Raw genomic sequence first — 72,089 nt, 5'->3', positions numbered from 1 at the left:
AAGACACTTTGGATACTATTCACCAGGATAGTGTCTGCCATGAGGCTAGGTAAGAAATTCAGCTCGGGGTCTGTCCCCCGATACCAGGTCTGTGCCCTCCCCCCGCCTTGAGCTGAGCTCTCAAAGTTAAACATGGGAAAGTAATGGGGTATGTCAGCTTTGCTGTCTCAGAAGTGCTAGGGGAGTAAATTATTCACTCTAGCTGCAAAGGTAAGTGGTGGCAAACAACTAACTGCAAAGCAAAAAGGGCCATGTTTCCTGCAGAAAAAACAGTTAAGCCACTTTCCCACTTCATGTCCAGACTGAGATTCAAAATGGGCCTTTGCATTTCAAGCACACATAGGCCCAGGCAGCTTAGGCCCAGTAAATAATGACTGGCTCTTACAGCGACCCTTCTGGAATTTGCAAGGATATACAGATTGTCAGTCTGGGCCTGGCCCACTCGTGTTTTTTATCAAGCTGAGAAGCACCAAATCCACCTGCCTTGTTTGTGCTCACTGTGGTGTTTTTTTGACTGCAAAGTGCCAGTATCAGCACATGGACAGGTTTATCGCTAAAATGAATGGAAAGGGGCAGCGAAAGAATTCGGCACTTCTCCATCGTTGAAAAATGCTGCATAGAATACATCTTTATCCTTAACCTAGTGCCCTATTTTTTCACCTCACCAAGTAGGAGTCACTGTGATTCAATCTCATCCAATCTTACTCAGATAAATCATCTGAAAATATTTATTTAAACTTTAACCCCTTCTCCAACAGCTACACACCCCTTCTCCAACAGTAAACATTCAGACCAATATATAGCCTTTTATGCTTGTTTTTTTTTTTTTTTAAAAGGTTTTTATTTTGCATTTTAGACAACATAAAACTAAAAACAAACAAAATAGGCTGTAGTCAGGTGTAGTTGGTCTTGCAGGACCTCAGCTTGTTAGGATAGGATGGACAGTTATACATTGGAGCATACAGTACCGGATGTATTATAGCCATGTACACAGTGCAGGATATAAGTGGTCTTGCAGGACTCAAATAACATTGAGACAAACCAACATATTCTGTAGGAGTTGCAGACGTTATCCATACAGTACATTATCACATATACAGTATTTGTGTTTATTGGGTCACCTGATCCACCTCCAGGAAAGCCTCTAGACAGGGTTTCCATATTTTTTCAAATTTTTTTGGGCATTGCCTTGCTAGGTATGTCAGCTTTAGCATCAGAATTCTGCTATTAACCAATTTTACCCATTGCTTTACTGTAGGGGGTTGCAGGCTCATCCATTTAATGGCAATCAGTTTTTTAGCATAAAAGAGGAGTGTTTTTTGCTGAGAGGTTTGTTTTTATAATTGTTAGTTGAAGTTCCTAAACCTGACTGTTTTGCCAACCTGACTGTCCCATCTCAGCCTGTCAGTTAGAGTTTCCAATGCTAATGGACTCCTGCTGCACAAATATGGCAGCCCCCTTATACAGGAACATGGGCCATCAGACACTGACTTATCTTGGGGTTCGTATCTCTCAGTTGTTTAAGGACCTGTTTAAACTGAACCTTCTCCCACTTATTCAGCAAACTAAATTGTTATTTCATAAATGGTCTGACTACCTTCTATCATGGTTTGGTGGCATTTTTGCCAAAATTTTTATATTTTTTTGAAACACTTCCAATCTTGGTTCCCATATCCACTCTGACTGAAATTCAAAGGTCTTTCCATAAATTTATATGGGGCAATAAACGGCACAACTATCTAAATCGGTATTGACAACCAACAAACTGCAAGGGGGATTAGGAGTACCTTCCATACAAAATTATCATGATGCAGCTCATTTGAGATGGATTGCAGCATGGTCTCAATTTAAGGCAACCCCAATATGGGCTAAAATTGAGATTTTATTTATAGCGCCAATACATCTGGGCGCCTTCCTTTGGGATATGGGTATACGTCCAACTATCCCTAAAACCATTTTGGACTCCACCAAAACAATATTTACGGTATGGCATAGATGGAAAGATAAGCGTTGCTTAAGCTCATCTCACTCATTGCTGACCCCTTTTCTTATGAATCCTAAATTCATCCCAGGGTTTTTTTTTATCGCAATTGGGGAACTAAGGGTCTATTTCAGATTTATGATGTAATTACACATGACACCTATAAGATCCTCCAATTTACCTTCAAGCCAAGCTACCTGAAGTTCCTTTAAAATTTTATGAATACCTTCAAGTCAGACATTTTGTACAACCATTTCTCAATGCTCAGAGTAATTTGGCTCTCTCACCTTTTGAGAAAATAATCAAGGCAGGCTGGCCTCAAAAAGCTTTACTGTCAAGAATCTATACACTTCTCTTAACGTTGCCACCCCTAGATTTCGTAAAACATAAATATATGACTCTCTGGGAACAAGAACTTAATGTCACTTTGCCACTAGAAGACTGGGAAGCTATTTGGTCCAATGCCAAGAAGGGAGTCACATGTGTCAAACAGAAGGAGAACGTATATAAAGTAATGATGCAATGGTACATGACACCAATGAGGCTTAATAATATCTATCCACAGATCACGAATCAATGCTGGAGAGGATGCCAAGACCCAGGTTCTCTATATCACCTGTTTTGGTCATGCCCAATTATTACTGCTTATTGGACCGAAATCCATAGTATAATATCAAAGGTCACCTGCACAGATGTGGTGAAAGACCCTATAACCTTTCTATTGGGAAAACCTATTGAGGAGATTTCAAGATCATCACAGGTTCTGGTTAACCATATATTAACAGTGGCTCGCATTACGTTAGCGGCTAAATGGAAATCGGTTGAATCCCCATCTATTCAAGAAGTCCATAGAAGACTTATCTCGAATATGACTTTTGAAAACATTATTGCATATACTCAAAACAGGACACATACGTTTCTAGCTATTTGGACACCTTACGAGATGTTGGCAAAACCACAAGATTCCTAACTACTTTCACAATTGACTAGGTGGCATATGTTGAGATACAAGTAGTATAGGTTCTTGATTTTTAGTTAACCCACAATGTATTCTTAGAAATGGAATTTGCTCTGGTATCTGAACTACTAAGCAATGTAATGTATAATTTATTGCTAATCAATATAGAGATTATTTCATACAAGGTAGAACTTTGTTTTTTATTTTTTTTTCCTTTTGTCTTATGTTTATATGTTAATGTTTTAACATGTATGAGAATATCCAGCACAATCTCTTCTTGTAATACAGAATTGCGGCAATGTCTACATATAATGTATTGTCTAGCACCTAACTCTATAATATAATAATGTACACATGTGATATCACAAGCATGGAATGTTTTATTTTTCTTTTCTTCTCTGGAGAATTTTATTCTTAATAAAAACTTTTAAGTTACAAAAAAAAAAGCATTTAACCGCAGGGAAGCACATGCCCGGACGCATCCAATTATTCTTTAATGGGGTGTCATCAAAATTACACATATAAGTGCGCCAAACGCAGGTGGAACACAGCATGTAAACAACTCTAGTGTAGGGAGCACTAGAGGGATTACTACATAGATTTTGAGTATTTTAAAGGAATTGTTCGGTGTAAAAATAAAAACTGGGTAAATAGATAGGCTGTGCAAAATAAAAAAATGTTTCTAACATAGTTAGTTAGGCAAAAATGTAATGTATAAAGGCTAGAGTGACTGGATGTCTAATATAATAGCCAGAACACAACTTCCTGTTTTTCAGCTCTCTTGGTTTCCACTGACTGGTTGAGGGGGGCCACATGGGTCATATCTGTTGCTTTTGAATCTGAGCTGAATGCTGAGGATCAATTACAAACTCACTGAACAGATATGTACCATGTGGCCCCCCTTCAAGTCACTGACTAACTCAGAGTTATAGCGCTGAAAAGCAGGAAGTAGTATTCTGGCTATTATATTAGACATCCAGTCACTCCAGCCTTTATACATTAAATTTTTGGCTAACTAACTATATTAGAAACATGTTTTATTTTGCACAGCCTATCTATTTACACAGTTTTTATTTTCACACTGGATTGTTCCTTTAAATGTGTTTCTTTTTAGTCTGATAAAGCAAAAAATAATAGTAAAGCCTTTTACATCTCACACACCCAATAAATCCAGAAGAGCAGTTTTAGTAGGTGGTGTTGAAAAACCTAATTGTGATTACCATAAACAACATACACACCTAAAATAGCAAGTGTATCTTTGTGTAATGAAATCAGGAAACCAGTCTGACTGCCAAGTAAGCTTTAGCTGATATTATATAAAACACAGAAGAACAGTGGAGCTGTTTAAGCTATTTTGACTTAACCAGTAAAAATGCTGCCATGTAAAGGATTCAGAGAATGGGGATATTTAAGATGCGGAGGCACATTTATAAGGGTCGAATTTCAAATTCATGTGAGTTTTTTAAAACGCCCATGAATTCGAAATTCGACCAATCAAAATTTATTAATAAGATCAAATTTTTCCAACTGGGACGAATTGAAAACGACCCAAAAACTCGAATCGAATTGGATCAAATTCGAGTTTTTCCTCCGAAAAAACCTTGAATGTCAGGAATGCTGCAAACATCTCCAAATTGATCCCTGGACCTCTCATCGACTTAAACAGCAATCCGGCAGGTTTTAGGTGGCGAATAGTCGAAATAGGCAAATTCGAATTCTTAAAGGACCAGAGCATGATAAATTTCTAATTTTGAATTTTTTAAAAAAACTCGAATCGAGTTTGGATCACTCCCTAGTCCAATTTGACAGTTTTGACCATAATTTTTTTTTTCATTTTAATTTTGACCCTTATTAAATCTGCCCCCAAGTGTTTGTTAAGTCAGTCCCTTCTGTTGTTGTTAATTTCCTGCAATACAACAATATTTGACCAGTTAATATTGCCATTGGAGTGTTTCAGGTCTTTAAATTAGACCAACTACACAGAAGTACTACAATTTTGCTAAGACAAAAATGCTATTTAATTTTTATATTGCTAATATTAATTTTACATGTTATATTGACATATATTCAGATTAAGTATTTTCAGCGAAGGCCTTGATTATTTCAGCAAGACAATGGCAAACTGCATGTATTATAACAGCATGGGTCTGTAGTGAAAGAGTCAGTGGGGACTGTGCCACTTTTAAAAATGAACATATATTTTCATATATATAAACTAGGGATGCACCGAATCCAGGATTCGGTTCGGGATTCTGCCAGGATTCGGCCTTTTTCAGCAGGTTTCGGATTCGGCCGAATCCTTGTGCCTGGCCGAACCGAATCCTAATTTGCATATATAAATTAGGGGCATTGAGGGAAATCACGTGACTTTTTGTCAGAAAACAAGGAAGTAATTTTTTTCCCTGTCCCACCCCTAATTTGCATATGCAAATTAGGGTTCTGATTCAGTTCGGTATTCGGCCGAATCTTTCACAAAGGATTCGGGGGTCCGGCCGTATCCAAAATAGTGGATTCGGTGTATCCCTAATATAAACAAAACAAAAAAAGTATACATTTTTACAGTTGTGTATTATTTACTATTTTCGTGTTTTAATGATTCGCAAACCATCACATTAAGTTTGTATTTATATTTTAAACAGTGTTCCAAATTTTCTGGAAAGGGGGTTGTAAGGGCTCATATAGACAAGCAGTTCTTCTGCGTTTCCCTGCAGTCAGTTTTAAAGCATTCAGCCGCAGGGAAGCACAGAAATCACACAGCCTATTGATTTAACCCTTTCACTGCCACGCAATCTGTCTGATTTGGTACTTTTATTGCCAAACCATTTTTGAACATTTTGTGCTTTTCCTGGGAGGGTCTTTTAGTTTACCCAGGAAAACAATATATTGTTTTTTTCAGGACTATCTAAGCTTTCAAAATATACTAGAATTTTGGTGTAATTCCACTTCTGTAAAAAGATATAGGCTTCTAAGGGGCAGATTTATCAAAGGTTGATGTAGACAAGCAGTTCTTCTGCGTTTCCCTGCAGTCAGTTTTAAAGCATTCAGCCGCTGGGAAGCACAGAAATCACACAGCCTATTGATTTAACCCTTTCACTGCCACACAATCTGTCTGATTTGGTACTTTTATTGCCAGACCATTTTTGATCATTTTGTGCTTTTCCTGGGAGGGTCTTTTAGTTTACCCAGGAAAACAATATATTGTTTTTGTCAGGACTATCTAAGCTTTCAAAATATACTAGAATTTTGGTGTAATTCCACTTCTGTAAAAAGATATAGGCTTCTAAGGGGCAGATTTATCAAAGGTTGATGTGAATTTTCGAATGAAAAAAATATGAATTTCAAGCTATTTTTTGTGTACTTCAACTAGGGAATAGTCCAAAAATTTGAAAATTTGAATATCGAAATTTATCATGTACTGTCTTTTTAAAAAGTCGACTTCAACCATTTGCCATCTAAAACCTGCCGAATTGCTGTTTTGGCCTGTGGGGGACCTCCTAGAACCTATTTGGAGTCAATTGGTGGACTCCAAATTCAAAGTTTTTTTTGGGAAAAACTTCTAATTGATTTTGATCGAATGGGCTATTAATTCAGTTTGAACAATTTGAATTCCGCCGAATACGGACCTATTTGATCGAAAACAGACCTATATGACCCAAAAAAAACTTTGACTTAATTTTGGTGGGTCTTTTTGAATTCAAATTTAGAAGTTTTTTCAATTTGAAATTCGACCCTTGATAAATATGCCCCATGTGTCTAAATATGAAAAAAAAATCATGTTTCCCATAATACAAACACATATATCAGAAACATAATTTATTTTATGTACAAGAACACAGCATATTTGGAAATTTCTAGGTCTCCTGAACGTGCCAATGCCAAATATATAAAGTTTTATGGAGATTTATCACTTGTTTAGATCAAAAACTCCAAAACTTCTGATTTCAAGGCCAAACATTTACACTAGAAAACTAAACATTATTAGAAAGAAGTAATTTGGGCGTATCCAAAATGGGTTAATATATATATGCACTCCAAACTACTAAGTTGCAATTCTTTCCTAAACTTATAATTTTTTATAAAAATGTGTGATTTTTTTAAAAAATGACCTCAAAGCTTCCAGTCTGCAGCATCACATCTCCCACATATCATTAGCTACCAAGGTAAAATAGTAAGTTATCCCCAGAAAACATATATTTTTGGAAAGTACAGTCCCTCGAATCCAAATTGGGTATGCATGTCTTTCTACTCCAAAGCACCAAGTTGCAAAGCTTTCCTACATCTGGTGATTTTGGTGACATTTTCGAAAATCATCTGAAAGATTCCACCTTGGTGCATCTTATCTACCATATATATTTTTTTATATTAGGCAGCAAGATAAAACACCCCAAATATGGACATTTTTATGTCCAATAATATATATATATATATATATATATATATATATATATATATATATATATATATATATACGCTTGTCTTTCTACTTCAAAGTACCAAGCCGCAAACCTTTCCTAAATTTGCCAATTTTGGTGACATTTACGAAAATTACCTCAAAACTTGGCACCTTGCCACCTGGCAGCATCTTATCTCCCGTATACAATTAGGAACCAAGAAAAAACACCCTAAACATGAACATGTGAATTTTCTCAGCTGTCAATTCGGCTTCTGTGAAAAAGCCCCCTGACTGCGTATTATGTGCCGCAAGTTGCCCTAACTGTACAAAGACCCCAGAGAACAATATTTTTTTTTGGAAAGTACACATTCTGACAAATCCAACATGGGTAAAAACAAATTTCTACACCAAACTACCAAACTGCAAATTCTTCCTAAACTCTGTGGTTTTTAAATCGCTTTAAAATTTGTCGTATTTATCTCACATAATGTTTTATGTACAAAGACAAATCACACTAAATTTGAATGCCAGAGGACTACTGAACAGCTTGATGCCTAAAATGCATAGATTTAAGTTTTTTTTTTGGAAAGTACACATTCTGACTAATTCAACAAGGGAAAACATACCTTTATGTACTACAGTACAATACTTCAAAGCTATGCTAAAAAAAACATAAGGAACAATAATGCAAGGATAAAAATGCAATAAAACCCACAAAAATTGACAGAGAACAAAAAGGTTGTGCAGTGGGCCAGTCAAAGCCCTGTCATTATTTGAAAATTTAGGGTGCACAAGTGTCAGGTGGATTTAATATCAAGCTTGGGGAATGTGAATACTTATAAAAATATTTCAGGTTTTTATTTTTAATTTTCATAACATAAAAATAAATATATTTATATGTTATAGATCACATTTGTTTTTTTGTTTTGTTGTTTTATTATTTATACTTGTATTATTATTTATTATTTATACTTTATTAATGAACCATCAACTTCAAGAGTTCTTAAATCTGATTCATTTATTGGCATTTTCCAGTTTCTGCTCCTTCTAATTCAAATTCCATTTTACCACGTTTTATATTGCGTCATATATAAAAGTTTTGATTTTGTATTTCTGTTTTTGCTTTCAAAAGAAGTAATTAAAAACTTTAAGTATATCATTCTTAAAATCACACATACATACATACCCCTTAAAATCACAGTAGAGCAAGTGTTACAACATTTAATTTGCAAGCTAATTATGAGCTAATGGGGGGGGCAGATAGCAAAATTAATACAAACATACTTCTATTATTATTTTATTATTTATACTTTATTAATGAACCATCAACTTCAAGGGGCAGATTTATCAAGGGTCGAATTTCGAAGATAAAAATACTTCGAAATTCGACCATCGAATTGAAATACTTCGACTTTAAATATCGAAGTCAAAGTTTTTTCCATCAAATTTGGGTATCCTGCGATCAAAGTAAAATCGTTTGATCGAACGATTCGAAGGATTTCAGCGAACAATAGAATGATTTTACTTTGTCTTCCAAAAACTTAGAAAAATGCTCTAGAAGGTCCTGATAGGCTAACATAGCACTTCGGCAGGTTTAATTTGGCGAAGTATTGAAATCAAAGGTTTTTTTTAAAGAGACAGTACTTCGATTATCAAATGGTCGAATATTCGAACAATGTAACTTCAAATCGAAGTCGTAGTATCCTATTCAATGGTCGAAGTATCCAAAAAATTACTTTGAATTTCGAATTTTTTTACTTCGAAAATTCCCTAGAATTCACTTCGACCCTTGATAAATCTGCCCCCAAGAGTTCTTAAATCTGATGTTCATTTTTTGGCATTTTCCAGATTAAGTTTCTGCTCCTTCTAATTCAAATTCCATTTTACCAGGTTTTATATTGTGTCATACATTTTGTTTTTGCTTTCAAGAGATATAATTAAAAACGGTAAGTACATAAAGAATTACAAATCATTGTACATTTTTTCCACCATATTATTTATAGGGGTGGTTCACATTGGAGTTAATGTTTAGAAATTCTAAGCAACTCTAAGGGGCAGATTCACTAAGGGTCGAATTTCGAAGTAAAAAATACTTCGAAATTCGACCCTCGAATTGAAATCCTTCGACTTCGAATATCGAAGTCGAAGGATTTAGCGCTAAACGTTCGTTCGATCGATCGAAGGATTTTTCGTTCGATCGAACGATTAAATCCTTCGAATCGAACGATTCAAAGGATTTTAATCCAACGATCGAAGGAAAATCCTTCGATCAAAAAAAGTTTAGCAAGCCTATGGGGACCTTCCCCATAGGCTAACATTGACTTCGGTAGGTTTTATCTGCCGAAGTAGGGGGTCGAAGTTTTTTTTAAAGGGAAAGTACTTCGACTATCGAATGGTCGAATAGTCTAACGATTTTTCGTTCGAATCGAAGTCGAAGGTCGTAGTCGAAGGTCGAAGTAGCCCATTCGATGGTCGAAGTACCCAAAAAATACTTCGAAATTCGAAGTATTTTTCATTCGAATCCTTCACTCGAGCTTAGTGAATCGGCCCCTTAGTCTTTATTTTTTTATAGTTTTTTTTTATTTATTTGCCTATTTATTCTGACTCTTTCCAGCTTTCAAATGGGGGTCACTGACCCCATCTAAAAACAGATGCTACGTAAGACTACAAATGTATTGTTGTTGCTATTTTTTATTATTCATCTTTCTATTCAGGCCCACTGCTATTCATACTCCAGTCTCTTACTGAAATCAGTGCATGGTTGCTAGGGTCATTTGGACCCCAGTCTCTTATTGAAATCAGTGCATGGTTGCTAGGGTCATTTGGACCCTAGCAACATGATTGCTGAAATTGCAAACTGCAGAGCTGCTGAATAAAAAGCCAAATAACTTAAAAACCACAAATAATAAAAACATTGAAACCATTTGCAGATTGTCTGAGAATATCACTTTCTATGTCATATTAAAAGTTAATTTAAAGGTGAACAACCCCTTAAAAAATCAGTAATAAATTCCTGCTTAGTCTAAGCATCAGAACAATATTGCCAGGATTAGGCCAGAAACCAATTAGTTTGGTACAAAGACTTCATAAAAAAACAACTAGTTTCTACTGTGAAAATATGTTTATAACTGAATTATCTGTTGTATGATGGCTTCCATCAGCAAGAATTATGTTAAAACTGGGTACAGCAAAAAAGATCAGTAAAATATTCTTTTAAAGACCTAATGTCAGATGTGATCGTCTGAGAAGGAGAATGCGAATGCCCTTGGCTGACCCTGTTCTGATTTCCATTTGAGTGAAAAATCTTTGGCAGAACATCAAAATTCCTTTCAACAATCCACAATCAACTCGGTTTACCTTGAGCAGTCTGCAGAAAAGAATGGGCAAAAACGGTAGCAACCCAGGGTTCAAAAATGATAAAAATTATAAAAGCATTGATGTCTGAACCTGGGGGGTTGGATGGCCACGCCCCTCTAATACCCCTTAAAATCACAGTAGAGCAAGTGTTACAACCTTTAATTTGCAAGCTAATTATGAGCTATGGGAGGGGGGCAAAAATCTGATTTTGCCATAAAATGACCTTTAGTCCAAAGATATAACTATATCCAGCACAACAGCTGGGGCCCTGACTGGAAACTAACCTCTCCCCAACAATATCAGCCTAATGTTCAACTGTCCCCAAATGTGTGCTGCTAATTGCAGAGTTGCCCAGTGCAATTGGCCCCAATCTCTGTGGCGTTATAGTTCCCCACTAAAGGGGATTGTTATCTGACATTGGATTCCAAATTACACTATGACCCCCATGATAAGAAAGAATTGCAATGTCTGTGCTGGATAGTTTCAGCAAGGAACATCACATTCATTTACTACATATTAAAAACATTTATTGCTCAAACAATATGCTTTGAAAATAAATTAAAATATAGACAATACATTTCCAGTACCACAATGATCCTCATTTTCAATAAAGTTTTAGTCTTATGTTTTTAAACAGTCATCTCATTGTCAAAAAACAAGTATTGATGTTAGAGTAATAAATAAACTACAGCAACAAATCACATGTTTGCATTCATTAGTTTTGATCAATCCAACAGTATTTTTTGCTTATTACCTCTATTTCCATAGTTGCTGTAAAGGGAATGTCAAACTAAAACTTTTTTTGCCCAATTAAAGAAAACATAATTCTAAGCAACTTTGCAATATACATTCATTACAATTTTTCCGTGGTGTTTATGTTATTTGGATATGTATTGCTATTGAAAGCAGTGTTTGTCTGTCCGATTCTATCCTCTGACCTGATGGCTCAGACGAGGGGCGCGCCGCCAATGAGGCGCTCGCCTCAGGCGGCAACGCCGGAGCGGTTTCCAGGGGCGGCAAAAAGCCGCTCCTGCACCTTTAAGAGCCGAATTTCCGGTTTTTAAACCGGAAATTCGGCTTTACGAATGCGAGAGAGCGCAATTGCGCTCTCCGCATTAGTGTTCCTGCCTCCCCTCCCGACAGGTAAGTCGGCGAGGGGGGGCGGCATTGCAGGAGCCGCCTCAGGCGGCCCTAAAGTACGAATCGGCGCTGGCTCAGACTTTTGAACAATGTAAGACAAGGCAGCTGATTAAAGCTCCCCATAGACACGACGATTGTTCTTGCCGAACGACCGATTTTAGGGAAGTCTGACCAATTCTTCGAAATTATCATGCGGTTAGTGGGATTCGAACGATCGTACATCTTACGATTTTTTGGCCGACATCTGTCAGGAAATTGATAGGCCAGGACAAAAAATCTTTGTCGGTCCCAGTGCAATCTATCTATGTTTGCAGGGCCAAGCAGGCAGCTACCCTTTGTTTTCCTGGCAAATTGGTCTTTTTAGTTGATGGTCAATTCGTACGATCGTTCCGAGAAAATCGTGGTCTCACGCTGAGGATTGGATCTTTTAAAAATCTCAACATCTATGGCTAACAGATCTGTCTTTCGTGGGGAACTAAAGCTGGTCATAGTTGCAAAGATCCAATCGTACGAATCCTCGATCAGTACGATTTTCGGATTGTGTGGAGTGTCCCGACAACTGTCGTGCCATGCCGATCAGTCGTTCAGTCGATCGGACAGGTTAGAAAATTTCTGTCGGCTGCCGATAATATCTGTGCATGTATTGCCGATATGATGATCTTCAGTGGGAGACTGTCACCAGCTTTGTCGGACATAACTTTCGAATGATTCCTGTAGGGGCAGAATATCGGCTGATCTGTTCTTTTACTACTTTATTTGATCTGAAAGGTTAGTGGCAGGTCGGGAGATGGGGAAGTCCAATAAGTCCGATCGTTCGAGGATTTTAACGATCAAACGATCAGATCTTTGCATCTATCTCCAGCTCAAGACATTGTTTAAAAAGCAACCAGGAGTAAAGCAAGTGCTGCATACAATAGCAATTGTTTTTACAAATAACTTTAAAAGCAATGATTTTTTTTAAAAATAAGTGTATATTGAAAAGTTGCTTAGAACTATGCTGTCTTTTATTAGACAAATTTGTATTTTGGGGTTGACTTGCCCTTCAACCGGGTGTCTGCTGTAGATTGTAAAATCTGTGGTTGCAAGTACCTGAATGCCAGTGCTTAGCTCAACATATTTGTTTTCCTCTTATGCAGGGTCTGATTTGTATTTCCAGCATCCCTAGGTTAGCTTGTGTGTACCCCACTCCCCCCTTGATGTGTTTTCTCTGTGCCATGACTGCAAAAACCAGACACATAAGTCACTCTGTGGCCAGGAACATAGTTGTCTCCATTGATATTGCTATTAGGACAGATGTTCACTGTGCCATTTACAAAGCTCCAGGTTACTGCATCTTAAACAGACTGTCATGAAACAACTTGATGGAGTGGAATACCTCATTAGGAATTCTTAATACATTAGCCTTGTGCTTGTGTGTTTTTTTGCCAGCAAGGGTGTAACTACAGGGGGGGGGGCATCCACAACAAGTCCCCAGGGGGCTCCATCAGTATAAACAATTAGATTTGTTCACTGCAGAACAAAAAAATCTGCAACCCAAAGTAACTATTGTACACACGTCAGAGTTGTGATGGTAAGCAAGGAAGGGCTGACTACTTTTTGCCTGTTTGGGGGTAGGGCAAAGTAAACAAATTAATCCCAGCCCAACCCATGGCCCACACATTCAGAATCATTTTTCAGAGAATACAGCCTATTAATAATGTAATCCAATATGAATTAGACATACATATTTTGTTAAATATGTGTTATTTTTTGTTATTTGTTTAAAGTTTAGTGACACACACTAATGGTGTAGCAGCCCTATCTAAAAGAAGGCAAAGTAGCCCTGTGGGCAAATGCCACCTTTGTCAGCTCTTCTTCTAGGGTTTGTGTATTGGATATAATGGTTTGACCGAAAAATGGTTTGTAATTAAAGGGGTTGTTCAATTTTACATGAACTTTTAGTATGATTTAGTAATAATTTGCAACTGGTTTTCATTTTTTATTATTTGTGTTTTTTTCCAATTATTTAGCTTTTTATTCAGCAGCTCCATAGTTTGCTATTTAAGCAATCAGGTTGCTAGGGTCCAAATTAATATAGCAACTATGCACTGATTTGAATACGAGACTGGAATATGAATAGGAGAGGCCTGACAGGGCATTTGTTTTTAGATGGGGTCAGTGACCCCTATTTAAAAGCTGAAAAGAGTCAGAAGAAAAATGCAAATAATAAAAATAAATGAAGACCGACTGAAAAGTTGCTTAGAATTTGCCATTCCATAACATACTAAAAGTTAACTGAAAGGTTAACCACCCCTTTTATGGTGGACAGTAGGAAGTGTGCATCACTGTCCTAAAGCTGGCCATAGATGGTCTTATATTGTCTACTGAATTAGGCATTACTATAGAGGAAGCAGACCCTGAGATTGCAAGGGGACCAGGAATTCTCTTTTAGTTGGATAGTTTCATCTGTACTCTATAAAAAGTTCAAACAAAGACACTTTCATAGTAACATATTATATATTTATCTTTTTTTCCCTATTAATAACATTTGGAACAACCATCATTTTTACCCGCCAGGCCAGTAAAATGCTGGCCAGGTGGCAATCCTACTCCCCACAGGAAAGCAAAGGAAATTTCGAACAGCTTCATCTATTTCTGTTAATTTATGACCATATTTTTTAGATGTAATGTAGCACTGCTGCCACTTCACTGTAGAAACTAGGAAGCACTCGTTACAGTTTTCCTTTAAAGAAACGGAAGTCTTACAGTCTCATTTAATTGCTAATGTACCTATTGGGAAAACAGCAGTAATCAGTTGAGGTTCATAGTACTACTAATGAGTGGCCAAAAACTTTCACATAGCAGTGGGTGAATTGTACATCAGTGGGAGGTTAGACTCTCTTTACACAGGATTATTTCAGTATTAGCAATGGTAGTGGCCCTTGATAAGGCTGATTTACTAACTGATACACTGATTCGACTACAATATCCCTCCCCCATCCTCCCTGGACAGCACTGGGTTGGAGGTGGGGGGGGAGAACAACTCTTCTTGGAACAGCCGCACTTTTAGTCAGGTCGGGTAAGCAGTTTCAAGGCTCCCCTCGGAAAATAGCCAATCAACGCACGCCGAACCGCTGCCAATTTAAAGAAACAGGAAGCTCACGCTCGCCAGCAGTGGCACAAATAGAATTAGAAAGGGGGGGGGGGTCTTGTGGAGGAACCCGTAAGGAAATTGTCCGCTCCTTAGTCTCAGTATTAATAAACATAAAAGCATTATTTGGCACCCACACATGGTCGCTATATCACTGTATATGGAAACAGAGTTTATAACTACTTGCCATACGGGCAAACCCCTTTCCGATCAGATGTGCTGCTAAAGCCGGAACAGGAAGTAGGACACACATCACTGTATATGTTACATACAGCTCGAAGGATTCGTGTAGGGACGCGCGTGCCCTGTACCTCCTTGACATTGTTCTTCTATACTATTAATCACTGTGAGCACAGGGTACCATGACACACACGGCTCAATGTATACAGCCATTGTACAAGCCCTCGTCCCTTCTGTGTAGCACACGTACATGTACAGCCATTGTCACTAACAAGAGGCGCTCTTGTACAACACATATACACTGTTCAAATATCCCTAATAGACTTACACAGGCACATGTACACGTGACGCCACAAACACTTATAAGCAATGTAAGCTAATGGAGCGATATACAATAGTAACACGTAGGTAGTGTGTTATATAGCCAAGGAAATGATACACATGTTACATAATGGCCGGTGTAAAGACTTCAGCAATGCTGTGTCCCTTAGGCAAGCGAACACACACAATGAGAGCCCCACACACTGTCTCCACACAATGTATCATACACTCCCCCTCCCTCAGGCGGCCAGGTGGGTGAGGGGCAGCGGAAGGTCCGGGCTCCTCCCCCTCACTGCACGTTCTGATGGGATACACATAGTACTTGCACAGGGGACGCACAGACATGGGCCAGGCCTGGGACATACAGACGCTGAGACACTGCTAGAGAAAGGAGCCCTCACACTGGGAGAGAAAGAGAGACACTGGGAGACTTTCACACAGCCAGAGATGGGGTCAGGCGAGGCGTATAGTATATCTGAGAGAGAGACAACAGGAAGAGACAGATAGACGTTACAATAGTAGAAGCCAGTGCGTTGAGAGCGTTTGCTGTAGCAGAGAGTGGCATCTATCGGCACACTCCATTAAGCTGGTGATTCCGCCCCGTACCGGTTACTACTGGGACACTCGGCACCGGGACGCCCCCTCGGAACTAACAGCGTCATCTGTGTGGGCTCCGAGTCACCTGGAGCGGCGAGTTTGTGCTTCTCTCGACCGTGCGGAGCAACTGAAACATGTTCGCTAAAGGGAAAGGTTCGGCGGTGCCGTCAGACGGACAGGCCCGAGAAAAGTAAGATGGGCCTGGGTGTACAGGGAATGCATAGCCTACTCTTTCAATATAGTGTGCCTCTATCCTTAACATTGTGCTGCCCCCCTCCCTCCCTCCATTCATTGTGCTGGGACCCCCCACCCCACGTACTGTGTGTTTTTTGTAGAGTTTTTCCCTAGCGATGCTGTGCTGTGGACCTGTGGTTTTCTCAAGCTGCACTGGGAAATGCAACCTCATAGGTACCCGGATCTACCATTGTATTTACATTCTGACTTTGCCCCTGCTTCTTCTTACACCTCCCTTCCCCCTCAGTGACTGCTCCATGTCCCCCGCACAGGGGCACCTCTGCAACCCTTGTCTGTCACCCCCTTCAACTCTTATGCCTCTACACCAGTAAGATGTGCTTCATTCTGGCACTCCAGTGAGGCACTTGGCCTCTGCTCCCCCCCCTCCAATGAGACTCTTGGCTTCCGACCCTCCCTCCCTCCATTGAGGCGCTTGGCTTCTGCCCCCCCCCCAGTGAGGCGCTTGGCTTCTGCCCCCCCCCAGTGAGGCGCTTGGCTTCTGCCCCCCCCAGTGAGGCGCTTGGCTTCTGACCCCCCCCCAGTGAGGCGCTTGGCTTCTGACCCCCCCCCAGTGAGGCGCTTGGCTTCTGACCCCCCCCCCAGTGAGGCGCTTGGCTTCTGACCCCCCCCTCCAGTGAGGCGCTTGGCTTCTGACCCCCCCCTCCAGTGAGGCGCTTGGCTTCTGACCCCCCCCTCCCGTGAGGCGCTTGGCTTCTGACCCCCCCTCCCGTGAGGCGCTTGGCTTCTGACCCCCCCTCCCGTGAGGCGCTTGGCTTCTGACCCCCCCTCCCGTGAGGCGCTTGGCTTCTGACCCCCCCCCCCAGTGAGGCGCTTGGCTTCTGACCCCCCCCCCTCCAGTGAGGCGCTTGGCTTCTGACCCCCCTCCCGTGAGGCGCTTGGCTTCTGACCCCCCTCCCGTGAGGCGCTTGGCTTCTGACCCCCCCTCCCGTGAGGCGCTTGGCTTCTGACCCCCCCCTCCCGTGAGGCGCTTGGCTTCTGACCCCCCCTCCCGTGAGGCGCTTGGCTTCTGACCCCCCCTCCCGTGAGGCGCTTGGCTTCTGACCCCCCCCTCCAGTGAGGCGCTTGGCTTCTGACCCCCCCCTCCAGTGAGGCGCTTGGCTTCTGACCCCCCCCCTCCCGTGAGGCGCTTGGCTTCTGACCCCCCCCTCCCGTGAGGCGCTTGGCTTCTGACCCCCCCCTCCCGTGAGGCGCTTGGCTTCTGACCCCCTCCCGTGAGGCGCTTGGCTTCTGACCCCCCTCCCGTGAGGCGCTTGGCTTCTGACCCCCCCCCAGTGAGGCGCTTGGCTTCTGACCCCCCCCCCCTCCAGTGAGGCGCTTGGCTTCTGACCCCCTCCCGTGAGGCGCTTGGCTTCTGACCCCCCTCCCGTGAGGCGCTTGGCTTCTGACCCCCCCTCCCGTGAGGCGCTTGGCTTCTGACCCCCCTCCCGTGAGGCGCTTGGCTTCTGACCCCCCCCTCCCGTGAGGCGCTTGGCTTCTGACCCCCCCCTCCCGTGAGGCGCTTGGCTTCTGACCCCCCCTCCCGTGAGGCGCTTGGCTTCTGACCCCCCCCCCTCCCGTGAGGCGCTTGGCTTCTGACCCCCCCCCCCCTCCCGTGAGGCGCTTGGCTTCTGACCCCCCCCTCCCGTGAGGCGCTTGGCTTCTGACCCCCCCTCCCGTGAGGCGCTTGGCTTCTGACCCCCCCCTCCCGTGAGGCGCTTGGCTTCTGACCCCCCCTCCCGTGAGGCGCTTGTCTTCTGACCCCCCCTCCTCCCGTGAGGCGCTTGGCCTCTGACCCCCCCCGCCTCCAGTGAGGCGCTTGGCTTCTGACCCCCCCCCAGTGAGGCGCTTGGCTTCTGACCCCCCCCCCAGTGAGGCGCTTGGCTTCTGACCCCCCCCTCCAGTGAGGCGCTTGGCTTCTGACCCCCCCCCTCCAGTGAGGCGCTTGGCTTCTGACCCCCCCCTCCCGTGAGGCGCTTGGCTTCTGACCCCCCCTCCCGTGAGGCGCTTGGCTTCTGACCCCCCCTCCCGTGAGGCGCTTGGCTTTCTGACCCCCCCCCCCAGTGAGGCGCTTGGCTTCTGACCCCCCCCCTCCAGTGAGGCGCTTGGCTTCTGACCCCCCTCCCGTGAGGCGCTTGGCTTCTGACCCCCCCCTCCCGTGAGGCGCTTGGCTTCTGACCCCCCCCTCCCGTGAGGCGCTTGGCTCTGACCCCCCCTCCCGTGAGGCGCTTGGTTTCTGACCCCCCCCTCCCGTGAGGCGCTTGGCTTCTGACCCCCCCCCTCCCGTGAGGCGCTTGGCTTCTGACCCCCCCCCTCCCGTGAGGCGCTTGGCTTCTGACCCCCCCCCTCCCGTGAGGCGCTTGGCTTCTGACCCCCCCTCCCGTGAGGCGCTTGGCTTCTGACCCCCCCCTCCCGTGAGGCGCTTGGCTTCTGACCCCCCCCTCCCGTGAGGCGCTTGGCTTCTGACCCCCCCTCCCGTGAGGCGCTTGGCTTCTGACCCCCCCCTCCCGTGAGGCGCTTGGCTTCTGACCCCCCCCTCCCGTGAGGCGCTTGGCTTCTGACCCCCCCCTCCTCCCGTGAGGCGCTTGGCCTCTGACCCCCCCCGCCTCCAGTGAGGCGCTTGGCTTCTGACCCCCCCCCCCGCCTCCAGTGAGGCGCTTGGCTTCTGACCCCCCCCCTCCAGTGAGGCGCTTGGCTTCTGACCCCCCCCCCTCCAGTGAGGCGCTTGGCTTCTGACCCCCCCCCTCCAGTGAGGCGCTTGGCTTCTGACCCCCCCCCTCCAGTGAGGCGCTTGGCTTCTGACCCCCCCTCCAGTGAGGCGATTGGCTTCTGACCCCCCTGCTCCATTGAGGCTTCCATTGGCTTCCGACCTCCACTCCAGTGTGGCGGTTTGGCTTCCGCTTCATTGAGGTTTGATCCCTTCTCACTGGTTCTTGACTTTGTCTCCACCTCAGTGAAGGTCTAGGCCTGGGATCCCCAACCTTTTTTACCCGTGAGCCACATTCAAATGTAAAAAGAGTTCGGGAGCAACACAAGCATGAAAAAGTCCATGGGATGCCAAATAAGGGGTGTCATTGGCTATTTGGTAGCCCCTATGTGGACTGACAGCATATAGGAGGGTCTGTTAGGCAGTACACCTGGTTTTTATGCAAATAATTCAAAAATATGCACCAGTTTTGAGGCTACTGAGAGCAACATTCAAGGAGTCGGAGAGCAACATGTTGCTCATGAGTCACTGGTTGGGGATCACTGGTCTAGGCTATACCACCCTCCCAGACAAAGATATAGGCAATTTTTAATGGTTGTTGAAAACATTTCTTCAAGACAGGGTTGACTGACCGGTGAGGGTTCCTCTGTCCAATGACTAGGAGGATGTGTTACTAAATTATGCCAACAAAGCTATCCAAAGGAACCAGTTAGATATTTGCTTTCGTTACTTGTAGCAGACTGATAGTTGCCATCAGAGATTGTGGAACTGGTCTTACTTCATGTACACTTGGGACTCTGGGGCGATTGTTCTCAATGCCAAAAGGTGCTCCTCTGCACCTTTAAGGCACCCCACCCTCCCAGCTGCAAGGTAACTGTGCCTCTAGTCTCCCAGTCTTCTAAGCTCTCATCACCACCAGGGAGCCATGCCTTTAGTATCCCCATTTCCACCCCTCCCCTTTTCCCATGAATCTGTGCTTCTCTGGTCCCCTATTCCCCCCAACATCAAAGCCTCATGGCTCTCCAACCAGCCAGGATCTGGCTGTTCTAGGCTGAATGGAAAATTACTATTCGTCAACATACAGAACATCTAATTGTAAGGACAAGGGGGTTATCAACTAAATAACTTTATAAAAAGCCTGCATGGCTTCACTTGTTTTTCTCATAAGTTGAATGTTGCATTCTGTATATGTGTAGGCACCCTATTTAAGGATGCTGTAATTCAAAGGTTAGGGAGCTGCTCCGTTAGGCACCCCTTTTCCCACCCGCAACTTTTAGGGATTTGTATCATTAGGCTTCCCATTCCACCCCCACTGCAGCGAGTAAGGTTCCCATGCCCTGTGTAATAGCTCTTATAAGCTTCAACATCGGAGAGTTGTGCTCCCGAGTTCCCCATTTCACATTTTTTTACACGTTCACCTTTCCATAGCCAATCATGACTGTTTCCACTAAATGGTACTAAATTTTTATTGAACCTTTCCAAATAATGGATGTAAACTAAGCTTATAAATTTAGGGCTTTTTTTCTGTCAGTCACAGCTGCTGTACCAATGTGCTCACTTGCAGTGACTGTCTATAATGAATAGTTTTCCTAAATGTGATCGTTTGCACTTTCTTAATGTATGCAATTAATAAAACCACACGATCCCTATGCTATTAGCAATTGACAGGGTCAATAATGCACAGCAGTAATTATTTTCTATAAGTGATTTGGGATGGGACCAGTAAGCAACGCCAACTACTCCATGCTAATCTTTAGTCTATGAGCATGTATGCAGCAGCATTTTGATTTTATTATTCAACTGTCATTGGAACCCATATTTAGTACAGGTTAGTGAATATCAACTGCCTTGCACAGCCAGGACATTCATGTTAAACTCTTTCTTTTCACTAAATGAATGTGTTTATTTTTAATAAACTTTCTCTTATATTCCATAGGCTGGCGCTATATGTCTATGAATATTTACTCCATGTTGGGGCCCAGAAATCTGCACAGACATTCCTGTCTGAGGTGAGATCAAAGCTTATGTGCTTAGTAAAAATGTTTGGATGCAGGTGCCAAATTAGGAGATACAGCATCTATAGGTGTGTGTGTGTTGTGGTGTGTGGTCAAGCATGGATTGTGTCTCACTTGAAGCTAGGTATTAATAAAAATGTACAATGTTTTTTTTTCAAAATGCATCAGGTAATAGTGGTGCTCCAGCAGAATTCTGCAATGAAATCTGTTTCTCAAAAGAGCAAACAGACTTTTTGTATATTGAATTTTGAAATTTGACGTGGGACTAGACATATTGTCAGTTTCCCAGCTTCCCCAAGTCATGGGACTTGTGGTCTGATAAACTTCAGTCACTCTTTACTGCTGTACTGCAAGTTGTGATATCATCCCCCTCCCCCAGCAGCCTAACAGAACAATGGGAATTTAAGGAGATAGCAGCTCCCTAACACAAGATAACAGCTGTCTGGTAGATCTAAGCACAGCACTCAGTGGAAAAAGCCAAGTCCTGTTGCGTCACATTCAGTTACATTGAGTAGGAGCAGGCCCGGATTTGTGGAAAGGCCACCTAGGCCCGGGCCTAGGGGGGCAGGATTTTAGGGGGGCCGTATGTTGCCCAACTGCACCCACACTGGTTCAAAAACAAAATGTGCTGGAGATACAATCATTTTTTAAATTTCCCATGCGCCAATCCTCATTGATGATGAAAATTTGCACAAATAAAGGGGGGGGGAACAGGGGTGACGAATGGCAGTGGGCCTAGGGGTGCCCACTATGTAAATCCGGCCCTGAGTAGGAGAAACCACCTCCTGCCAGAAAGCAGTTCCATCCTAAAGCCAATGACAAGGAAAAATGACCTGAGATGGCTTCCTACACACCAATATTGCAACTAAAAAAAATACAGATGCTGGTTCAGGAATGAAATTTTATATTGTAGAGTGAATTATTTGCAGTGTAATTAAGAAATAAAAAATACACCATAAAAATCATGGCAGAATCCCTTTAAACAATTGACTATTGTCTAATATATAGGGACGCACCGAATCCAGAATTCAGTTCGGGATTCGGCCTTTTTCAGCAGGATTCGGATTCGGCCGAATCCTTCTGCCCGGCCGAACCGAATCCGAATTTGCATATCCAAATTAGGGGTGGGGAGGGAAATCGTGTGACTTTTTGTCACAAAACAAGGAAGTAAAAAATGTTTTCCCCTTCCCAAACCTAATTTGCATATGCAAATTAGGGTTCGGTCTAATCTTTCGCATAGGATTCGGGGGTTCGGCCAAATCCAAAATAGTGGATTCGGTGCATCTCTACTAATAAATATATCCCCATAAGTGGATGCCTTAATATGTATATTATTTAAAAACAATGAATCCTAAAGAGCTCATAAGCTTTTCTACTTATGAGTGTTAAAACATCATGCTTTCTCCCATGAGAGCATATTTACCCCCTTCTCCCACTGTATTTGTATTGTATTATACATTACCAGTATGGCTAGCCTAAATTCTTTAATGTTATTGTGTCATGTACTCTTTCCCATTGCTAATATATTTCATAATCTGAATGCTTTCCATCCTGTATGTTTTTATACAGATACGATGGGAGAAGAATATTACTTTGGGGGAACCTCCTGGCTTCCTACACTCCTGGTGGTGGTGAGTAGTGGTCTGTTTTTTTTTTTTTAAATTAATTCATTTTCCATGTAAAGAAGTTTTTCTTAACCATTTTTTAGGTAGCCCAAATTAAAGGGCACCTGTTGGGTAAAAATGTTATCACCAACCAAAGGTGCATGATTTTTTTCATGATTTCATCAAGTTTTTTCCCCCCACAAGAAATTTTCAGGAAAATGATAAATAGAGGGAAAAAAAATCTGTGCGGATTTGGTTGAGTATTTTTCAGGAAAATTGTGAGAACATTTCAGATTTCAATAAATAACACCCTATGTCTATTGACTTTTTTCACATACGCCAATCAATTTTAGGCCGAAGATTGGTGCCTATTCATGTCTATGCTGTATTCTCAGTCCATGTGGCCCTTGCCTAATTGGTCTTTATGGGCCCTGCGGAATGTTATAATTGTTTTAGGTGATGAACAGTTAAATCTGCATTATTGGGCCAACCCCTTACCATATGCTCATTGTTCCCAAGTCCAAATTTGGACATATCCATGAAATTCTCCATGTTATATTTTTACAGAAACTCTTTTAACCTTGAATTGTTTGCTTTTTATATATAGCTTCCATATATTTTTTTCTTAGTGTATTCTGGGACTTGTACTGTGCTGCTCCTGAGAGACGAGATACCTGTGAACATTCAAGTGAAGCAAAAGCTTTCCACGATTATGTGAGTAGTACATATCTACTTTTGTAACTATCTGTGAGTAAAAACTTGCAGAGATACGGAACCTTTCAGTAGTCTAGTTGTGCTTAGCATTTACTCAATCTGCAGGCTGTGGCTGCTATAGTGTTTTTGTTTGCTGGTGTTGATATAGGTTCCATATAACAGAGAATGGTGGCTTTGGACTTGTGTTCCAAAATGCCCTGATAGTTTACTTACTATTTGTTAAATGTGGTTGAACGGAATCTGTTGGCTTGCTGGAAGATTATATTTATAAACATTTTTCTTTGCATATTTGTGAGTTTAAAAGCTGAGAATGTAGCAAAGCAGCTAGTACACTGGCCTATAGTGGATCACTGGTTTAGTGCTTGGTGCAAGAGTTCCATATTTTAACTAAATTTGCAATGTTTATTACACTGCACACACAGGGTATTGTTCTTTTTTTAAGGGCACAAAGCCTTAGTGTTGCAACAAATTATATATCATTTAAATAAGTTATTTTCAAGACTTCAAAAAGGTCCTAGATGTGGACCGAAACGTCGGCCTGTTTTTAATTAACTTAAATAAAATTATGGTTTTAAAATAACCTATTTAAATGTTCCCAGTGTGCACTCATTCTCCCTTGGAAAACTATATATATACACACACACACACACACACACTCACACACACACACACACACACACACTCACACTCACACTCACACTCACACTCACACTCACACTCACACTCACACTCACACACACACACACACTCACACACTCTCTCTCTCTCTGGGTGCTACGCTGAAAATAGCTGCATTATCCAATTTCCACTGACAAAAGGTGCACACCAGGATTTTTCAGTTTAAAACTCCATATTTATTAAATAGATTTAAAACAGGAACCGGTTCCTGTTTTAAATCTATTTAATAAATATGGAGTTTTAAACTGAAAAATCCTGGTGTGGAAATTATATATATATATATATATATATATATATATATATATATATATATATATATATATATATATATATATATATATATATATATATATATATATATATATATATATATATATATATAGAATAAAAACTATTGTTAAATGCTGGCCCATATCCTAATTTCCATATTATACACTGTGCTATTTTTTTTTTTTTTTACTCTAACCTTATGATAATTGTTGTATCAAGTCAACACATTTGCCTTTGACCATGGCATATTGGTTTTTTTGGTAGCTACAACAAATTGGCTACACTGTTATGTATGGAAAGAGGTTATACAGGATCTTCTTGTAAAATGTATATATCGTTTACTGTTATTTGTATAGCACCAACATATTCTGCAGCATTTTTCAGAGAATGTACATCATGCTTATTAGTCCCTGTTCCTGTGAAGCCTACAATATAAGGTCCTTGTCACTTTAACACATACTAGGACATTTCATAAGCAGACCATTAACCTGCCTGTATATGTCTGGAGTACTTGGAGGATACACACACACAGACATGGGTAGAACATACAATTCAGATAGTGTCCAGGTTGCAATCAAACTGTGGACCTCTGCAAATAAGAAGTAAAAGTTTTTTATTATTATTATTTTTTTGTGCTACTTTTGCTGCCCATTTCACAGAATGTTGGCTTTGTTTCCCTTAGGGGTTATACACTACAAGTACTTCAGAACCCAATTAGCATTTGTTTTTTTACACTTGGCATATGTAAAACAAGCTTGCTCTATAAACTAACGTTTTGCTTTAAATGGTAATCCAAACTCCTGCCTGAGTGGCAGTGCTGCCATCTGGTTCATTAATAGTTAATGGGCTGGACATTGCCTCAGGCATGCAGTGTAATATACATATATGCAGAAAGATGCATTTAAGTCTAAGCTACTATAAAGCCATCTGTGTCTTTCTCCAGGATGAAGCAGTTGTTGGGGATTCTACTCTTTTTCATCTCTGCAATTTCTTTTGGTATATTGCTAATCATTACATGATGTTCCTGGACAGAACTTTCATTTTGTAAAATTGTTATTTCAAATATCATAAATGTGAAAATAGAATTTTTAAATTATCATATTGAGGCATATTGTATCAGTGTAACAGTTTATTAGGTTTGTGAGTAGCTGCATGTGATCTCTTATTTTTAAAGGGGCTGGCCCCTCAAACAGTTTTGCAAACCGAATGAAAATGGAATTCTAAGCAACTTTACATATACATTTATTACAATGTTTCGGTGGGTTTAGAAGTAACTAAATAGTATTTGTTTATTCTTTTACATTCTCTGATTCTGACAACAATAAGACAATATAGAGGAAGCCTGTCCTCCACCAGCTGGATTCTGCTACATTGTTTTGAGAAACGTAACCCCTGGAGCAGAAAATAGACAGGGAGAGGCAGTACATAGTTGTTTAGAAATATGAAGTATGAAAACATTGAAAAATGTTTTACTTAGTCTATATTTGAACGTTGCTTATAAAAACCTTGTTTCACTAAGCAAAAAAAAAAAAATAGCATTTTTAAGAATTACACAAGGTGCTAATCATGGAGGACTTTCACTTTTAAGACATTGTCTGAGCAAAAATAGATTGAGGTGTTCTCCTATAGAAGCAAAAGTTCATATGAGTACATCCCCAACATACACATACAACGGATACTACTCATGATTTGCAACAGGAGGAGGGCTGGGTGCCCTATGGGAATGTTTAAGGGATGCAATTGCCTTTAATAAATGCCATCAGTTGTGCAACAACTACTTGCAGCTGTATATGCGCCCTGTAGTCTAAGGTTAGGGTCAGACAAGCTGAAATCCGCAGGCTAATTTCAGCCCCCAACCGCTAGAATTGTAGGAGTGAAACTATTCCAAATTATGTTTATTCTACTTCTTAAATGATTTCTATGTTTAGCCATTTTTCATCTACAGATTCCATTTTGTACCGTAAGTCTATAAGGTGGCCCAGTATATTATACACATCACAGCAGTGGCAAATATTACTGTTAGCAGTACAAATTACATTTCTAAACTGGGAAAAAATTACGGATATATTCAAAACTTCTTATAGTTGCATTGGGCTGGTATACAAAATACTATAGCACTTAGGTTGGGGAAAGAAGTCAGTGGCACAACTAATCAGGCTGAGGTATGAACAATCCCTGTGTGGGCTATCAGTTAGAGAGTCCAATTTATGGCATACAAACCTTTAAAATATGTGATTGTTACAAAATGATTAAACAAAAGATGGATGTGATTTTAGATCTTGCTATACAAGAGAGCTTGTACTGCATGGCAGTCCAGATCATTCAAATGAGACCAGAACGGGAACCAGCTCCCCACCATTCAGGCCATCTTGCCCAGCTTATAACCCTCATTTCCTTTCTTATCCTTGTTCACGGCAACAAAAGAACACAAAGCTCATGCCACATTTGCAATTCTCTGCTTCAAGAACAAAAAAGCTCTTTAGCATAGTAGGTAACAGGCTGCAATAAATCAGTAAACCAGACTGGAACACCCCCTGCCCTGTTATCTGGCCCCTTTCATGGGGGTGGTGTGCTAATTAACAGTTTTGTTGTGAAAATATTTTTGTGTGTGTTTTATATCCCGGAATATGACTATCCGAGGTAGATTTTGGTTTAGATGCTTCCCAAACTTGTCAAAACAAGTGTTTTTGATGCACCCAATTTATTTATAAACTGACACATGCATTTTGTTTTTTTCTGTGTCAATTTGAAAGCAGAGGGATATCTCTTGCCAATAACTCATAACTTTGTTGCAATTGCTTTTCCCTCACTTTCAGGAAATCCTTGTTTTAGTAGCATTTGTGTGCATTTTCCATATCCCTATAGTGTAGTTTTGTTTTAAAGGGGTTGTTCACATCTGAGGTAACTTTTAGTATGATGTAGAGCGTAATATTCTGAGACAATGTATAATTGTTTTTCAGTTTTTATTATTTGTGTTTTTTTATTTATTTATCTTTTTATGCAGCAGCTCTCCAGTTTACACTTCTGGTTGCTAGGGTCTTAATTACCCTAGTAACCATAACCATGCATTGATTTAAATGAGACTGGAATATGAATAGGAGGGGGCCTGAACAGAAAGGTGAGTAATAAAAAGTAGCAATAACAATACATTTGTAGCCTTGCAGAGCTCTTTAGATGGGGTCAGTGACCTCCATTTGAAAGCCGTAAAGAGTCAGAAGAAGAAGAAGGCAAATATTAAAACACCTATACAAAATAAATAACCAAGACCAAGTGAAAAGTTGCTTAGAATAGACCATTCTATAACATACTAAACGTTGACTTAAAGGTGAACCACCCCTTTAAGTGAATCCTTTCAACAGGATGACGTTGAGCAGAGAAATGTGTGTACCAACAATACAACACAGTTAAACTTGCATTTTCTTAACTACATCAGCGCATGTAGAGATGAAAAGGTATAAAATAAATTTTATTTTCATAAACAAGTAAATGATTGCGTATTGTACATTTAGACTATTACATTTATTTTACCTGTGCTCTTAACCCCTCCTATTCTATGCCGCACTGGGTTTAGCCATAAAAGATCTATGGCAATGATTAGTGTCATCTTAATTTTTCTCAACATGGACCTTCACTACATGTCTTTTACTATAACCATTTTGAGGTTACTTATTTTGTTTTTTTGCCCCAAAGTCATTTTCTAATTGTAGTAATTTGCAAAGGTGGTTCTTCAAGAAGTCCATATTCTAAGCAGCAAAGTAAACCCCCAAGGGCAGGATTATACATTGAATTCTTTACTGTCCAGATTAAGGCAGATCCACCTGGACTGCTCTCCCACCCCCAAACATAATTCAATTTGCCTTTGTTTCATATACAGGTATGGGAACTGTTACCCAGAAGGCCCGTCTCCCATAGACTCAATCAAATAATCCAAATTTTTCAAAATAATTCCCCTTTTCTCTGTAATAATAAAACCACAGTTTGTACTTGATCCAAACTAAAATAATTAATCCTTATTGGAAGCAAAACCAGCTGTTTATTTAATGCTTGAATGATTCTCTAGTAGACTTTATGTATGAAGATCCAAATACTGAAAAGATGTGTTATCCGGAATGCCCCAGGTCCTGAGCATTCTGGATAACGGGTCCCATACCTGTATTACTGAGTGCAAACAAATGATTTCCCCAGTGTTTAAACAAGTAAAACTCACAAAACAGGGAAAATATGTAACAGAATGATGTCTCATGTGGAGGGAACATTATTTCTATTTTGTATCATTTGTAAATGTGTTACCAATTTCAGTATTTGACTGGTAAACTTGTACAACTGGAGTAATTGCGCTGTAAGAAATATACAGCCAACTGGTTAGGTATTTTTCTATTGCATATAGATGTGTGGGCTGAATTAGTAGCCCCCCCCCCTTCCCTTCCTCTTTTCAGGGCGCTTCTCCCATTCATATTCTTGTCTGTCTTTCAAAGCATTGCTCAGTTGCTAGGGAAAATTGGACTAAAAACCAAATCGCTGCTGAAGTTCCAAACTGGGGAGCTGCTAAACAATTGGAACATGAAAATGAACATTTGTGGTCCTCCGTGCTGTTTTTATGCTCTTTAATATATGAAAGCATATGTCTTTATCTGAATAGTGTTTTAATAGGAATAAACTAGTTTGGCCAAGCTCAGTTACAGCATTTCAGAATTCATGGGATACTAAGCCAAAGATGAGTTAGTAAACGTCCCTGCTTCTCATCGGGCACAACACACACATGTTCATTTCCGTATACATATAAATGGAAACCAGAGAAATGCTCTGGGCTTATGTTCCAAAATGCACTACATAAACCCCGTGCTTATCTTCTAGCGGAAGTAACTCTGCGTATAAGATCACTTTCCCTTTCCTCCTGTCAGCGAATGTGTGTAAACACTGGAGGAAAATGTAACTTTGGCAAGCATCATCATCAAGTCAACCAGATGCTACTGAGGCTTCCTAACAGAGCATGAATATTTAAACAGTCCTTGTTAGTGTCTGCAGACATTTTATCCACCGTACTGAAATGAAAACTTGTAGAGTGTAAATGTGTGTTGTTTTGCGTTATTTATGAATTAAAGATGTTTCGTACCAGATTGTTATGCATGAGTTCAATGAAGCGGGCTCCTGTTGAAAAAATTTGGCTGTTTTGTTTATGAAAATATGTTTTTTGTTTTTTTTAATTTCTTGAGCTATGTGGTTGAAGCTGCTTCAGATTTTGTTGTTTTGTGGGATAGATATTTAGATCACCAGAGAATACCCCTGCATCGTGGACTAACAAAACTGCTTCAACAAAGGGTAAAGAGTGTAGATTGTATACTGTAATCTACTTATTTAGCTTGCAAGGACTAAACATGGAGTAGCATTGGTTTCTATCTTTGTCCTGATTAGCTCAAGAAATAAAGCCTATAGATTTTTTATGACTAAAACAATAGGCAAAGTGTATTTTAGCACAAGCACTATTCATTGCACTCATGCTGAACAAGCGGTTTACTTACCCTTTTAAGTGTAAGGCAGTTATTTTCCCACGGAGAGGCTAAAACGTTTTTAGTAGGAGATGTGTCCAATGTGACCAATTGTAAGGGAAGCGGATAGGCTCACACTGCTGATATACTGCACAGCCCCATTTCAATAGGCTGCTTGTTAAATATTTCAGCAATATTTGTGTTGTAATGTCCTGATCTCTTATGGGATTTCATTGGCTCATTTTAGGCCAGTGTAGCAGTGCAGGGGTTAACACCCTGTGGTTTTATGGTTTTAGAGGGTAAGCAGCCACTATGCTCTGAGAAGGACCCTGCGCAGATTAGGTGGGGGAAGGGCATTATTTGCATAAATGATTAAGGCCTAGAGGGAAGATTATGGGCAATTGGGGGGGGGGGGTCAGGGTTTGACGGTGGCACAATGAATGTAACAAAGGCTACAGAAATGCTGCATTCCCCTAGAATACACTGTAGGACTGGTGTCTATGCCAAACCTTGTGTAGGATGTAGCTGTATTTTCTCATATGTTTGGCCAAATCTAGTTTACTCTCAGGAGGTTAGTGTTCTGGGCCCAGATATTACCGAAGTCTTGGGCTGGTTAGACCTGAGACATACAAACATTTGACTTTAGGAATGAAATCACTTAGGATTTATTGCAGGACTATTGAATGGTGTCTTGTTTCATTTGGGGTAAGATGTGGATTGCATGGTATACATTAGTTACAGATATATGTTTTATTAATGTGTTTTCCTTTTCTAAGATTTCAATGCATTTTCCTCATCATTATAAATGTATTCTGTTCTTCCTCTCCATGAGATCCATTTGATGAAGACCCTGGTATAATCCCAGTGTTATGAAAGTGTTTTTTTTTAAAAAATTTTTTGAATCACAGCTCCAAGAATACAGTTTCCTGCTTCTCGACAAGCCTACTCCTCCTGGGTTAGTTTGTCAACTTTTTAGGTTAGGGATTTTTAAGTTCTGGGTTGGGACCCAAAAAATTGGGTCCCCTTGCTTATTCAAGTGGATATACATGATTCCTGAAATAGATGGAAGTTTTTCCTGCAATAGAACATAGTAATTTATGTGACGTGCTTAAGTTTTTAGGACATGAGTGGCAAACAGCTATGTTTCTCAATGCCTATAGAGAGCCTTATCTTCTTCTGCTATTACTGGCAGCTTTACACATTTAAATAAATGGTTATTTTAAGAAACAATCGGTAGCTATTATAAAATCTCATGGAATAGGTTCATAAACACAGGAAAAACTTTTGCAATCCAATAATTGAAATTTGCAGCAATGGTTACTTTTTTGGGTGATGGGGGTTGTAAACATTTATTCTCTGGTCAATCTACAACTAGTTTATGTAATCTTGGCAAAACCATTCACATCATTAGAGGTTTACATTTATGTTACTGGTGCTCTGTCTCAGCCAAGCTTTCTTTTCTCTCCCTTGAAGATAGCATAGTCTTAATGCTAAACAAAGTGCAAATTGCTTTAACTGCTTAATCATGATGTGTAAAGTAAAGGTGATGGCATATGAGAAGTTTTGTCGTCTATAAGAAATCTCCTTGTGGGCGACATGTCCAAATATACCTATGTAACTATCCACTGGTAAAACATATCGGATGCATAATCACACAAAGACAATAGCTGGATGTTACTAGCAGAGACTTCCATTCATCCCAGTGAAATGGTGTTTTCAACAACAGTGAAAAAAACATGCAACAAACTATGCTTTTTTTCCTAAAAACACAAACCTTTGAGAATCAACAGCGATAGATATTTTTGTAGTTATACACACAAAACTGCACAGACTTTTTAGTAAGCCTTACATTGGAATTTGGGAACATGTACCTCCATTAAGAACCAGTGCTTGAATGTGTTTCCTAGGCAACCTCCTGTCACAAATTGGCATGGTGTTACTTGGGACATCTAGGAGATCCCATGTAAGGAGCATCAGATCCTATCCCTCATTCTTCATTAGTCATTTGGTGCTTAGTTTTATATAGTTCCTCCACTGGACAGGAGAAAGTTGCAGTGTTCTTGGACATAAGACTGTTGTTAATTCTTAAAGGGTCTAACCCTTTGATTTAAACATGCTTTCTGGTTCTCTGAGCAGTTTAAAAGGAGAAGTAAACCCTTAATATGAATATGGCAAAAAATTCCATATTTTATATAAATGCAATGATCCAGGATTTAAAACTTGTCACATGGGGTCACCATCTTGGAAATTGTCTGACACCCACATGCTCAGTTGGCTCTGACCAGCTGTTGAGAAGCTAAGCTTAGGGGTCGTTGCAAATTATCAAGCAGAAAATTAGGTTTGTCTGTTATATTGCTGATGCTACAGTGCTGATTATTAAATTCTGATGCTAGGTGCACTGATTTCTGTGCTGCCATGTAGTAATTGTATGTATTAAATACTAATCATCCTTATATTGTGACATTTATATTCTTTGAACTCTATATTGTGAGTCAGTCCCTAAGCTCAGTTAATGACAGCAGCACAGAGCATGTGCTTTGAATCAGCAGAAAAGAAGATTGGGAACTACTGGGGCATCTTTGGAGGAACAGATCTTTACTGCTAAAGAGCTGTGGTTACTTTAGGCTTGTACAGAAGCTCAAAACATAATGTACAACATTTGTAGCCTACTTCTTTAGATAGGCTTTAATTCTCCTTTAAAATTATTTTATGTTTATCTTATCCCTTTACTAATTTGAGGTATTAGCAGTTTTAGACTGCTAATATCACAATTTTCGACCTGCAGCTTTCTTTCTATGTCTGTGATCCTAACTACGTATTAACTTTCTGTGCCCTTGTACAGTCTGTTAACCCTATACTTACCAAGATTACTCTTAGCATTTTCCAAACCCAGACTCATCAGACCATTTGTTGGTCAAATCATGACTCCAGAGAACCGATTTTCATTGTTCCAGTGCCAATGACCGCAATCTTTACCACTGAAACATCTTGCCTAGTTTATGGAAATGTTAGGCTTGTGTATGGCTGTTTACTCCTGTGAACATGCCCATACTGCCCAGAATAGTGATTGTCGTAAGGCTACATTCACGTGCGAGCAGTTTTTCAGCCTGCGTTTAAACATAGGCCTAGAATCAGCCGATCCTCTGGCCTATGATGACTCCTGTGTCTGCCTGGGTACAGACACAGAAGATTTTGGCATGGAAACACAGGAATATGCATTTTCACACTAAACTCTGCTCCATTTGTCTTCACCCAGCCTAATGCAGTGCCTTTTGTTGCAGACACAGGAGCTAAAATAGGCCAGTGGATCAACTGATTCTCGGCCTGTGTTTATCCACAGGAGAAATTGTAAATGGTACAGACCACTTATTTATAAAAAAAAAAATTAAGATTATTTCCTCTCTACGAACTATTGCTTTACAATGTTGAGATTAATACGATGGCTCAGATCAGCCCACCGACTATATCTTGTATACAACTTCAGGGAGCTTTTTGCTGCAGCTGAATTGTCACATATGAATGATCATGCATAGCTTTGGAATCTTAGAGGGCCAGGTATAGTGAGGACGGGCCCAAGTAGAATTGTAAGATTTCTCTTGTGAAATTCTTGCAGAGTTCAGTGCCCAGCCATCCCTGACTGATGGCTCTCAGGGCATAGAGACTGTTGAATGGAACAGATGCCTCTCACTCTGGACTCTCCCTGCAGGCCATCACAATAGAGGATGTCATAACAAAGGCAGATGGGAAGGGCTGTTAACCGATTCATGTCGTCACTTCACACCTGCCTTGTTTGTTTGCCTTTAGTAAACATCACTTGATGTATGTAGAATAGGTCAATGTTCTATTTAGGGTTGCTATGAAAAATACCCACATATTATACATGAAGGGGCACTGATTATAATTTTTGTTTGTTTGCATCCTCGCCAACCTTCTGCAACCAATGTGTGTCCCGACCAATACAGCAGTTTCAGGTGCAGGCAAAGAAGAAAGATCATGCTAGCTTTGGTGCTGATTCCGCCCTGTGCATTTCCGCAGGCCCCCGTTTGGAATTAGCCTTAGCCTTGTCTATGCAGTCATTGTTACAATGGCTAGCTGGCCACAGACACATGCCCTTTAATTGACTGTGCTGGTTTTATTTTTCCCAAGGATCCATTGCACAATCCTGGGGCAGCGCATTCACTGTATAGTAAATGTTACAGCTTTACAAACATGCATGCACTATCCCCAGCGCACAAGGGTTTTCTGGGGAAAATGAAACAAGATGGTTGTGATCAGGTGGAATTGCTTTGTTACACCCGGTTTATGTCCTCATGTCACCCATATCTGACTGCTTCAAAAAAATCCTTCTGTTAGGTTTACACTTGTGACTGGCATTGTGCCATTTGAGCAGCCCATGAAATAACTTTAAAAGGGGACATCGTAGATCCTTCCTTTTTCTGGAGAGGGAAGCTTATTTTTTTCTTTTCCCAATCGAGAAATATTCAGTATAATTTGCTATGGCTCCATGCTCTCTTTTCTATATCATTAATTGTTATATCACAAACGTACATTTCTGAAATCATAGATTTGAGGCATTCAACATTGCTGCTCAAGGTTTGTCCAAGTAACTGTTTTGGCTATTTTTCATTTGAGGTTACTTTTATCCATTATATGCACATTGTAATGGATAAATTAACTGAAAATATACACAATGCACATCACCCCATGCAGGTTGGAAAATATAAAGTGTTTAAAGTCCTGTTCACAAGGAGTTTAAATTTGTCATATAAACAAAGCAGATTGAAATTAAATGTAAATCTACTACTGTCACAGCAGTAGAAGAGGAAAAAATGTGAAAGACATTTGCAAATTGTGTCAGAATATGACAAATTCTGAAAAAGTTAATTCAGGACACTGGGCTAAGATGTACGAAATCAAAAGAAACCGATTCTTGATGGAAACAGTATTTAGCACCATGAAATGTGACTGATTTAGCAGACTAATCCAATCCCTTACACAAGGGAGCTTGGTCGCTTTTTAGAAAAGCCATACATTACCCAGTAGTAATGTCATGGTGCCCAAGCTTCACTGGCTCTCACATCTGCAGAAACAAATTAATTTGCAATCTCATTTTTACCCTAAAAGACAATTTTCAAATTAAAGATGCAGAATGGAATGGAGAGCCAACTAAATGGGAAGCTATACTGGAGAGCAAAGACATCCTTGATAAAGCAATTTCCACTATATATAAATTATCAACTATCTCTTTAGAGGAAGATACAGCGCTCAGGGAGTGGGAAAAGGATTTAAACATCAACATTTCCCCTTCAATGTGGAATAAGATTCAGGCCTCAGTTCATAAATCATCTAGAGTGGCAAGAGTGAGGGAAATGAATTATAAATTCGTAACAAGATGACATCTTACCCCAGTTAAGATGAAAAGGATGTTTCCAGAAAATTCAGATATTTGTTGATGTGGCAAAGATAAGGGGACTCGTGTCCATATATGGTACAAATGAAAGATTATTGGGGAAAGATTTTGAAAGTAATAACAGAAGTAACATCTATAAATGTTAGCGTGGTGGATGCTCCATTAATCCTGCTAAGCCTAGGTAGTGACAAAAATGAAATATTGCGGGATCCACTTACCTTGCACTTACTGAATGCAGCTAGGTCAGTAAGACATTGGAAAGGTTCGGCTCCTCCAAGGTTTATGGAGTGGCAGCAGGTAGTTGAAGAAACTAGGAAGATGGAAGAAATAACCCATATACTTCATAATAAAAGTAAAAGATATTGGAAAACGTGGGAACCATGGGTATTGTTTCTGAATAGATAGTCTTATCGGGAGGTCTGGCTAAAAGAGGACTTAATGGAAGAATTCCACAAAATAGAAACCAGTTGGGGGTTTGGTTAGCAAACATATTTTTAGCAATAATATTTTAGCAGCATTGTGTTGTTATAACTGTTCAAGCCTTTGGCTGCGTGTGTATATTGTGCACTTTAATTTGCATGGCATATTGCTGAAATAGTCCTATTTGCTCTTAATCTACTTTTTACCTATTTTTTTTTTTTTTTGATTTCTGTAAATATAATATTTACGAAAAATTTCTATTGAAAAAAAAGACAATTTTCTAGTTGCATAAAGTTCTTCACTCCATGTTAGAGATTGACTGGAAGAAAACGAATAGCCTTTATTGATTTGGTTATGATAAACGTGCTCTTGAAGCCTTGTAAACTTGTAAGTATTGTTAAAGGATAAGTAAACATTTAAAATAAGTGGATATAAAATCAATGTGAGTGCTATTCTAAGAAAGTTTGCAATGAACATTCATTGGTTTTTTTTTTTTTTCATTCCAAGATATTAAGAAGTACATGTACTGTTAATATGAATGCATTTTGTTCCAACAGCACCACCTGCTGGTCAGTTTCCCACCATTCTGACCACTCACCACAAGTAGTCAAGGAAGTTGTCACGAGAAAGAAAGACGGCTGCTCTGATGATCTTCTACTTAAGAAACCGCTCTCAAATATTTCCTAATCAGAACAACCTTCTTTCTTTCTACTGACAACCTCTCTGACTACTTGGTGGTCAAAATAGTCGGAAACTGACCAGCATGTGGCACTGTTGTAACAAAATTCATTCATATTAACAGTACCTGTATCCCTTAATATCTTGGAATAAAAAGTAAATAAATAATGAATGGAAATGACAGACAATTTTTCATTCAGTTATTTTAAAGGTTTACTTGTCCTTTAAGAAACAAAAAATGTTTCTAATGTATCGCTTCCTCCTCCAAACTTTTGTTATTGAAATTGTACATAAACAATAAGATAATGAACTATATAGAAATCATTTTACATGAGAAAAGGTGGTACAATATCTCAGATAAACCACAAAGTAAATATAGCACCAAAGGTGCTAGAAAGAAAACCATTACAGGGTATTACTAACTTACGTTATCTTAAATATAAGCATTCGGAAATAAAAGTGCTCTCTGCTTGGAATTTAAAGTAAAAATCAAAAGGAATGTTAAGAATTAGGAAAAAAAATTAATTTTTTTCTGTATCTGTAACCTTGTTAATTGGTTAGAGCAGGGGCAGATTTTATAGTGGAATTAGCCATGGGCTGTGTCTGGTCCTTTCACCACTGTGCTGTCCCAAGCAACAGCCTACAGTGATGTATTTCTCTATTTGAATTCGTAACTTCACGCTTTGCATTCAATGGGATTTTGTTACTAGTGTGACAGCCTGAAAATCGGTACTGTGAAAGCGTGTGAGAATTCTCCATTCTTTTGACTGGTGACTTTAGGAACTCTCCCTGCCCATAGAGCAGCGCGTGACATGGCTCTCCCTGATGAAGATGAGATTACATAAATTAGATAAAAGGCTTAGTTGGAGTCCAATTAAACCTGCCTGCCTGCACAGTCCCGATCCGACCGCCCGTTTGCCGAATGCTAGGATCCGATCGGATCTGCCCGATATTGCCCACCTCAAGGTGGGCATATCGGAGGGAGATCCGCTCGTTTGGCGACATCGCCAAACGAGCGGATCTATCCATGTATGGCCACCTTTATAGTCTAGTGACCTCTGTCTGACAAGTTACAAGCCATCATTATTTCAATTGTTTTCCAAACCTTTAGATCGTAAGCTTGTATAGGCTTTCCTTCCAGCATGGTCGTATTTCTATTAGATGTTTAATTTATATACTGCTCTGCAGAATATGATGGGGCTTAATGAATACTTGCTAATATTTTCATGTTTCCACGTGATTGCTTTCCCTGGATAAGACCAAAACACTAGGATCTGTCAGATTGTTTACTAACATTTCTGAGGGACTTTGCCACTTTCATATACAAATGCATTGTATATGTGCTAGAATTACAGGGTTTCATATCTGGGACATGATTTTGACTAGACTGGGGTAGTCACCATCAACTTCAGGCTGAATAATGTGAGTAGATATATCTCCCCCTGCTGGTTATCTTCTACATTGTCACTCCAGGCCAAGAGATGCTTTCAGTGCTCGATACTCCATTTACATAATACAAACTTGAATAGTCTAAAGTAAGCTTTCCTTACTTTATGTACATTCTAGTTTTTAGATATATGCTGTGCTTCAATAACCTGTAACTAAATAATAAACAGTAAATTGTGCTGTATTTTGGTTTGGCTTATTTGGTTTTTGGTAGGGATGCACCGAATCCAGGATTCGGTTCGGGATTTTTCCAGGATTCGGTTGAATACTTCTGCCAGGCTGAACCAGATCCAAATTTGAATATGCAAATTAGGGGCGGGGCGTGAAATCACTTGACTTTTTGTCTCAAAACAAGGAAATAAAATGTTTTCCTCTTCCCACCCCTAATTTGTATATGCAAATTAGGATTCGGTTCAGTATTTGGCTGAATCTTTCACAAAGGATTCGGGGGTTCGGCCGAATCCAAAATAGTGGATTCGGTGCATCCCTAGTTTTTGGTTTAATTTTTTCCTACTTTGGATGGCCAGGCATTGTTCACAACTGATTTTTCTGTTGTATAGAACTCTCCGCCCATGAAGGTATTCGTCATTTTACAGTAATATAACCAACTGGAGACGATAGCATAGAACAAGAAATCATAATGTATGATTTCCTCCCACATGTTTCTTTCTAAAGTGTAACAAGCTTAATGCTGTTGCCTTTAGTGGCTGGAGAATAATGTTAGACATTAAATGTGTTTTGTTTTTTTATTTGCTGGATTAATGACCATGTCATCTCTCATCTCCAGAGTGCAGCAGCTGCTCCAAGTCCGGTTCTTGGGAACATTCCCCCAAATGACGGGATGCCCGGAGGACCAATTCCACCAGGATTCTTCCAGGTAGGACTAAGGTTATTTGCACATATTACTGGTAAACATTTCTGCAGGATTCTCCATGTTAATGCTGGAGAGGACCACTCCAGTACCATTCCAGTAACCCCTTTTAGAGCAGCCATCTCCTGGTGAATTAATGTATGAGTGAAAGCATTTGCTCTTTATTTGTAAATGATAATGCTGCTTCAAATGTCCTAAATATTTAGAAAAAAAAAATGGAAAAAAGTACAAATGGCTAATTAACATATGTTAATGAATGTAATTTGCAAGCCACTTAATTGGCGTATTCTTTTCAGCAGGGTCCTCCTGGATCACAACCATCACCTCATTCACAGCCTCCTCCTCACAACCCCAACATGATGGGACCTCACAGTCAGGTACTAATATGGCAGCTTAGTGTATGCTAAAAATTAAATTATACATTTCCAGGTCATGGAATATTTCTGCATTTTTTTTTTTAAATATTATTACTAATATGAACTGTACCCAAATTAAAACAGCCCTTTCTTGTTCTTCTACATCTGAATGAGCAGATTTTAGCAGACATGACAATACAGATATTGAATCTTTTATTTGGAATTCTTGGGGCTTGGGATTTTCCAGATAAGGGGTCTTTGTATAATTTGGATTATAATACTTTAGTCTGCTAAAGAACATTTAAACACTAAATAAACCCAATAGGGTAGTTTTGCAAACAAATTTCTGCATAGTCCGTACAAGTTACTGTTTTTTTATTACAGAAAAACAAATGCTTAAAGAAAATTGTAATTATTTTAATTATTTGCGTATATTTGTATGGAAGGTGTCCTTAATGTAATTCAGAGCTTTTTGGATAAGGGATCACACCATACTGTATTAAATTGTTGCACCTCAGTGGAAGGTTATATATCATGTGAAATTCAGATTTTTAGCTATGCCTTTTATGTTTTGTTACAGCCTTTTATGTCACCTCGGTACGCCGGTGGGCCAAGACCGCACATACGAATGAGTAATCAGGTATGTTGCCATCAACTGCTATGACCAAGATCAGGAAACAGAAAAATAATTGGCCTAATTTACAGTAATATTTGTTCATCTTCTTTCCATTTCAAAAAATCTATTCTTTGCCTAACTCCATCATCCTATACTATTGTTACGGTCTCCTTTGGACTAATTTAAAAAAGGTTTATACAGTCTCATTTTACAACTCTTTCACTTATCATTCCAGCCTCCTGGAAGTGTGCCTGGATCTCAGCCTTTACTACCAAACTCCATGGATCCAATTCGGCAAGGTAACCTATTTCACTTCATGAGATCACTTAACGGCTCCCTTGCACACTATAATTTCAACAACTTATTGTTTCTTTCCCTAAGGACACCCTGGCATGGGAGGCCCTATGCAAAGAATGAACCCTCCCAGATCAATGGGCCCTATGGGTCCCGGGCCTCAGGTAAGGGCTGTGTTTAATATCAGTGTTTGTTGATCATTCCTAAACATATTGTATTGTTTTTCTGTTTTGTTTTTTGCTAGTATGAATATGGCCTTGTGCAGCTCTTACAGCATGGACAGCGATTTGGTGGAGTAAAGGGGCAGTATGCCCCATTTTCTAAATTAGTTCAGTGAATAAGACTTGGGCAGAACATACTTTTTGCCTATTGTTTTGCACAAAAAAAATCAATGCTTCTTGAGCTATACAGTGAAAAAATGTAAATTTAAGCTTCTATTTTCTGGTCCTTGCAAGGTAGATAAGTTGTTTACCATTGCACAGGTAAATCTAAGTCTATTATGCAGAGGGATTGCATTGTGTGGTCTAATTATCTACCCTTGCTCAGTGTAGCTCATGAAATAGCAAACACAATACTTTTTGCCTTTATAATAATGTATTTTCAGCCCAGCCATTGATTGCTTTTTTTAAAAGGGGGGGGGGGTATACAGCTTAATGCAGAGACCGTATACATTTTTCTCCTTTTAGTTCTATTTAGAATCTTCTCAGAAACATTGACTAGTCGTAATGTATTTTGAGAGAGATGATAAAGCCGATGACAGTAGTTGATGGCATGTTCTTGGCCCTTAAATTTTTTTTTTTTTTTTTTTTAAAAACACCTAAATGCAAAAAAAGAAATATACCTTTATTACTGTAGGGTGAAGCTTATTTGTTTTTAACTTACTGTATGTATTGTATATGCCTTGTTTTAACCTACTAACACGCTTGTTTTCTTCTTTCTTCTGGGTTGCCCCCTCGTTACCATAGTCTGATCCTTGGTTATCGTTGCAGAATTATGGCAGTGGAATGAGACCACCACCTAACTCCTTAGGCCCTGGAATGAACATGTAAGGGGCAAAAACGTTTGGCTGAACTAGAAATTCATGTTTTTTGCACTAACTTTTATTGACTTGTCTTTTATTCTTGCCATTATTAGGGGTCCCGGAGCAGGCAGGCCGTGGCCAAACCCAAACGGTGGCAATTCTGTAAGTGTCACTCTAAATTAAATGGTTAAGTAGAAATATGGTTGAAAGTTGCTCCAGTCAAGTAATGAATAGCAAACAATCATCTTAGTTTTTATTGGTCTGTTGCAGAGCAATGAAAACAGACCTATTACTGGTTGCTATGGATTTTTGGTTATGCTGAGGAGTCTGTTCCTGGATTCTAGCACTGTGTTTTACTTGCTTTACTTGATGCCAGGTGCAATGTAGTGTTTAACCTCTGCATTTTTGAGAGTGCAATTTGTTGTGTCCTTGTATTTCTAGAGGTAGCCATTGGCTCTAAATCAGTCTTTTGAAGCTGCAGGAATGCACAGGGCTGCTCCTGCCATGGGGGCAAGGTGAGAAGCTTGCCTCAGGCAGGAGTGAGCGGCAAGTTACAAGGGGTGGCCAAAAAGTCGCCTCTTGTAAGGCAGTATCACATCATACCATACACCTAATGCATTTCCTGGCCTCACGCCACTTCTTCAGAAGTGGATGCTAGGAAAAATGGAAAAAGGCACAGTTTACATAGCAGATAACAGATAAAACACCATTGTGCTGGACGGGGCAGGGCTTATTTGTTATGTGCGATATAACTTGCATCTTAGGTTTTTTTTTTTTCCCAGCATGAATTGCTGGCGCATGACTACAGAGCAGCTTGCTTATATTAACTACAGTAGTCTTTCCGAAGCAAACACACAGCTTTTACCAGTGCAGGGCAACAGTACATTACATTTTAATTACTTTGATACACTTTAAGTTTTTGGTGTTACTGTTCCTTTAAAAAACAAAGATCAGAAAACCTTAGGACTCACTGACCCCTGAATCTTGTTACAGATACATAATTATATAGTGAATAAAGTACCCCCTCTTGTAAAATATAAGGATATTATAAGTTACCAAGGAGTTTCATGGCCCTATAAAAACACGAGGCCGAAGGTCATGGAACTCTGAGGTAACTTCTAATATCCTCATATTTTGCAACAGGGGTACTGTATTTATAATAATACACACGTTTCAGTGAGTCATGTGACAGAAATGACATCAGAACTCACCGTTTATAACTGATGACATCAGAACTCACCATTTATAAGGATATAATTGACAAGATATTCATGACTTTTGCGTATTATAACATTATAATTTAATTACTTTGATGCACTTTCAGTTTTTGGTTTTCCTCTTTCTAATGTATTTTCCAAGTTGATTTAAAGAAGTTAAGTGCACAACATACAAATCATTTAATTACTGCCAAAATCTCAAAAACATAAACTGCATTGTTTGGTTAATTCTAAATAAAAATCAAAATTAAACTACATAAACCAAAAACAATTGAAAACCCTAAAACAACTTTATTAATTGTACCTGGCATATAACTGTAGAATACAATCCAAAATTAACTAAACTATTGTTCTTAGAAACAAGATTTGTTCTGCCATATCCTCCTTAGAATCTGTTAAATCATATTATATTAAGTGCTTGTATTTAAAGTTCTTTGGCAACTGTCTCCAGATACTCAAAACTGTTCCGACTTCACAGCTCTACCTTCCTATGTGTGTATATACTGTATTTAATATAAATAATTGAATTTTTCCATTTTTTTGCTGTTCACAGATTCCCTACTCCTCTTCCTCACCCGGCACATATGGGGTAAGTTGGTTACATATAAAAATTTGGTAAGGCAGCACAGTGTCACTAGCACCATGTCTGTCGAATGCATGAGCAGCATTGTTATTTCTTTGTCATATCTACCTTGTATGCTTTGAGAAAAAAAGTATAACAAATTAACATAATAGACTTATAAATTTAAAAAAACTTTTTTTTAATAAATAAGGGTCCCCCTGGAAGTGGAGGTCCTCCAGGAACACCCATAATGCCCAGCCCTGCAGGTATGTATGTCGGACAAACAACGATAATTTGCTTTAAGTGGAAAGTGCCTGTCTATAAGCCAGGGTGCAACAAATGGAGATATTCATAAAATATTTGTAAGCAACCATAACTGATTAGTCTTTGATTTGGAAATAGTTTTTCTTTTCCTTTTTTTTTTCTTTCTAGAGTCAACAAATTCAAGTGACAACATCTATACAATGATAAATCCTGTTCCACCATCAGGAAATCGTTCAAACGTAAGACTGAATTTCACTACAACAGAATTTAGATCTATCAATACATTTGTACCTTAAAGTAACTTAACACCAAAAAGTGAAAGTGTTTTAAAGTAATGAGCATGCAATGTACTGTTGTGCTGCATAGACTCTAGTATAGTTTCTGTAATCAAGCTGCTGTGTAGCCATGGGGGCAGCCATTCAAAGCTGAAAAAGAAATAAAGGCACAGGATCAGATAACAGATAAGCTCTGTAGGATACCATGGGATTTTTCAGAATATATGTTATCTGCTGTGTATCCTGTGCTTGAATGGTTACACAGCAGCTATATAAACTATAGTAGTGTTTCTGAAGCAAACACACCCATTTTGCCAGTGCAGGGTAACGGTACAAATATAAGCTAATGATTCCCCTCCTTTATTCAGTCATCAGAACATTTGCCTGTGTTTTGCGCCCCCTCTTTGACAGTTGTCTGGCCAAAAATGGGGCAGGTTTAAAAATCCTGTTGGACAAGGACTCCCATCTGTGTGTTCATTTAGTCTTCTCCAGACGGGCCTGCATGTTTGATCCAATGGGATACAGATGGAAGGCCAAATTAGGCCCAGATCTGCGTGTTTGGTGACCTCTCCTCAATCTGGCTGTGTGAGGCCTGTTTTAGATTTGATGATTTTTCTTATTTGCACATAGAATGTCTATGCATTATTCATGTGTGCAATTCCCAAGTAAATTAATATCTTTATAAATGCACAAATTTGGTAACGGCCTATGTTACTTCAATAGGTCAGACTGCCTTATTTGAAGACTTTATTTGACATAAATGGAAGCTGTTGCACTGTTCCCCAGTTAAACAGAGCCCTGGCACATGAAGGCATCTTCAACACTCCAATTACTCTAGTTGTTCTGGAGTCTTCTTTAATCCTGTTTTATTTTCTGTAAATGTTTGTTTTTGTCACTGGGGTGTGTTTTGTGTGCATGAAAGTACTTCTGCTTGATGTCTCTATTAACCGATCTCTACTATAAGCATATTAAATGAGTTCTGTGTAGGCTTACTTCTATACAAGATTATTTATATCTGACATTTAAATTATTTCTGTAACCAATTGACATGGATGTTGCAATCCGTAGGCCTGCTGTTTATCCATTGCTTACAAACTTTAGTAAGATGCAGGAATGATGGCGCTTAACAATCAGACCATTCTGACTTCTATATTTTCTGTTTAGTTTCCAATGGGACCTGGCTCAGACGGCCCGATGGGAGGCATGGGTGGGATGGAGCCTCACCATATGAATGGATCGTTAGGTAAATATTGGTAAAATAAGGCTTTCGATTTTCCATTTCCCTTAAAGCCTAATTCTTACTACCTCTAAATAGTTGTGTCCTGTTGCAGTCATTTATGAATGGCTCGACTTTAAGTGAACTGTTCCTGTGATGTAGACTGTGATTATCTTAGACAATTTTGTTTTTGTTTTGTTTAGCAGCTCTCTACTTTGGAATTTCATTAGCTATCTGGTCACTAGGGACTAGTTTACCATAGCAACTATGCAGTGATCTGAATAAGAGGAGTGCAAATAAATATGACAGGGCCTTAAACTACCTTTTTAACAATAGACTTTGTAAATAAGTTAAATCCATTATTTGTGGACTGAACCTGATTAATTATTTTTCTTCTTAGGGTCAGGAGACATGGATGGACTTCCGAAGGTAAGTGACTGCTTGCTTTGATCAAGGGGCATCAGTCCTTTGGTTGATAGCATTTACTTATTCACTCCATCTGCAACACAGAACATCTATGGAAGCAGAGAAATGAATTTTGTATAAAGAACACCCCAAAATAATGAAGGTGCAAGTGCATGTCTAATGTGACTTCCATGGACAATAAATTGATGCAGCTTTGCATACGTAACACTTTTTTCCCACTCTGATGCCACAAATCTAATTTAATTTTTTTAGGGAATATTGAGCATTCTTTATGTGCAAAATATTAACTGTATGAGCTTGATTCTAAAAGCATATTGTCTGTCTGTTGTCCATGCAGAACTCCCCAAACAACTTAAGTGGCATTAGTAATCCTCCAGGGACACCAAGGGATGATGGCGAGTTAGGAGGGAACTTCCTTCATTCTTTCCAAAATGACAATGTAAGTCTCCATTGGTATCCACTGCAGGTTGCTCACCGCTGCCGTTCCACTACATGTGCCATCACACTGTCTTTGGCTGTTCTGATCTAAGCGAATGTTTTTGTGCTTTGTATGGGCATTGCATACAAAACATTCATGTTGATAATGTTGGTGCCAAACAATTAAAAAGCCACTGATCAGTTTCCTCTTGGAATTTGTCCAGTGGATATATTGACGGGTATGTATATACTCCATTAAATACCCTATATGCTTTTTTCATTGCACTCATCAGAACTGACAGCCAAGACTTACATATAGATGCAGAAACATCACCCACACACCCTGATTGATTGTAATGTATAATTTCCCCTTGCTTTTCCTTAGTCTGTTTAAAGGTGCTGCTGACTGTGACTTGAATATGCAGCAGTTGGTCTTACAGGGTATGACCTTTCTTTTTGCTTCCCATAGTGTCCTAATCACCTTAATCTAAATCTACTCAAGTGCTAAGTTTACATCAGTTTTTGTTTTTTCTTAGTGGATTTTGTGCATCCCTAATTTAGCTCCATTTTAAGGAAATACTATTTCTTGGCCACCAAAGAGCATAGTCTGATGCCATTGGGGGTGTAGCCAATCAAACACAATCATTCTTATAGAGCAGCTGGGTTTACGTACAGGCAGGTGTTCATTGCTACGAGAAAAGCAACATTTTCCTGGAAAATTGTCACATATACATTGTTTTTAAAAGCCTGTTGTAGTCTTCCAAGACATTTTTATGGCCCCTCAATTCCATTTGAAGAAATCATTGTAGCTGTTGAGGCAACATTTTATTTAAATAGTTTCACCAAACATATAGAATAGTGAGTCATTAGCATGGACAGCACTGAGTGCATTTCTGTTAGATGGTATTCCCACCTTTTCCTTGAGTGGCACCTACAGGATCATAGTAAATTTTGGCTGAGGCTTGTGTGATGGATAGTATGTTTCACACGGGTCTTCTCTTACAGTACTCTCCCAGCATGACAATGAGCGTGTGACCTCCTGTATCTTCTCCTAGAGACAATACTCAACTCCGCTGCTGCTTGGAAGGTCACCGTGATAAAGCAAGATGATTTGTCTGGATGTGAAAGGGTTCCTGGGACAGCTCCCCAGGTTTGGTTTTATGCAATAAAAAGGCAAAACTTTTTATTCCATCAAACATGGAGGACAAAACTCTCGAGACATGAAAATTGCTCTGAGGATTTATATATGTACAGATTTTTTTTCCCATTTGCAATAGAAGAAGCTTCAATTAATGGATCTCATTGCTGTCTCCCTTTTTTTATTCTATGTCTGTGACGTGATATTCAAGGAAAATAGTTGAAATAGGAAATTTCTTGTGTCTCTAGCCTTCGTTTAATTTTTCAAACAAACTGAAGATTTCAGTTGCCCACATCCCTCCAAAGAATATTTTTTTTATTTCTTTTTTTGCGCAGTTCCCCCAAGACAATATCAATTAAAATGTGTATTTGTTACTGTGCAGAGACTGTTCAGATCTGCACATGAGTCTCTCTTTACCTCATGAAAAAAAGACTTGATGTTATGGTGAAACACCCAAGACTTTCATTTTCCTCCTCCCCTTTCCTGCGAGTGCAACTTTACTCCGTAAGTCCAGGACAAAAAGGAAGATGGTCTCACCAGAGAAACCGTTTTATCTTTCATTTCTTTTCCCAGAGAGGAAATACTAGCAAGATTTGAAGGCTTGAGATTTAGATGGCAAAACGTATTTTTAGTGATAATAATGCAGACTTTTGTAAGCTCCCGTGAAGAAGAAAAATCTGAAAAGCATGTGGAGGAAAGTACATGGCAGAATATCTTGTTTACAGCCCACAGCTTCCCTTCCATTTTTTTGTCACCACTGCCTGGTCTTATTTCTTACTGTACCCTTCTCAGCCTGGAAGTCTGCCGCAAGCCAGCATCGTATCTGTTTGCTTTTCTCATTCTGGATCTACATAAAAGATTGGTACCTACATGCATACATGTTGTTTTGGTTCAATGATTGTTTAATAAAAGGGATGGTATTCTGCACCTCACCCAAGTCCTGCTTGAGTGGGATGTTGGCTCAGACACTGATCACAAATTGTGACATTATTCTATTTTATCTTTTGTTAAAAGTAATAATTTGATTTTGCCTAGTTTTGGGCATTATTATTATTGTGCATTTTTTTGTCAAATGGCTGGAAGGAGGGAAAACCAGCTCCTCTCAGGACTATCTCATGGGAGAAACTTGTTATGTATTTGAAAAGGGATAGTTAAATTATTGTCTCTTGCTATAGGACAGCTTGGAATGAAATGATTAACGTTCTCCCTCCATGCTGGAAAAATTTAATAAACTGAACTGAACACTCGATATTTGGATTTTCTTTCTTACTGCATTAAAGAGCAGATGATATGCTAATATCATTAATATAGGAAAAAATGCTCCTTTATTGATCTTTATAGGCAAATAATTTACTAGTAGAGTAATAAAAAGCAACAGATCCAACAGTCATGACATTCATCCTGCTGATTCTGTGTAATTGAATCATTGATTGAGGCTTGTTCCAAACAATAGCAGTGTTCCAAATAAGCTTGTTCCAAATAGCAGTGTGGAGTTCAATTAGTGAGGCCATTCATTCTGTGAAGATCTGTGTAAAATGGGTTGTTCCAGACATTGTTCAGAACAGCGTACTTTGATTAAAAAGTTGATTAGAGAGGGTAAAACATTATAAAGAAGTGCAGAAAATGAAAGACTGTTTAAAATTATCTCAAATACTTACCAAAACCTGAAAGACAGAAGAAAACTGAAAAATACCATTTGAACGGATAGAAGAAAAGCCAAAATGGCACACTCTGCCAATGATCAGCTCCAGGAAGCCAAGCTACCGCAAGAAGCCCTCACAAAGTCCTATTGTTAAAAAATAAATAAATAAAAAAAAGACATGCTGAAGAGGTTACAGTTTGCTAAAAATCACACTGACTGGTCTAAAGAGAAATTGTGTAATGTTTTGTGGGTTGATAAAAGCAAGATTGTTCTTTTTGAACAATCACTAGACAGTGGCACAAGCATCATAATATGGGGATGTATTTCATACTATGGTGTTGGGCCTATTTATCACATACCAGGGATCATGGATCCGTTTCAATACATTAAAATACTTGAAGAGGTCATGTTGCCTTATGCTGAAGATGAAATGCCCTTTAAACAAGACAATGACCCCAAACACACCAGTAAACGAGCAACAAGATTGACATTATGGAATAGCCAGCCCAATCCACGGACATTAATCCAATACAAAACTCATGGGGTGATCTAAAAAAATGCTGTTTCTGAGGGAAAACCAAGAAATGCAGAAGAATTGTGGAATGTACTAACCAGCATGCACAACATTTGCTGCCTTCCTTCCTTAAATAAGTAATTGACACCTGTTTTTTTCACAGAATGAATGACCTCACTCATTGAACTTCACACTGCTATTATTTGGAACAAGCTATTATTTTAGTACTGCTATTTGGAACAAGCCTCAATTAGTGATATAATTACACAGAATCGGCAGCATGCATGTCATAACTGTTAGGTCTGTTGGTTTTGTATTACTCTACTACACCTACTAGTAAATTATTTGCTATTTAGAAATATAATTCTTACCAAAAACAGTGATTGATCAGGTTAGTGATGTCAGAGTGCTATTATTCTGTAACTGCTGGTAGAAATGCTGTCCTGTATTATAGCGAGTGTGGAAATGGTCAAATCTGCCCATACTACACCCCCCCACATTGCCTTTAGGATGATGGCACACAGCTATTATTATTTTGAACACTTCTATTTGGAACAAGCCTCAATTAATGATTTGATTACACAGAATCAGCAGCACTGTTGGTTTTCTATTACTCTACTACACTTACTAAGTAAATTATTTGCCATGTAGAAATTTTTACCAAAAACAGTGATTGATCAGGTTGCATTGGTGCCAGTGTGAATCTCCAGCATTAAACATTTGAATTATGTAACTGCTTAAAATTGTCTTCTGCATTTTGCTGTAGTTACATTATTTACACTGACACCAAAGAAAAGGTATTTTTGGGAGATCTTTTGCCCATGGGTAGCACAGATTTCCTATCGGTGCCAAATCTCCCAGCTACCATAACCCTTAAAGGAACAGTAACATCAAAAAAAAATGTAAAAAAATTCGTTAGTACACATCAAAAAATAAACACCAACACAAATTATACTTTAAAATCACAAAGCCTTTATTAAGAAATAACTTACAGAAACTGCACTTCCTGTCCTGTACAGAAAAGGCGACCATCGATCCTGCTGAGCTTGATTTCTCCTCCTGGCTACTCATGGATGCGATGCAGTGACTGCCCGGGCCCCCTTCCTCTTCCTATACGATGGATGATGTCGCTGATGAAGAGAAGCGGCAGCCAGCGCAGGGGGGAGAGAAACCCATTCATGAAATTAGCAATGAGCAGCTGTAGGTACAACGGCAGGCTCATCTGACCCCTCCTGAGTGCATATCGAAGGAAACTGTGTGAACTTTACAGCCGGTTTCTAGTGGCAGCGCTGCTCCAAGCGCAACTCCCACAGTCAGGCTCCGTATGGCTCCGGCAATCGTTCTAGTGGGTCAAGGAGGGATCATCTGACCCCTCCTGAGCGCCCCTCTTAAGCGCATATCGAAGGAAACTGTATGAACTTTACAGCCGGTTTCTAGTGGCAGCGCTACTCCAAGCGCAACGCCCACAGTCAGGCTCCGTATGGCTCCGGCGATCGTTCTAGTGGGTCAAGGAGGGATCATCTGACCCCTCCTGAGCACCCCTCCTGAGTGCATATCGAAGGAAACTGTATGAACTTTACAGCCGGTGTCTAGTGACAGCGCTGCTCCAAGCGCAAGTCCCACAGTCAGGCTCCATATGGCTCCGGCGATAGTCCTCGCCGTGACTGAAAACACCTAATTTCATGAATGGGTTTCTCTCCCCCCTGCGCTGGCTGCCGCTTCTCTTCATCAGCGACATCATCCATCGTATAGGAGGAGGAAGGGGGCCCTGGCAGTCACTGCATCACATCCATGAAGTAGCCAGGAGGAGACATCAAGCTCAGCAGGATCGATGGTCGCCTTTTCGCTGTTTCTGTACAGGACAGGAAGTGCAGTTTCTGTAAATTATTTCTTAATAAAGGCTTTGTGATGTTAAAGTATAATTTGTGTTGGTGTTTATTTTTTGATGTGTACTAACGAATTTTTTTACATTTTTTTTTGATGTTACTGGTCCTTTAAAGGAGAACAAAAGCCCCCCCTAAACTGCCTCCCATTGCCCCCTCTCCCCACTGTATATTAGTCAAAAAAACACCCCTCAAAAAAAATCTGACCCTAAACTGCAGAGGAACACATCGGAGCTCCCAAGCACCATGTTCCACTTCTTTGTATTTTTTCGGGGCTCAACACCAATTTGAGCATGCACGGTTGAAGCTGATTCCTGACAAAAAACAAAACTTATGACCCTTCAACTTTATTTTAAATTATTCATTACATTAATAGTTTGAAACATTGTCTATATATTTCAGACTAAAGACATAAGAAATTACAAAAGTGCTTAGAAGAATGCTCTAACAGGGGAATGTAATAAAAGTCGCAAAGAGCAAAACAATTCGCACCAATAAGACTAAAAATCCACATTTCGCAATGTAATATTGTTCCTTAAACTGTTATTGCATTGCGAATTTTAATTGCGCATTGCGAATTTTAATTGCGCACTCATAAAAAGTGCTTGAAGGTGTCATAATCTTTTGGAGCAAACATAACGACTTTTTCAGTAAGAAGTTTTATTACATTGACTGCGCATCGGCGCAAAATATAAAATTCGCAAACGGTCTTTCTCTGTCGGAAGTGGTCGCTAAACAATTTCCGGGCTCGCAAAAGCTATATTAAATTCGCACAAAGCAAAATTTGATCGCGCAAAGGCATAACTTTTCGCATTGCGAATAGTTTTTCCGTTAGCGATTTTTATTACATTCCCCCGTTAGAGTCTAAACAATTTTCCATAAGTTTGTTTTCATGGTTTACTTGTCCTTTAAATAGTCTTATAGCTGGGCTTCTGAGGCATTCTTTTTGGTCCATCACTCCCCACCTACATTTTTGTCCCAGAGTCTCTATACCCACCAGTCTAACGTGATTAGCCATTGCTTGAACTATTGATACTTGCAAACTGATTTTGCCTGACCACTCACCTCTTTGTGCACAGGTAGCAGATGCAAGAGAGGTATTACATTCCTAGCACCTTCCCAACCCAACAACAGTCTTCAGTAAAGTATATACTAATCTTCTTGGGGACCAAATAACATTTTGGGGCTTGGGTTCACTTGCTCCCTATGTAAAATATTTTTTTAAAAATTGTGTTTATATGGGCTTTTAACATTTATAGACAACCTAGTCTAAAAAAAGACAGCATGTAAAAGGAAATATTACTGTATTTTATTCTTACAATATAATACATTATGAAAAATGTCAGACATTGCATGGCAGCTTCACCAATGTGTGGACAAACATTTCTGGGTCAGATCATGTTTTTCATCGCTATGTCCAATGTCAGCCACTTCTGAGGCAAGCAATTCGTTCTTTTGAATAGCACCATAAATCGGTTTTAATTTGCTCCGTGCAGAAACATTGCCCAAAACTTCGTAAAGGTTTCTGGCTGTAAGCCACATACACCAGCAGGAACCTTAAAAAAAAAAAAAACAGTGTTGAACTACAGCACTGAAATGTAAAATCAGGTATGTTAAGAAGCTGCATTACCTTTTCAGGAAAATGTAAAGTCTCAGTTTACATTTGATAGATCATTTCAGTCTTAAAACGATGATAGCACTGCTTGTTTTGAGAGCAAGGAAATTGGAGGAGAAGGAAAAGTCAAATCATTAAAGGAGTTACAGGGATTCCAGCTGCTTCTGAACCTGGGCTCTTTTCTTTGTTTTGCTGTTAGATCTGCCATATTTATCCAGTGTCTTGATCATCCCTTGTGCATGCGCAGTACAGAAATCTATATACAATGTATGTGTTGTGCGTCCACTCACCCAGGATGGCATAAGAGATGCTGCAAAAACAACATGGCCACACAGTGCTGAGAGGAAAGGTACCCTGGGTCAGTGCATGTTTATTAAAGAAGATGAGTATCAGGTCACCAGTGATTTGATCTTTCCTTATCCTTTTGAGTACAACGTGATAAACTCCTGCATGAAAAATGACTTACAGCTGCAAATACAGCCGTGTTCAGAATAATAGCAGTGTGTTTAAAAAAAAAAAAAAAGTGAATTAAGCTGAAAATCCTTATAGCTTTAATTTCCACACACACAAATGCATTGGTAACACTGCACATTCTATTCAAAATCAAAACATGAAAAAAAAATGTATCAAATGTGTGTCCCTGTCTGTGGCCCCTAGACCCAAAAACAACAATCTTGCTTTCATCAGTCCACAAAATGTTGTGCAATTTCTCCTTAGGCCAATCAGTGTGTTCTTTGGCAACTTGTATCCTCTTCAGTATGTCTTTTTGCCAAGCTTCTTGCTGATAGCTTGACTTCACATAGACATCTTTTAATTGCACCAGAACTCCGTTAACTTTAGAACTTTTTTGAATTCCCTGGAGATGATCATTGCTAACAGCCTATCATTTTCTGCACTTCTTTATACGTTTCCCCCTCACCAATCAACTTCTTAATCAAAGTACTCCGTTCTTCTAAACAATGTCCCCATGGAATGACTCATTTTACAATGAATGATCTCACTGCTATTTGTAACAAGCTATTATTTTGAACAAGCCTCAATTGATGATTTAATTACTCATAATCAGCACGCATGAATATAATTATTACTCTACTATACTGACTAGTAAATGAATTAGTAAATGATTGATTGTTCTGGTTAGTGATGTCTGACTGTTATTATTCTGAACACAACTGTATCTTTTCACTATCATACACATTCTTATGTGATCTAGTTTTTGGGTCAGTGGCTTCTGTCAGCTAGTCTGGTCTACCAACACTGTTCCTAATTGTGAAACCAACTAGTTTTTTTGTAAAAGTGCTTGTTGATATCTTTGGCAAAATGTATTTCTCCCATGTCCCTTTTATGCCAATACATCCTATGGGTAGTACTGCTCAGCCAAGGAGGTAGGCCCAGTAATTTGGCAAATACACAGTAGTTATTTCTTTGAATACTGGGCAGTTAGGTAGGTTCTACCATTTTTTTCTTGGTACAAGAAAATAATTTTTTTTTAATTAACACTTTTCACTCTTCACTTTGTGCAGACTCAAAGAAAATTATAGAAGATTAAAAGATTAAATTGCCCAATGTGCAATATTTAAATTAACTGCTTATTGAGAAGAAATGCAGTTGTTGGAATGCCAGTTGTTTTAAGCTTTGTGCTAAGTTAGTCCTCTTGATCACATGCCACTGGAAAACTACAGGTGTCCCCTGCTTACCTATAGAGGACCGATTATATGGGGAAAACAGGAACTGGAGAGCCTTCAATGTAGTTAATATTCTTTATTCAGCACTACATGTTTCGGACAACACGATTATATGGGCTATATTTGGGGGCAATACCAAGCTTGTATCTATAACAAAGCTTCTGACTGGAGTACCATTCTATCTCTGCACAATGACCAATGTTTAGCTGTTGTTTTAGTGAAGACCTTTTGCCTAAGGGCACTGGTGCAACTGCATACAGGTAGCTCATCTTGTGTCTGTCCATATTTTCCCTCTGGTTTTTGTTTTTCCTAAAAATGTGTTTCCATGTGTACTTGCAGATTTATTTTTGCTCCAGCCTTATGTTTTCATCTCTGGTTTTTGCTACATTTTTGTTTTTAAATACATGGCCAGCATTAAAATACATAACTACTATGTGGTACCAATTTTTGTGGCATCCTAGAATAATTGAGGCCTTGGGGGGGGGGGGGCGGAACTGTGAAAGATCATATACTTATTTTGCTTTCTATAAAATCTGTTGTAATGCCAGCTTTTTAGCCATGTTTGAGTCGCTTTAATTTGATTTAATCAGATTATGCTCCCAATATACAGGGAGGGGGGTCATACCCTATAATTTTGATGAGGGGAGGGCGCCCAGTAATTACAATTTGCTTTTTTATTATATTTATATATTCAAGTTCCACTGTAATAAGAATTCAGTAGCTCAGAATTTGTATATTCATATGAAAAGCAGAGGATGTTATTCTTCACATGCACTTAAAAGTCAGGCCACACAGGGCGTTTTGGGGAGATTTGGTCCCCTGGCGACTAATCGCCTCGTTTTTGCGGCAACCAATCTCCCAAACGCCTTTCCTGAATCTGCGCCGGCTAAAATTAAAAAACGCCGGCGCTAATCACATGCGGCGGTTCATTTCCGAAGTCGCCCCGAAGTTGCACTTCATCAGGTAATGTTATTAATATATTTTATACTGCATATTATGCACATAGGTTTGCAAAGTATCTGCTGCCATTTTGCTAACCAGACACCTATTTAACCAGAGACCTATTTAATATAAATGGCACATAATTTTGTGGACAATTATAAGTAATATCTGGTGTTGCTTTTAGATGGTGCTAAAAATTAATATTATCTTTAAAAATAACCCCTTTATTGGAGCTCTTTATAGATGTTCTCTGGTCCCTGTTTCAAATGAGGGGTGGGCGTGTCCAAACTGTCCCTGCTAGAAGCACAGTAGGAGGGGGATAGCCAATCACAGCCCTGCAGTCACACAAGCACAGACAGGCTACAGTTCCCTACAGGTCCTGCTAGCTGCTGATTGGTTCCTGTTCTACAGTGCAGTGAGCTGAGAGCCGCTGGCTCCCCTGCACAGCCTGGGAATTCAGGGAGCAGGTAGGGATTGATTATTAGGATTTTTGCAGAAATATTCAATAAATGAGCCTGAAACACTACTTTTTTAAAGCACACCTGGGCGGTAAATAACTAGCTAGGGTCAGCACTGATATTAAAAATACATTGCCAGTAAAGTTGAAAAGTGAAAAAATTTGAAACAATCCCTCCCTTCTCCGCTGCCGGACAAGCTAAGCAACAAAGAAATATCCAAAGATTGCACTAAGGAGGAAGTGGAATCCCTTTGGGTAGAGATTTAATCTGGGCTAAGGGTTACAGAGGAAATGTAGCAAGAAAGTCACGTGCACACCCAAACCCTTCAATATAGATTTCCACCTGGTGCACAGACCCTAGGAAGATGGCACTTCCACACCTGACGAAGGTGGAACGCCCCTGAAACCTTGTGACACAAATAAACATCGCCTCCAGTGCCGGTACCTATTTTTTTCTTACAAAGGAAATGATCATTGGTGTCAGTGCCGGGCCAGGACAGCCGGGGCGCCTGAGGCTGCCTGGCCTGCGCGCCCCCACCTTTGTGTGGGCACAAACAAGTGTGAGCACACACGCGAACAGGTGCACTGATGAGCACGTGTGTAAACAGGCCACTGCAGAGCTAGTCTTGGCAATGAGGTTACACTTGCCGGACTAGGGGTAGGCAACAGGGAAGGTATGCTCCTGGTGCCCCCCAAACTTTGAGCCCTAGGCACAGTGTCGGACTGGGACGCCAGGGGCCCACCCAAAAACCTTAGACCAGGGGCCCACTCTCAGTACTATTATTCTTCCTCTCTTCACTCAACCTCTTAGTCTCCTAGTCTCTTTTCTTTACATAGATTAAACTATTATTCCATCTATTTATTGTCATAGAAATATGGAATTGACATGAATTAGGCCAAATGTTTAGCAGCATGATGGCCCACTGACATCTGGGTCCACCGGGAGTTTTCCTGGTATCCTGGTGCGCCAGTCAGACACTGCCTAGACATGTGCCTCTTCTGCCTACCTCTAGTTCCGGCATGTATGAATTCCTTCAGCTTTACAAACACTTGTGCTTACATGTCCATGACCTGGGGAGAGTCTAATCACAAAAAAATGAGCTGTGATTGGTAAAATACACAATTAAAGTCCCAAAGGTGAAAACATATATTCTGTCTGAACCTGTAATCCTCTTCATTTAGGGCAAGTTGGCAGTACAATGTGAAAAATATTGGCACAAACCACTACTACGCTGCATCCTATCATTATGGGAAAAATACACCCAGTGTGAGCACTGACAGGCAGTTCCTACTAATGCTCACAGAACACAAGGGGGACCAAGGTAAATTGGAGTTTTCTCATCTTAACTGAAAAAAGCTGCATCACTTTGTTGCAAAGTCAAAAATGTGTATTTATTAGGTCAAAAAGGCAGCATTTGGGGCCTACTCATGACCTTTCTCAAGTTTAAGACATATAATATCGTAAATTAAATTGTAATATTGTTATATATACACAGTATATATATTTAAATTATTTTAAAAAGCAATTTAGGATGCTGCATATGATACATTTTTAAAGGGGACCTGTCTCCTGAATGTATTCCTTCATTCCTTTGGAATACACAATTACAGCACACAGGCAAGTGCTATTTTGTGAACACTGTTATTAAATATTTGTTTAATTCCGATCTCTTATTTATGCGCCAGAATAGGGGACCTGATACCCATGGCCATACCCTGTTTATTCAATTAGACAGTGAGGAGTCAGAAAGGAATTTTTTTGAAGAGGCTTCAAATGGGTTTTTTTTTTTGCCTTCCTCTGGATCAAGTAGCAGTTAGGCAGGTTAAAATAGAGTTAAAAGGTTGAACTTGATGGACGTGTGTCTTTTTTCAACCTAACTTACTATGTTACTATGTATGCTACAAGATGCATCAGTATAAAGCAGCAGCTCAATTCTGAGCTCTGCCAATAAGTCTTGCCATTATAATAATATACAATTAGTATAGATATTTTTATGCATAGTTTATACTTGAGTGTATAGATAGGTTGGTGTGAGCGGGTATATATATATATATATATATATATATATATATATATATATATATATATATATATATATATATATATATATATATATATATGAGCACTGGGGTTCATTTGGAGGGATTTTACTTTATTTTTAAAGTAATTTGTGCTTTTCAAATTAGATCTAGGTTTCACAACATATATACAATTCAGTTGACTGCTGTTTATATCTATGTAAGGTCCTAATTTAGGGAGCATAGGTGTCTATGCTTTTCAACATTCTTTTTTACATTGTTTTCAAAAAAAATGCTGGAAAAAAGGAAACCACATGAAACCACATGAGTTTATTTGTTCAGACTTGCCTTCTGAAATCCTCCTTATGTGAGTTCAGCATAATAATAATAGTATGTATGTAACATGTATATAAGTTTATTTGACAAGTATGATACTGCACTTCTGTTTATTGGTTTTGGATCAGTTCACTAGATGGCAATAGATATTTGTAATATTTATGTTTGCAAGCCTTGCCACAAGATGGAGCTGCTGAACCTTTCAGTTTGGTCAAAGTTAGAGTTTATTTTATATATTTTTTATAGACTGTAACATGTGCCTAATTCATCACTAAAATATTAGTACAATCATTTTTCTTTTAAATGCAACCATCTGCACACTCACACCACTGTAAATTCACTGTAAACCTTTTCCTTTAAAGTTGCACAAAACAAAACATTTTCACAATTTTGTTTATTTACTAAAACAAGAGGTAAATTGCAAAAGTGCAGTTGCCCATGGCAGCCAAATGCTTTTGTTCTGTTACTTGTGCTATACTACTGAAATCTAAGTGCTAATTGTTTGGTGTGGGCAAAAGCACTGATGCAATTTAGCAACTATAAGGCTCAATTATTTATGCAAAGACACCCTTTAGTGCTCATTTACACAACACTTATTTGTGGGGTACAGCTGCACTCTGCTGTGGGTTGGCAAGTAAACTCTCTACTGCGATTTAAAGCGTCAGAACACTTAAAAGTTAAAAAGGATGCTGTTTTTTAAGTGTTTTTTTTTTTAAATTTGTGTACTAAAGCTAAAGTCAAACTTGGCATTTTGATCACAACTACCAGCAGGTTGGAAAATGGCAATTAAAACAACCCCGTGAGCCTGTCATTTAATTCCTGAACCAGCAAGTTAGTTGTAATATTGGTGTGTAGGCAGCCATCTCAGGTCATTTTGCCTGGTCGTGTGCTTTCAGAAATAGCGAGCACTTTAGGATGGAACTGCTTTCTGGCAGGCTGTTGTTTCCCCTACTCATTGTAACTGAATGTGTCGCAGTGGGACCTGGATTTTACTATTGAGTGCTGTTCTTAGATCTACGAGGGAGCTGTTATCTTGTGTTAGGGAGCTGCTATCTGGTTACCTTCCCATTGTTTTGTTGTTAGGCTGCTGGGGGGAGGGAGGGGGGTGATGTCACTCCAACTTGCAGTACAGCAGTATTTAGGGACTGAAGTTTATCAGAGCACAAGTCACATGACTTTGGGCAGCTAGGAAACTGGCAATATCTCTAGCCCCATGTAGGGTTGCCACCTGGCCCGTATTCTACTGTCCTGGCCAGTAAAAATGATGGTTGATCCCAATGTTATTAATAGGGAAAAAGATAAATATATAGGAAGGCCGGTATTTTTTTCCAGAAAACGTGGCAACCCTAGCCCTATGTCAGATTTCAAAATTAAATATAAAAAACTTGTTTTCAGTGCAGAATTCTGCTGGATCAGCACTATTAACTGATGCATTTTGAAAAAACTGTTTTCTCATGACAGTATCCCTTTAACAAATTTAATGGGGTTATTTAAAAAAAAAAAAAAAAGACTTAGGTATAAAAGCTCTCCGTATTTTATTTGCATGAAAAGATTTCTGAATATACCTTTGCTGTTCATTTCTATTTGTAAAAAATAAATAAATAAAAAGTAAATTGCCTTCATGGAATTTAATTGCTTCCATGACTACGGTTAAGCACTAGCAGGCTCAAACAAATGGTATTGTGTCCATGGTATATTGCACATTTTAGGTTAATATCTTGAAGATCTCAAGGTCAGTGGAAAAGCAGAACCTAGATATGGTTGTTAGTCTATTCTTTTCTATTAGGGTTGGGTAACGTGCTCCTTCTCATGTTCACGAACGAAAAATGCAGTGATTATCAAACATAATCGCTAAATCCTACTTGCATATTCCCGTCCTGTTGTTATGTTTGCTAAGCTGTAGCGGAACAAAGTCAACAGAAAAGGTGAGATTAATAGCACAGCTTTGGAAACCTGAGAGTAAACATCACTGAGAGTATCGACTGGGACACTCAACTGGAAGGGTTCTGTCTGCCCAGGCTGGATAGAGCAAGGAATCTGGGGAGAGAAAAGCTTCCACTGCTGAGATTCATAGCTGTAAGTGATACCTCAAATTAAGCAACTTCTTTTCACCAAATGGGGCTTACTGGGCTAAAGCAAACTATGGACATTAATTTCAGGCGTTGAAAAAAACCCAAAAAACAACACAGTGACCTCTGGTGCACAATAAGGGACTGTCCCTGGCAGTTAAGAATGTTTGACTCATTAAATTTGACAATTCAATTATTCGAAGCATGTATTTACACTAGGGTTTTTATCATCCTCATTTGTATAAAGGTTTGGGTAGCTATAGCATGTTGCTGTTGGATGCAGTTTTCTTGTATGCTTTTTAAGATGACAGTTCTAACCAGCAAAACAGTATGTGAATCTAATCAAATACATAAAAATAAAATTTAATGGAATCACTGCCAACCTGTAAGCAGGTTTTAATGGTAAACAAACGAAAAACAGACCAAGGAAGACACTAATATAAACTGGACTTAATTCTTGGCTTTGCCTAGAACACTGTATATGTATAGGAGACTGGGGCTTATTTAACAACACTGGGCAATTTTGCCTATGGCAACCAATCACATTTTTGCTTATTGCATTGTTTCTACCTGGCTGGAGAAAAAGATAACTGGTATTTAGTTGTAATGGATTACTGTCCATGTGCAAATTTTCCCAGTGTTGATAAATGAGCTCCACAGTGTATTAACCAGAATATAGAAGTAGATATAAATATTTTTATAATAAATCACAAATGTAATTCTCTGTTTGAGGACCTTCCCACCCAGAAAGATAGACTATGAGTGTGCAAAAGAAGCCGGGGGAAATCAAGCTCTCCCGAGTCACTTTCCGTACATCTTCCAGACAACAACAGGAAAATGCTATGCAGAAAGAAGTAAGCACCATCCCTAAAATCAGATTGTGAGTCTTGTGCCTTACAGGGTTTCACATAGTTTTTTTTATTTAACTTCTCTGTTTTTGTATTTGACATAAACGTTCCATATTATAACAAAACAGCAAAGTTATGATGTCTTCCACCTTCCAAGGTCTTGAGTTTAAATATAGGAAAGAGTAACGTATGCACAGCTACTTGAAACCATTTGAATCTGCTTAGAGATGATGCACAACACAATGAAGTATGTATTGGTACCGTATGTATTATTATGCTGTGTTACTATACAGTATATATTAATATATATATATATATATATATATATATATATATATATATATATATATATATATATATATATATATATATATATAATCCCACAAAAGCGGTGCACTCCAGTAAATAATTAGTTCATGCCAGGGTGCTGCCCTATGTAATGTAGATAGGAATCCCAGTAACAGACGCACTCCCGGACTTCATAATATGGTGAAAAAAGGTGAAATGTATTGTCAATATTTTTGTAGTGTGTCTGTTACTGGGATTCTTATATATACTGTATATATAAATATATATTATATATACTATATAAAAGACAAAGGAGAGCACACCTATAGAAATCAAATGCCTGGGTGCTGGATAAAATTGTAAACAAATTAACAAAACTATATTCCACTCACATGTCTTAGCAACAAAACAAAGGTGTTTCTATTGAGATTTCAAGTGATGGACTGGAAACGCACTCACAGGTTTTATCAAAAATAAAATGTTTACAGTGTTACAGGAAAGTATAAATTCTATGGTGTGCGAGAGGCCAGACAGAACAAAGTTCAAACTGAGCATCGCTGGTATGCATTCCCAGTAGTGATGTGCAGGTCGGGCTTTTCCCGACCCGCACCTGCCTGCAACCCAACCTCCCACCACCCGCGCCTGCCTTCCAGGTCTCTTTTATAGACCCGCGCCGACCCACCCTGTCGATGACGTCACAAAAGGGGCGGGATGAGAGGCGCGTGTCTATAAAAACTGAACTCGGAAGCCGGCAGCCGGCATTTGGAAGGTCGAGGGCGGGGAGAGCATCAAAAAGAGCTCAACCCTCCCGCGACCCGGTAAAAGAGCGTGCGAGGTCGGTCCAAACCCGCAGGTATCCGGTCGGCCCACACATCACTAATTCCCAGATAGTAGATCTTAAATCATACTGACAGGGTGTGCGCTAATAGAGGTTTTTTTCAGTGAGAGCTGTGAAGATGTGGAATTCTCTCCCTGAATCAGTCGTACAGGCTGATCCATTAGATTTAAGGAAGGGTTGGATGGCTTTTTAGCAAGTGAGGGAATACAGGGTTATGGGAAATAGCTGATAGTACAAGTTGATCCAGAGACTAGTCCGATTGCCATTTTGGAGTCAGGAAGGAATTTTTTTCCCCCTCTAAGGCAAATTGGAGAGGCTTTTAAAGGGTTTTTTTTGCCTTCCTCTGGACCAACTAGCAGTTAGGCAGGTTAAAATAGGGTTAAAAGGTTGAACTTGATGGACGTTTGTCTTTTTTCAACCTAACTTACTATGTTATGTTAGAATGGTCTTAAATTGTACTGACTATGCTCTGCTAGAAAGAAGGGTATACTGGTCATAGTTGTTAGAGCGACTACGTAACGATAGGGGGATATATATATATATATATATATATATATATATATATATATATATATATACTGTAGATAGATATTCTTTAGTAAAGGCACAAAAAAACTAACGTTTCAGCTTGAACACCAGCTGGTGTTCCAGCCAAAAAGTTAGTTTTTTTGTGCCTTCATTAAAGACTTCATATTTTTGCCATAAGACCTGTGAGTGCTTCTTCTATGTACTATGTAGATACTGATATTTGAGGTTTGCACCCAGGCATACATTTTTTGCCGGAATTCACCAAAAAGTTATATATATATATATATATATAGCAATAACTCAGCACTCACAGAACTTGCCAACCCTATGGTGGAGTATAAAGTGGGACACAGTTCTTTTGATGGGGATGCAGTTCTCCCAATACTCTACTGTATACTTGCCGACCATGTTGGCGGGTGAGGACCCATAATTTTTTGCCATTCTCTGTTGAGGACCAATTTCTCCTAAGTGCACACACCATGGGCCTTTCTGCGGGTGACATGCAGATGGCATTGCTCTGGTATATATAGCAGTGCGTTGCTGCGGCAACCTGGCTACATTCACAGTCTTTCATCAGTCATCCACTCACCTTTAGTTGCGCACATTTTCTTTGGCTGTCACTGATGATGGTAAGGTCTTATTTTATTCAGTGGTTTCCACCTCCACGTCATTCAGATCATGTCTTTTATGACTACATGTAGTTTGTTCTTTCTAAGGGGCAAATTTACTAAAAGGCGAAGTGACTAACGCTGGCGAAAATTTGCCAGCATGACGTCATTTCTGTACTTCGCCGATTTACTAATGGGCGTAGGCATAACTTCGCTAGCGAAAGAGACTGAAACTGGCACTCATTCGCACTCAATCACCAGGCGAAGTTGCGCTCTGGCGAAGGGATGTAAAGGTGCAAATTCACTAAGATGTGGATTTTACTGAATGTTACCTCTTGCGCCAGACTTGCCTTCACCACCTCAGACCAGGCGAAGTGCAATAGAATAGATAGGACTTCCTCAACTTTAGTTGAAAATTTTTATAAGTCCCAAAAAACGCTGGCATCTTTTCCTTTTTTTTAGGGTGATAGGCTGCAAAAGAGCGTACACATTTTTTGGGGTAACCGGCTTCCCCCCTACATTTCCTAACATATGACACATAAACTATACAGTGGGCTCATGTGTAGGGCAATATAACAACTCTATTTTATTTTATTACGTTTCCCTGGGCTTGTGTAGTGTAATATATTTGCTGCAACATATACATCCATTCAACTTTAGCTTCCCACAGTATGCAAATTAGCCAGCGCTAGCAGAACTTCGTTCTGCTTGCCGAATTAATGTTAGTGCAACTTTGCCAGCATTCGGCGCCCTGAACGCAACTTCGCATGTTAGTGAATTAGCGTTGTCTGAGTAAATTTTCGCTGCCTGCGAAGCCGGCGCTGGTGAATTTTCGCCGCTTAGTAAATTTGCCCCTAAATGTTTCAATTGTTTCTTTTGTTACTTGTGTCTTTTCACTTGTTTCATTGTTTAACCTGATTGGATCACTTCACTGCAGTCTTGTCTATACACTGCATTGTTAGGTTCACACGTTGACGTTGGGCTCATTATTATGCATGTGTAGGGGGTGGTGCCATCATGCTGATGTAATTGGTGCCAAAATTTGCACTAGGAATTTAGATGGTTTTTGTACACTATGAGGCATCTGATAAAGGTTTGGATATGTGATCGAAATGTTGATTTTGCACAATAAAAAGGATTTTTTCAAGTTAAAAAAAATCAAGTCCTGAGATATTGCTGTGGGTGTGCTTGCTGAACTACCATTTCTCGCCCAGGCAGTTGGTGAATTTATTTGTGTGTGCCCTTCTTTACTATGGTATATATATATATATATATATATATATATATATATATATATATATATATATATTCCCACTGGTGTCTAATAAAAGGGCAGCCAAGTATGGAGGTTTACTTTGAAAGCAGCAAGTTAAGTTGCAGGTAATACCTAGTCCCTTTGTAAAATGTATAATGAAGCAATAGAATTCTTAATGAATCAGATAAAATTGAGCATAGGACTGGCCAGATATGGGATGACTTTGACGTAGTTGGCCAGCTTAAATATATTGCAATATATGGACAGGCAATCCCTGTTTTGTTTAAAGGGTAAGGCATTTTTTAGTAGCAGTATGCACAAAATGTCGCTGTCTTAAATATATTGATAATGGGTTGAGTGCAGAGGAATCTTGTATTTGACTATATATATATATATATATATATACCATATTTACAAATACATCACCTTATGAATGAGCTGTGTTTACTAGTGATGTATCAAATACACTTTTCTTGAGATTTGGCCAACACCCAAATCTGTAACAAAGGAATTGGCTGAATCCTGAACCAAACCCCACCTATAATTTACATATATTTACAAATGCAAATTAAGGAAAGGAAGCATGGAGGATTTAGCATTTTCCTCAATCGTGTCACTTCAAGTCACATGATTTTAAGGATTCAAATTCGGTTTAGCCAGGCATTTGGATTCTCCCTAATCAAAATCCTGCCAAAAATTACTAGGATTTGGCCAAATGATAAAATTGGATTCAGTGCATCCATAGTGTTTGCTTCAGGTGAAAAAAACCTTGTTGGTGTCAGCTAGGGATGCACCGAATTCATTTTTTCTGGATTCAGTCGAACCCCCTGAATCCCTTGCGAAAGGTTTGACCGAATCTGAACCCTAATTTGCATATGCAAATTAGGGGTGGGAAGGGGAAACCAATTTTTACTTTTTTTTACTGTTTTGTGACAAAAAGTCACGTGATTCCCCTCCCCGCCCCTAATTTACATATGCAAATTAGGATTCGGTTCGGCCAGGCAGAAGGATTCTGCCGAATGTGAATCCTGCTTAAAAATACCGAATCCCGGCCAAATCCCGAACCGAATCCTGGATTCGGTGCATCCCTAGTGTCAGCTAGTGTTAAATTCATGTTTTGTGCCTCCATAAAATGCTTCATGAGAATACAATATAACAATTCCATACCTGGCCTATTTAGCAGTTGCATATCTAGAAAACCCACATCAGGGTCATTTACAACATGGAAGGCAGGGTGCAAAGTGCAAAACCATATTTTTGCACATTTTCACAGGTCTCTGTTGTGCCATAATTAGGTGAAAATAGTTCTCAGATTTACTAATGAAACAAAGATTAGAATAGTTTTTGGTGTGCATGTCTCAAGGGAAACTGTATTGCAATCAGACCTCTCTTTAAGTCAACAGGTCCTTTAGCCTCAAGAGCAATTCCAAGTCTGAAATCTCAGCATGGTGAAGGAGCCAAAAATGTAGCAGATATCAGACAATCTGGATCACCCATCAGCCTGAAAGGCCTACTGGCTGCACAGCGGCTTACACGGGAGCTGAAGGTACAAAACATGTTGCAGGAACCTTTTATAACTGCCATTGCTACAACTCACAGCTGCAATTTCCATCACTGAATTGGGTCACAGTAGCATCTTTAGGGCATATTTAGCAATGAGAGAAAGGCTGTTATCCTTTACCACATTCCCTATAAAAACTCCAGTCTCATATAGAGATAGTAAGCTTCCATTTATGTTTAACCTTTGTGCACAGCAGTTGTTGGCAAACATGACCCTCTTTTAAATGTCTACCACCCCTTGGGCTTTCGGGATATAGGATTCAGTAATTATATCGCCATACCTAAAGTCTATCGATAAAACATTTAAATATTAAATAAGCCAAAAGGCATTTTGCCACCAATATGGATTCCTGCAGCTTAATTGGCATCAAGTACAAGGTACTGTTTTATTAGTACTGAGTAAAAGGAAATAATTCTTTAGAAAATGTTTTATTTACCAATGTATACACTGAAAACTGTAAATATATAGCCCAAACCCATGGATCTGTAAAGGCTTAATAAGAGGGCACAGCCAGTATCCTTCCAATAAGGTGCATTTGAACTAGTACATTGTAGCATCAGCATGACAATTGAGTTGTCATGTAATTGTGCTTTGATGATGAAGGCATCTTCATTCTTGTTTGCTTGTTTGGGGGTTACATTTTCCTGTTGTCGTGTACCCCTTTACCAGCTCTAGATTTACTAGTAGATCACTGTCCCATCACTGAGGGGTTATTTATTAAAGTTAGATTTTTCTGGTCAGACTTTTAAAGGGGGAAAAAACACAATTTTTTTATAGGAAACAAAACTAAATGTCTGAATAAAAAAGTACTCCAACTCAGACCTGACGAGTTCATACAGAAGTCAATGGCAAATGTCTCTTTGATATCCTGATCAAATCCAAAAAAAATCGGATGTTTCGGGTGACAAATCCGAGTTTTTTTTACTGCACAAGAAATTTTCAGAAAAAATGTATTGATAAATAGGGGAGCAAAACAGTTTGTGCAGATTTGGTCGCAGTCGTTTTCAGAAAGTAGTGAGAACTTTTCAGATTTTTAAAATAAATCACCCCCTGAGTGTTCATTAGTCGTCAGCCACACTGCTGGATTTATACTAGGTTAACAAAGGGAATCATCTAGTGGGATGTATGGCACTGTGCAGTCATTACAGTGCACATAGACCAGTCAGATTCTTACAGAAAACATTTTTTTTTCTTCCTGAATACACGGATTCAACCTCAGTTTATAAGTCAGTGAATAATGTCAAAACAATGGCTTTCCCCAGATGATGGCTTATTCAGATACCATTGAAAATGGCTGGAAGGGGTGCAGGCCCATGGATAGCTCAGAGGATAAACAATCCCTTCAGTACTCAAGGGAATATACAGGGCCAAAGTGAAAGCAAAAACAGTATTTATTTGTTAAAGTTAAAATTACACATCTCTGTAGGCCCTATGCATTTTGTGCCAGACAGGCATTTAGTCATGGGCTAGTTATTGCAGCTGGAGTGACTGAGTGTCAGATAGCCCTATTTGTTCTATTTGCTTTATATCAGTTTGCATCCCACTGAAGCTGAGGGTCTGGTGCACCTGGACCACTGGTTCCACTTGGTGAGTTATCTACATTGACATTCTGTAGCATCTCTCCCTATTTCTTGTCTAAACAATCCCTTCACCATGACTAGGCCCACCATTTGGTTAATCAAATTAACCTTGCTAAATAAACATATTTGTTCATTTATGATCAGTCAGCTTTAGAAAGAATATTTGTTTCATAAGATCATAAGTAGCCACCATAGTGTATAATTTTGCCTGCAATAATGTTGTTAATGAAAATCAGCAAATTTTAACTTTCAGAACCGAGCAGCATTAAGGAGAAAAACTAGAGTCCGGACACAGAATTGCACTCCAATAGCTATTATAAATGAGCAGGTAAGACTTTGCAGTGCTTATGCCTATTCATGCTTGTACATTAAAGGAGATACATTCAAGTAGAATTATTATTATTATTATGTTAAACTGGGGATGTATTGATCATCATGTACATCTCTCCCAAACTGAAGTATATAAGTGTGCCTGGTTGCTACGATTACTGACAGAAAGTAGATTGTAAGACTAAATTTGGAATGTCAATATTTTTTACTCTTACTTGTTCCCATACCTTTTTATGCATATCTGTACATTTGTACAGGAACTTAATTATGGCAATAAAAATCCCTCCCTTCCCAAATAACAGAGGGGGGTTTTCCACTGAATGAAATTAAGAACATTGAATTTCCCTCCAATGTGTAGACTGATGGGAGACATATATATGGATGCATAATGCTTTGATTCTGTTATTGAACTTTTAAAAGGAACTAAAAACAAGTATGCTACAAAAGTTTCTCCTCTTAAAAAAGATTTGCCCTGTATCAGAGGAATGAGAACCATTACTTCTTCCATAGCACTGCTTTAAAATGAGTATTTGTCATATAGGTAGATATTATTAAGTGCTGTGGTTGCTTCGTATCCCTGCCTGAATTCCTAAAATATAAAGTCTTTGAATTCAGATGTTGATCTCTGTCTCTTCTACACAGACTCCTGTGAATTCTGCAAATCCTGCACGTAGGTTTCCAAATACTCATGTGAAGGAACTAATCGAGGAGTTCCTTGCTACCAAGCTGAAGAATGAGCCCTATGATGCCTGTACTTGTGCCAGTCTCACTAAAGACTTGTGTGAAGACATTAAAAAGTTAGTTAGAAGAGTGACTCCTCCCCGATACAAGCTTATCTGCAGCATGGCTATTGGGAGCAAGCATCAGGAGGACATTATGGTGACCAGTCAATGTCTGTGGGACTCGTACTCAGACAATGTCACTTCCTGCAGCTTCCAGAACCGCACTCTGTTCTGTGTAGTTTTGGTGTATGCTGTTTATTTTGAATAGGAAGCAGCTTTTTTGTTCCTCAGTTTATATAGATGTAACATAACAGATTAGGGTAGAAAATTCTGTCCAACTCAACATAAATTGTTTTACTTATTATCACTAACGCACGTAGAAGTAGATTTATAGGACTCTATAATAATCCTGATTTCATTTCACATAAAAATGGTTAATAAACTTGGATGGTAAATTCAGACACTGTTAATTTAAAAGGAAACTTTGCAGACATTTAGGGAGTTATTTATTAAAATTTGAATCTTAAAAAATTCAAGTTTTTTTCACTAGAGGGAAAAAAATAAATTTTTTCAAGATTTATTATACCCTGATGCTGCAAAAAGCCAGAATCCGAAAAATCCATCTAGACCTATTGAGGTCCTGCATAAGTCAAAGGGAGCACCTATCTCAAATTGACATTTAGGGAGTTACATATTAAAGTTAGAATGTTAAAAAATTCAAGAAGGAAAAAAACTAGAATCCGCCATCTAAGACCTATTGAGGTCCTGCATAAGTCAGTGGGAGAGGCACCTATCTCAAATTGACATAATCAAAGTCTTCGGGGTTTTCGCCAGAAAGTCCGTCTTTTTTGGAGTTTTTCAGGTCAAATTCGGGTTTTCGCTTATTGAGTTTTTCCGCGATCCAATTAAATTGAGTCTTTTTCATAAATAAATAAGCTAAAATTAAGCATGGGAGTTTGGTCTTGGTTTTATTTTAACAAAATATGAGATAAATTCCGATTTTAGTAAATAAACCCCCTGAGTTTTGCAAAGAGAGAGAGGCTTTCGGGCTGAGTTACTAAGGTGCTAAATTGCTCTAGTGCATTTTCCCATAGCAAACAATAAGATGTTCGCTTTAATTTTCTGACTGATTCACACTAAACTGCTGATTAAGTGCTAAAGTTTGCTATGTACCTGTGGGTAACACAATGCCGTTTTATAACATTTTATAGTAGTCATCTATGTTGTTGATTGTTCACTGTAAGGAGTATAACTCTGACCTTTGCAGATCTGGTGCAGAAGCATTAGCTACATGAATAATCTGAAAAATAATGTTGTATAACCTTTAGAGATGCACAGGATCCACTGGTGTAACTTCCGGAGGTGCACCCAGGCCCATTGGAGCCATAATAAGTTATAGTGCAGGTGTCATGCCAAGTTACACCACTGACAGAACCCAGCATTTGGTTTGGTCAATTCCCAACACTTTTTGTGGGAATCAGATTTAACTGACTCCTAAGTTTTCAGCTGAAAGTCATGTGACTCTAAAGCTCAAGACGACAATTTTTTGTTCACAATTTTTGCAGGTTTCTCAAATTAAAATGCTTCTTTCCTGGAGGATTTGGTATTTGGACAAATCCAGTCCAAGGGGTAGATTCACTAACGGGCGAATTTTCGCAGGCTTCAGCTTCACACAGCTCGCACCAGTTCACCAGCCATAAATGCGATACGACTATGCCAATTCACTAATATGCAGTGTTTCGTCCTGGGCGCCGAACGCTGGCGACTTTTCGCTAGAGTTACTTTGGCACTGCAAGCATTTCATAGCGAAGATGTGCTAGCGTTCGTTTGTGCCTAGTGAAAATTCGCTAGCGATCTTGTGCTTAGGTCAATTTGCATATGGCAAGTAGTTTAAAGTTGTATGTCTTTATTATAAATGTTGGTGCAAATGCTTGAAGTTACCACTTTTTATTACAAATGTCCAGGGAACCTTAATAAAGACAAGAGAGTTAATATAATGCCCTACACATGAGCCCACTGTAAAATGAATGTTCCATATGTTATGAAATGTCTGGAGAAACCGGTTATCCAACAAAAGTTTGTTAAGACTTACAGGCAATTGCGCTTCAAAAAAGGAAAATCGCCTGTCTTTTTGGAACACACAGGATATGATGTAAGTGACAGAAGATTGAGGAAGGTGTAGCTTCTTTTTAGCACTTCGTCTGGCCTGACATGGCGAAGTCAGTCTGGCGGTAGAGTGTGAACGAACGATAGCGACAGTCTCTTTCGCTAGCGAATTGGTGCCTGCACCTGTTAGTGAATTGGCGACGTCCCTGCGGGTGGCAACATTGGCGAATTGTCTCTAGCATTAGCCACTTTGTCCTTTAGTGAATCTACCCCTAAGTATTACTTTGGTATATCCCTGGTAGCCTTAGTGCACTAGTGCTGTATATGTTTTAAGCTCCCTGAAAATACAGTGCTCTCTTAGTTAATGCCATCACCATAAATTGTCACATCAGAATAAGGGCTGTCTGACCAGTTCTTAATTTATTACTGTTTCATTCTTGACCTTGCTATGAGGATGACAATAACTGTCCATGGCAACTACTTATGTTGCTTTCCTTTTGGCTGGGCCAGAATTATGAATACTTGTGAGGACTAAATGTATGCAGGACTTGGAGTATTTAACCTTCTGTTTGTGGTAGTTTCACCTTTTATAAATTGTTGTTAATTATTTAATCCCTGCCATTATTCCTATAGAAGAATTTTATTTGTCACTCCCTGACTTGCACACACTTCTGAAGCAGGGGATGAGAACACCTAGAAATGATACACAACTCGTTTGCTGAAAGAGCCCTATAGATTTTATACAGCTCCTTTTAGGATATATGTAATAAAGCCCAAAGCAAGCCATGGATGGACTGGACATTATTTTGTTAATTGCTTGAGCTTTGAGTGGGAATTAACCTGTCCTGTGACTGAAGTCTCCAGGGGGTGAATGAAAAAAATCCGTTGGACCTGTTCCCAAGCTTTCACTGTAAATACACTACATGTGCCAACTGCAGGCATTGGGGATAGATTTTGTTTTGGCTGTGTATGTGTTTGATTGTCATAACACACAAAGTACATTGACTGCATTCAGCACACAATAGTCACTGTACATTATTTCTGCATAGATGCCTTTTGGTAACAATTGTAACCTACCTACAATAAAAGTTCTCTTGAAGTAATTGTACCTGAAAATCAGCATTTTACAGATAGCTGCATGTACATTGCCAAATAAAAATAGAGATGTACCTGTTACCACAGCAAGTAAAGAGGTTCATGTGTAAATACTACATTCTTTTTTAGTGCAATCATTTTTACAGCTTTTGATAGATAGGCTATTCCTTTTTCTTTTTTGCTTCTTTACTTTCTTTTTTCTAAATGTAGCTTTTTATATTCTTCTTCAAAGCATTTGATATTGTCATTTCTCTTTCTTCCTGTCCCTTATACCAACATTTGCAAGGCTGACTCTGTGGTACCAAAAACACCCTTTGAATTTCGAATTAAAGGCATTATGCCTCTGTTTGGAAATTCTATGGGGCAGATTCACTAAGCGACAAATTTGCGCTAGCGTCTGCTTCACTCACATCGCAACACTTCGCCAGGCGCAGATTCGCCAGGACAATGCAACTAAAATCCGAAGTTGCGTCCAGGGCCGCCGAACGCCGGCGAAGTTGTGCAAGCGTTACTGAGGCAAGCGAAGTTGCGCTAGCGTTGGCTAATTTGCATACGGCAGGAAGGTAAAGTTGAATGGGCGTATATGTTGCAGCCAATACATTATACTACACAAGCCCAGGAAACCTTCATAAAAGAAAATAGATTGTTATATTGCCCTACACATGAGCCCAGTGTATAGTTTATGTTAGTAAATGTAGGGGGGAAGCCGGGTACCCCAGAAAAAAATGACTATCTTTTTGGGACTTAGAAAAATCTTCAACTAATTTTTGAGGAAGTCC

The 72,089-nt window shown here is 39.4% G+C and overlaps 2 protein-coding genes across 7 annotated transcripts; both read left to right on the top strand.

Moving 5' to 3' along the window:
- Nucleotides 1-15,722: 15,722 nt before the first annotated feature.
- Nucleotides 15,723-47,636, top strand: ssbp3.S (single stranded DNA binding protein 3 S homeolog). Of its 6 annotated transcripts, XM_018260924.2 has the most exons (19): nt 15,724-16,247; nt 20,932-21,004; nt 22,580-22,641; nt 23,244-23,328; nt 38,504-38,593; nt 38,884-38,964; nt 39,524-39,583; nt 39,795-39,858; nt 39,941-40,017; nt 40,819-40,898; nt 40,988-41,036; nt 42,645-42,680; nt 42,865-42,919; nt 43,086-43,156; nt 44,357-44,435; nt 44,809-44,837; nt 45,172-45,273; nt 45,637-45,692; nt 46,257-47,636. In XM_018260924.2, exons 1-18 carry the CDS (start codon nt 16,192-16,194, stop codon nt 45,643-45,645), a joined length of 1,158 nt encoding a protein of 385 aa, XP_018116413.1. In that variant the 5' UTR covers nt 15,724-16,191; the 3' UTR covers nt 45,646-45,692; nt 46,257-47,636. The 6 variants fall into 6 exon arrangements, with proteins under 6 accessions (XP_018116414.1, XP_018116413.1, XP_018116408.1 ...); XM_018260919.2 differs by lacking the exon at nt 45,637-45,692 and having other exon boundaries at nt 46,307-47,636; XM_018260920.2 differs by lacking the exon at nt 45,637-45,692 and having other exon boundaries at nt 15,725-16,247; nt 38,887-38,964; nt 46,307-47,636.
- Nucleotides 47,637-58,947: 11,311 nt separating this feature from the next.
- LOC108715609 (dynein light chain Tctex-type 5-A-like) lies at nt 58,948-69,878 on the top strand. Its single transcript, XM_041561490.1, has 5 exons — nt 58,948-59,558; nt 60,284-60,405; nt 65,313-65,462; nt 67,311-67,385; nt 68,030-69,878. The coding sequence occupies exons 2-5, from the start codon at nt 60,310-60,312 to the stop codon at nt 68,375-68,377; spliced, it is 669 nt and encodes a 222-aa protein (XP_041417424.1). The 5' UTR covers nt 58,948-59,558; nt 60,284-60,309; the 3' UTR covers nt 68,378-69,878.
- Nucleotides 69,879-72,089: the final 2,211 nt, after the last annotated feature.

The sequence above is a fragment of the Xenopus laevis genome, chromosome 4S (assembly GCF_017654675.1).
Source record: "Xenopus laevis strain J_2021 chromosome 4S, Xenopus_laevis_v10.1, whole genome shotgun sequence".
NCBI classification, from domain to species: domain Eukaryota; kingdom Metazoa; phylum Chordata; class Amphibia; order Anura; family Pipidae; genus Xenopus; species Xenopus laevis.
Note: the sequence above shows the minus strand (reverse complement) of the source record. Positions and strands in the feature narration are given on the sequence as shown.

Bases quoted from the DNA above. Each gene is read 5' to 3' on its own strand.
- LOC108715609 (XM_041561490.1), top strand. From the start codon at position 60,310: ATGAGTGTGCAAAAGAAGCCGGGGGAAATCAAGCTCTCCCGAGTCACT. The intron at 60,406-65,312 runs GTAAGCACCATC...CCTCTCTTTAAG, and splicing joins AAAATGCTATGCAGAAAGAA to TCAACAGGTCCTTTAGCCTC. The intron at 67,386-68,029 runs GTAAGACTTTGC...TCTTCTACACAG, and splicing joins TAGCTATTATAAATGAGCAG to ACTCCTGTGAATTCTGCAAA.
- ssbp3.S (XM_018260919.2), top strand. From the start codon at position 16,192: ATGTTCGCTAAAGGGAAAGGTTCGGCGGTGCCGTCAGACGGACAGGCC. The intron at 38,965-39,523 runs GTACTAATATGG...GTTTTGTTACAG, and splicing joins TGATGGGACCTCACAGTCAG to CCTTTTATGTCACCTCGGTA. The intron at 42,920-43,085 runs GTATGTATGTCG...TTTTCTTTCTAG, and splicing joins CATAATGCCCAGCCCTGCAG to AGTCAACAAATTCAAGTGAC.